This window comes from Dendropsophus ebraccatus, chromosome 1 (genome assembly GCF_027789765.1).
Source record: "Dendropsophus ebraccatus isolate aDenEbr1 chromosome 1, aDenEbr1.pat, whole genome shotgun sequence".
In the NCBI taxonomy this organism is placed as follows: Eukaryota; Metazoa; Chordata; class Amphibia; order Anura; family Hylidae; genus Dendropsophus; species Dendropsophus ebraccatus.
The window spans coordinates 42385097-42457185 of NC_091454.1; positions in this window are offsets into that span (position 1 = coordinate 42385097).

A 72089-nucleotide genomic window follows, 5' to 3' on the forward strand; every position below is an offset into this window, starting at 1 on the left:
GTACATTACTACATTGGGTTAGGACTCCTTTGACAAACTCCTCTCCTCTTAGCTACTCTACTCTACTTCTACCTCTACTCTACTTCTTCAAGCATCTTTTCTGCACAGACAAGTTAAGCACTGTAGTCTGTGTAAAGAATTTTCTATTTGTTACCAAGGTGTTTTGTACTATTGAGAGACTGTACAGTAAAGTTGTTATATTTTTACATCACTGGGATTCCTTTCCTCCGCACCAGCACCTATGCACACTGGCCTCACACCTTGGGTTGTTTTTCCCCTTTCTGTGAGTGGCGGTACCGGTGGTCCAGATGGGTCGATTGCAATTCAGGACTACCGTGATGGGAACCAAGGAGATCCATCGTGGCCTGGCAGGTCACCGACTATTTCTGGGGAGCACAACCAGCCACAACACAAGGCAGGTGCCAACATTGCACTTGTGTGCTGGACTGGGACTGGTGTCATGACAATACCATCTCTGGCTGAGCTGTGTAACACAACCGACCAACCACAACAGATGTGGTGTCGCCAGAGACACCTTTGTATGTCGACGGTCGAGTACCAAAGCTGCACAAAAATTTGTGACCATTTCCCGACATAGGCTAATCATGCCTACTTTAGCTCACGCTGAAAGTAGCCATGTTTTATCATTACATTTGTGTGTGTGGAAGGAAACCCACACAAACATGGAGAGAACAAACAAACTCTTTGCAGAGGTTGCCCTTGGAGGGATTTGAACCCAGGACTCCAGCGCTGCAAGGCTACAGTGCTAACCACTGAGCCACTATCATGTGCGACTGTCTAAAATAAGACGTACAAGGGTCACAAACTGACTCCACACTAGATGTGGAGTCGGTATGCTCCGTGGTTCAGGCACAGTGTGCCTGGCTTAAAGGAAACCTGTCACCCCCCGTGCCACGGTGACAGGCTCCCGACCCCCTGTTAGATCCCCCTATAATTACCTCATCGCGCCGGGTCCCGCTTCCTGAGCCGGTCGGGTGACTGAGATTTCAGCGCCCGAAGCCCGGCGCACGCGCTCACAGGAGAGTCCGATGCCCATAGAGAATGACGGAGCATCGTACTCCCCATTCATTCTCTATGAGCATCTGACTCTCCTGTGAGCACGATGAGGTATGTATACGGGGATCTAACGGGGGGTCGGAGCCTGTCACCCCGTCACTGGGGGTGACAGGTCCTCTTTAAGCCCCTTGGAACCAGACTGTTCTGGCACTGCACCTGCCATCAAGGAGGGGGGTTAAGTGCCGCCTTACTTGCTGGTGCAGATGCAGTGCTGTCTGTCTGTTTGCTGTGTGTGTGTGTCTGTTTGTGTGTGAGTGTGATGTGGTGAGTTGGCTGCTTACCTGCTGCTGGTACCTTCATAGCTGGGACAGTATTTTTATTCTGGCTAACACTAGGCCCTGACTTAGTAATGGATTCCGTCTATCAGACAGCTTCCACTACTAAGCCTGTTAACATGGCCGGTTTTAGGCTAAGTGAGGCCCTGGGCAAAGTTAAAAGTGGGGCCCCAAAAAGGTACCATGTTTGCTGTAGATTGGATGTGGTGTTTCGTCATTTATTGTCACAGCATAGTTCACAGTGTGAAATCTGTAGCGTAAAATCTTCAGCAAACATAGTACATGTAAATGTCCACTTGAAGATACGTTCTCATGGAACAAGTTAGCAGCGGATCTTCTGAATATCTGCTGCTAGCATGTAGTGACCGCCATGTTTACCTAATTACCTGCCAGTAAAAATAATAGGCTGCATTCCCACGTTCTGTGATCCATTACGTGGAATGCATGTACCGGAGTCCCCCCGCGCCCGGACAGCATCTGTAATTAGATGCTGGGAGAGGGGGAGACTGTATTCATGAGCGCCGCCCTGTAGTAACAGCACCGCACGGCTGATTCATTACAGCGCGGCGCTTATGAATACAGTTTCCCCCGCTCCCAGCATGTAATTACACATACTGCCCAGGCGCGGGAGGACTCCGGTACATGCATTCCACGTCCGTGATCCGTTAGGACCACGAAACGTGGGAATGCAGCCTAAGGAGCAACTGCTTACCTGCCCGCACTCCCTCGTCACGCTCCTCCAGGAGTCTCTGGGTCTCTGCACTCAGCCAGTGTGCTGTCCTGCGGCCAGGGCCGGCGTCAGCACGTGGCGTACTCGGGCAAGTGCCGGGGCCCACAGCCTCTCAAGGGGCCCCCCGGCACTTGCCCGAGCAATGAGCCACTGGATATCGCCAGCAATGGGGCCCGCCGCATCCCCCGTACTCACTGTCGTGCCGACAGTGAGTACGGGGGATGCGGCGGGCCGCGTTGCTGGCGACATCCGGGGGGTGTGGCGTTGCTGGGCGGATGCGACGTCCTCAATGACGTCCTGGGCTGGGCCTTCCTCCGCAGCGCTTCAGGACGTGATCCCCTCAGCAGGCGCAGAGCGATGACGTCATCGCGCCTGCTAGCGGATCCGTCCCTGCTAGCAGAAGGGAGAAGCCAGGAAGAAGAGGACCGTCCCTTGGATTAGGTGAGTATGATTTTTTGTTTTGTGTTAAGGCAGAGCAGGGGGCATCTATTATGGGGCAGGGGCCATCTACTATGGGACAGGGTAGGGGTCATCTACTATGGGACAGGGTAGGGGTCATCTACTATGGGACAGGGCAGGGGGAATCTACTATGGGGCAGAGGAGGGGGCATCTACTATGGGACCGGGGCCATCTACTATGGGACAGGGTAGGGGTCATCTACTATGGGACAGGGTAGGAGTCATCTACTATGGGACAGGGCAGGGGGAATCTACTATGGGACAGGGTAGGGGTCATCTACTATGGGACAGGGCAGGGGTCATCTACTATGGGACAGGGCAGGGGTCATCTACTATGGGACAGGGCAGGGGTCATCTACTATGGGACAGGGCAGGGGACATCTACTATGGGACAGGGCAGGGGTCATCTACTATGGGACAGGGCAGGGGGAATCTACTATGGGACAGGGTAGGAGTCATCTACTATGGGACAGAGGAGGGGGCATCTACTATGGGACAGGGGCCATCTACTATGGGACAGGGCAGGGGGAATCTACTATGGGACAGGGCAGGGGGAATCTACTATGGGACAGGGCAGGGGTCATCTACTATGGGACAGGGCAGGGGGAATCTACTATGGGACAGGGCAGGGGTCATCTACTATGGGACAGGGCAGGGGGAATCTACTATGGGACAGGGCAGGGGTCATCTACTATGGGGCAGGGCAGGGGACATCTACTATGGGACAGGGCAGGGGTCATTTACTATGGGGCAGAGCAGGGGGCATTACTATGGGGACAGAGGGCATTATTACTATATGGGGGCACAGCATGGGGACACAAACCTTCTTACTTTACTGCACATGACACCAAGCAGCGGAGTTACTAATGTATAGGAGCCTATGGGTGGGGAAAAGGGAAGGAAGTTGCTGGAAATGTGCGGAGCCTAAGATGTTTGTCTCACAGGTTCTGAAGAGAAGAATTGTAGCTGGAAGAAATGATTATGGTGGTCTGGGCCGGATGGCGAGGAAACAGAGAGCGATCGCATCAGATCAAAGAAGACGTCACCTGTGAGTTACCGAATTATGTTTGTTGTTTTTTTTGTTATTTTGTCAAACTTTATTTGGTAGGTGTGCCCCGAGGTGAAAAAGGTAATCAGCAGTGTAGTATATACTTTTTATCCTTCTGTATGAGTGTGTATATATCTCTCCATTCTGTGTAGGTATACAGCAGTGTATTATATACTTATTATCCTCCTACTGTATGAGTGTGTGTATATATGTGCTCGAGAGATAGATATATACACACTCAAACAGGAGGGGGGATAATAAGTATATAACACAGCTGATCCCCTACACAGAATCAAGAGCTAGAGACCCTCTAACAATGATGCCATATAATTTGCTATTCAAAGGGGCCCGCCGAGGCTCTCTCGACCAAGGGCCCACAAAAACCTGGAGCCGGCCCTGCCTGCGGCAGCCTGTGATTGGCTGAGCGGCCATCAGTGAGCAGGACTCAGGCAGGTAAGCACGAGCAGGTACGCTTGGGCTGGTTATTATTTTTACTGGCAGCTAATTAATTAAATATGGCCGTCACTACATCCTCATAGTGGAATGAATATCCATTGTAAGAATCCAGGGCCATTGACTATAATGATACTGAGTATCACAGCGGATTTGCTGAGAAACTTGCAGCGTGAAATCCACTGCGAACTTGCTACATGTGAATGCACCCCAAAGGAGATTTGTTCCACGTCGTACAAAGCAAAACTAATCTACTTTGCTCCTCTCAAGTACCTGCATTAGATGGTTTGCGTGGCAGCTGTGCCACATGGCGTGCAGCAGTTTCTCTACATACCTAATGTCAAATTGGGCAGAAAAGTGCTGCGCTGCACAGCGGTATTGTCACTTATCTAAACCTCTGACATGTCACTGAGAGACCTGCTGAAATTGTCAGTTATAAGTTGGTGAAGCACGCACTAGTGCACTTCACTCCCTGGCTGATTCACTCACTCTACAGACTAGAAATCAGACCTTGGAGCCGGCCAGGGAGGGGAGCACACTGCTGCACACATCACCCACTTATAACTGGTGATCGCCATGGGTCTCTGAATGACATGTCACAAGATAAGACAAATGAAAGCACCACTTTAATACCTCAATATATTATAAATATAATACAGTACACCTTACACAGTGTGTATATATATATATATATATATATATATATATATATATATAGTGCCACTTCCTATAATACTCATGTATTGAGGACCTCTATATTTACTCCATATTGAGGTGTTACTAGCCAGGTGCACTACATTGTATTATATCCACTACGCATTGTGATGTTTACTTGTACATGAGAACACAGACATACACAGTGTCAGGCTATGTTCACACAACGTATGTTTTGTATCAATCACGGCTGTTGTTGCAATTTGCAACAATGGCCGTGATTTATACAAAATACACGTTCTATTGAAATTAATGGAATCCTGGCCGGAGTGTATACACATATTACATATATATACATACACATGGTATACACTCCAGTCGGGGTTCCATCCGGCCACACTAAAAACCCACATGTCAGTTTTCTGCGGTCGCAGAGAACCTGTCAGTGCACACAATGGAGTGTCTGGCTCTGGCCGCATGCTCCATTGTGTGCAGCGGTGAATTCGGATGCAGGTGCACACAGGTGCGCCCGCGTCTGAATTCAATAGAAGTGAATATCATCCAGCCGATACTGCAGTACCATCCAGAATGATCTTCAGAAACACCACCCGTTCTGTGATCCAACCGGGTCACAGAACGGCCGGTGTTATACTTAGTGTAAACCTGGCCTCACACATACAATCTCACACATATTTAAACACACAATATTATGCATAAATATCCAGTACACACACAGACACACACCATACACACTGAATATACATTATATATTAGTACACCCCCAAACACATGATATAACCGTACACACACACCCATACACATTATATAACAGCTACGACCCCCCAAACATGATATAACTGTACACACACACACCCATACACATTATATAACAGTACGACCCCCCAAACATGATATAACTGTACACATACACCCCCATACACATGATATAACCGTATACACACACACACTTCATACACATTATATAGTACACACATATACAACCTCACACATATCTAAACACATATTATGTGTATGTAAACCTCCAGTACACACACATTGACCATACATTATATAAGAATACCCATACACATTATAGACCAGTCCCCCCCCCCTACACATTATATAGCAGTACACCCATACACTATATACTTACATTAGTAGTTGGTAGTTAATAAGTCAGCAGCTGATGACAGGGCCGGACTGGGAGCCTCATGCTGCTGCTGGTTTCTTCCTCCTCTTTCCTGTTGTCCCGACTGCCAGCAGTGTAACATTACACCAGCTGCAGCAGCAGGACAGGAAGCCTGGTGTGTAGGGGACCTCGGGAAGGAGAAGGAGGGGGAGGGGAGGTGTCGGCTCCAGCAGCAGGACAGGACAGGACCCTCAGTGTAAGGAACCTCAGGGAAGGGGAGTGTGGGCTCCAGCAGCAGCAGCTCCTCAGTGCAGGGGACCTCAGGGAAGGAGGCGGGGGAGAGGGGTGTTGGCTCGAGCAGCCGCTCTGTCAGCCTGTGCTTAGAGCAGAGCTCCCTCTGCCCTGGTGCAGGCTGCTGCCGTGTATTCCTGAATCTGATACCCAGGAATCACGGCAGCTGCAGGGGGCCCCCTGGGGGATGGGGGCCCTGGGCAACTGCCCTCTTTGCCCCCCCCCTAACGCCGGCCCTGCCTGTTAATTAATAAAAGAAAACACAATACACCTAGAAATTTAAGGAAAAAAAAAACACACCTCTGCATACGGGTATCTGAAAAAGAAAGGGAAAAGAAAATGCTCATTACCTAGGAGGCAAATCAGGGTTAATGAGACTATTTAGAGACAATTGTGAGACTATATCAAGTCAATTCTGAGACAAACAAATCAGCCCCACAGAAAACAGACTAGCCTAAGGGCCCATTTACACAGAAAGATTATCTGACAGATTATGTGCCAAAGATTTGAAGCCAAAGCCAGGAATGGATTTGAAAAGAGGAGGAATCTCAGGCTTTCCTTTATGATCTGTTCCCTGTTTATTGTCTGTTTTTGGCTTTGGCTTCAAATCTTTGGCAGATAATCTGTCAGATAATCTTTCTGTGTAAATGGACCCTTATCCCTGATAGTAAATTGCACTTTAAATAGACCAGTCTGTTTTTGCCAAAGCAGAAATAGACCACAAAAATCCCCTGTTGATAAATCTTCTTAATAATGTGTAATCACATCAATTTAACACTAATAATACCAGTAAATTGTAAGATACTGTTTCCAGGTTAATAACAAAGTGTGTAGAAGTAAATATATTTCATATCAAATGCTTTGGCAATCTCACCCCATCGTGTTGACTTCTGAGCAGTTTAACACCAATAACATGTATGTGCCGTGCCCACAGAGGTCAAAAGCTATCAATGGCAATGGTACATATGCACAGAGTGCTTATAATACATAGCAGGTATAATCTTGGATAAGGACACAATGCCCCAACCAAGCATATTTTTAAAAAATTAATAAATTAGACTCTGTGGTCAAATATGAGTGGGGTAATGCTGACATCTAGTGGACATTTAGAGAACTAATATAAGGAATAAAGTCATGCTGCCCTCTAGTGGAGCTTAGTAGGAACTTCCATGTAATATAAAGTAGTAGGCATATATAATCCTTGCACTGAGAGTAAAGTATCTTGTGTTATATGAAGTACAGGCTCATATAGCTGACACATACAAAGCATACATGAATACATTCTGCAGCTCATACTGTTATTAGGGTTAATAATTATATATCATGCACATGTCTGGTACCCTGATCATTATGAGGATCTTACCTGCAGGCAACAAAAGACCACATGTATAATATGGGTCAAATTCCCCCGAGGAAAATCCAAACCACCACTCCTAAGTGAAGCATCAACATGGGCAGCTGATAAGGTAACAAAGCTAGCATCAGAGAGATGATAATATCGGTGGAGTAGTGGGATCAGCCTGGTTAAATATAGATCAGACAGGCAGAGATATTCATCACATTATCTCACCCACTTATGACCACATGACCATAAATACAGAAAAAGCTAATTTATTGAAAAACAAAAAATAACTTCCAACAACAATGACAGAGATGCTTAAAACTATAGTGGAGATCATAGATACCTGTGATATTTCAAACTAGAGAATGCTGAAATCCATGTTAAGTCTATTAGGAAATAAGGTATTTATTCCATTTCAGCTCCCTGTTTTTGAGTGTGGCAATACAACCACCAATAATAAATTGCAGATCCTATACCTTGTGTTCCTGTTCTACAAAATGTTTGGATACAAGGTCAGCCCGTCGCTTACAAATTGTAGATTTATGTTTAGTTATCCTAATTTTACAACTCACAGTAGTCTCTTCTAGGTACAGGAAATCGGAAGTGTAAATTCTGGGCCTCGCATCACCTCAAATTTTGACAGTTACAACATCCCAAGCAGGGATAAAACTATGTTCACACAGCAATCGGCAACAACAGCCGTACTTTGCACGCCAAGACACCCTCCATGTTTTTCTATGGGATCCCGGCATCCCACATCACATACGTTCTGGCCGGGATCCCAAGCGGCGCCGCAAAGAACTGACATGTCAGTTTTCTGCGGACGCTATTCAGTGAATAGCAGCCATAGGAAACCATGTCAGTACACACAATGAAGCGAGCGGCTCTGGCCGCTCACAGCACCGCGGCACATATCTGTACAGTTACCCTGCTCTCAGCATCTTATCAGCTGCTGTATACCCTGCAGAAAGTGGTATTCTTTCCAGTCTGGAGAGCAGGAGAGGTTTTCTATGGGGATTTTGACATGGACAGAAGTGGCAGCAGAGAGCATTGTATGAGACTGGAAAGGATACACCACTTCTTCAGGACATACTGCAGCTGATAAGTACTGGAAGACTTGAGATTTTTTAATAGAAGTAAATTACATATCTCTGACACTTTCTGGCACCAGTGATTTAAAAGAAAAAAATGCTTTGGTGAACTACCCCTTTTAATAATACTTGCCATTACTTGTAGGATCTTATATATAAGAAAGTATATCAGAGTATGTGGAAACAAAAGCCATATGGGGCAACCTTGGACCCGTCTGTATTCAGGGAGCTGTACAGAAGTGTGCTCTATTCCTTTGTTCTTGAATAAGCTCTCTGGGATAATTTACAAATTACTAACTCAAATAAATAAGTCTCAAGGTCAAAAGAGTCCTGAACAATTCTTGTTACCCTCAAAAAATGACTATACAGCAGGGATTGCACCATGGAATGAGAATGGTGCCTGAACTTATAGAGCAAAAGATTGTTCCTATCCATGAGTTTTACAAACAGGTGAGTGCACAGATGACTTCTACCCCTTCTAAACACTTCTCGAGGCAGTTCTATAAATGTCCACTAGATGCCAGCATTACCACACTCATATTTGACCATAGATCATTTATTTATGTATTTTTTAAATTTTAATAAATTATTTTTATATTTTTTTTATTATGTGCTTGGTTGGAACACCGAACTAGCAGGAAAATTACTGGAAAACTGCACACTAAGAACAGCGAGCCACAGGTTCTCTACAGTAATTTCAGCATTTTTGGGACTACACGCGTGCAGTGGACATTAAGTAGGCCTTTTCTAGTATTTGCGCTTTTGTGGCATATCTTTTATAGACTGTTGGATACCTGCCACAAATATTACGAAATTAGACATTGTCAATACTCCCTACTACTGATGTATATGAGACCGGGTATCGCTGTGTGACAATAAGCTTTAGGGTACAAACCCACACACCGTATACGCAGCAAATACGCAGCAAATACGCAGCAGTTTGATGGTGAAGATTTGATGCTGTGTTCAGTTATTTAGATCTAATCTGCTGCGTATCGCAGCAGTAAATACACAGCATATACGGTGTGTGGGTTTATACCCTAACTGTGTCTGCATGCACAGTATTCACCAATAGACACATTTATAATTGGAATATCATTTAAGGTTATGTAGCACATATGTCAACATCCCAAAACACAGAAAAAGGCATGCCATATAACAGATAGGTGGCACTTGACATGAAAAGTACACAAAGACAGGAACAGACTATAAACAGAGAACAGGTAAGGCTGGGTTCACACTGCGTTTTTGCAATCCGTTTAACGGATCCGTTTTTTTTAACGGACAAAAAAAATAGTGTCAGCAATGTTTTTGTGTCCGTCAAAAAAACGGATCCGTTTTGATCCATTTTTTTATAATGGAAGTCAATGGAAAAACGGATCCAAACGGATGCACACAACTGCATCCGTTTTTGCAATCCGTTTTTCACCCGTTTTTTTTTTTTTTTTTTAAACAGATGAAAAAAAATGGATTGCAAAAACGCAGTGTGAACCCAGCCTAAAAAAGGAAAGACTGAGATTTCTCCTCTTTTCAAATTCATTCCTGGCTTAATCTTCAAAACTCTGTCAGATAAATCTCTATGTCTCAATATATATCACAACTAATTGATGTTGCATGTTGCTTGATGATTGTCACAGTTTAAAAAATGTGTGATTTGTGTAAGATGGGGCAAGGAGTAGAGACATCTCAGGATGCAAGAAGGGAAAACAGATTGAAAAGAGCTCAAAGAAGTCTACAGGTATAGCTCAACTGCTGATTTAGGGCCCTTTTACACAGAAAGATTATCTGACAGATTATCTGCCAAAGATTTGAAGCCAAAGCCAGGACTGGACTTGAAAAAAGGAGAACTCTCAGGCTTTCATGTATGACCTGATCTCTGTTTATAGTCTGTTCCTGGTTTTGGCTTCAAATCTTTGGCAGATAATCTGTCAGATAATCTTTCTGTGTAAAAGGGCCCTTAAAGAAGTCCAGCCAGACCCATTTTTTTTTTAGCAAGTGCTGGGGAGGGGGAGTATAAAATAAATAACATGCTGTTAACTCCCCCGATCCAGCGCTGGTGTCTGCATACCGCCGCTTCAGTCCCATCCTGATCTGAGCGGGGACCCAGGTCATGACGTCAGCCAGTCAGCGGCCATAGTGGGATCCCGCCTCGGCCGCTGACAAGTCGAGCTGACCAAACACATCACGACCCGGGACCCTGCTCAGACCAGGGTTTTTTTCCCCTACAAAAAAACTCCTTTGTCTAAAAAATTACTTGTGTCTCCTTTGTTCACACCTTTTCTATAGAAGTGCAGTACAAATAATCTGGTTTTGTGACTCAGCTGCTTGTCTCATACTAAATTGTTCTGCCAATATAAAAAGCCTATTAAAAGCTGGCAGGTGTATTTAAATTGCTAGCATGTTCTAGCGCATATTGGGATAACCTTATGGCTAGGTGCTAGCTACAAGGAAAAAAAAGATATCTAGCCCTCTGGTTGCAAGGACAGCTAAACACTTCAGCTCTCTGAGGACATATTTTTCTTTTCTTCTGGAAACACAGAAAACTAGAGGGTAGGGCAAATAAACAACATCCTTTTTTTTATTGAAAACACGTTTATTGTTGAAATTGTGAATAATATATTAAAGCCATAGACTTAATTCTACAGCTAGATATTATGAAACATACTTACATCCTTATAGAACTAGCATAGACAAGTTATAGGGCAGTTATTGGAAATTTTATTGCTCTGTGTAGCAGAGAAACATACTGTTCATCATTATTCATCAGAGGATAAACATTACTATTAGAGATGAGCGAGTAGTACTCGATCGAGTAGTTATTCAATCGAATATTACTCTATTCGAAATACTTGTTTTCGAATAGTGCATCCGCGCATCGGACCAAAAACACAGTAAAAATTCATTTCCCCTCCGACCTTGCCTGGCGCCTTTTTCTAGCCAATAACTCTGCGGGGGGCATGACAGGCTCTAGGAGCACGCTGGCATCGGGAAAACAGTGTCTACATTCATTGGCTGGCTTACACATGTCACCTCCAGAGTACAAGGACTTGGCATTTCCTGCTTGTCGTCAGATTCTATCTTGAAGGTGGTCAGGGAGAGAGGCTGGAGCAGGAAGATTGAGCCTTTAGCTCATTCTAGGCAGAAAAGACCCCAAAATCCCTTGTTAGGGCTACAATTATACACAGCACAGCATATATCTAGTGATTCCCTGCGATAAGGCTGGCATCTGCAGCTCATTCCCACAGACATTGGCTGCAGTTAATCTACTTGCTCCTACAGCCTAAGGGCCCTATTCTACCAGACGATTATCGTTCAGATTATCGTTACATCGTTCGAATCTAAACGATAATTGTTTGAATAGCAGTTAACGACTAACGACCGAACGAGAAATAGTTGATCGTTGAATAAGACCTGGACGTATTTTTATCGTTGCTCGTTCGCAAATCGTTCGCATTAAATAACAAGTCATTTGGTCATTCGCAGTAGTGACGAACGCAATAAGATGACCGCAAGAACAATCATAAGTAACGATTATCTTTCCATGTAAATGGGTAAACGATTTCAGGTCTTTCGTAATAGCGGTCGTTTGGATCGTTTATCGTTAACGATTATGCGAACGTGAAATAGGGCCCTAAGTGTTGCAAGTAGTGAGGGATAAAGAGATTGCAGTAGGTACAGTGAGCTAGGGCTACTACACAGCACAGCACATACATCTGCATATACAGTGCATAGACTAGTTAAACCGACAGGCAGGCGTACAGCTATGAATTCCCCGGCATAGACCTGAGTCTGTCTATTTTTTTTCTACAGTTGAATTGTCGCAGGACAGTTTATTGCGCTGTGCGCCTTTTAAGAAGAATAAAGGACACCTCTCATGTGTCGCCGGCTGGCAAACGTAAAACTTCAGATGTATACAGTACAGTGTATGCCAGGCTGTTTGGTTTCCCCCCTTGCCATCTGTAGGCAACGAAGAAGTGCATGAAAATCTTTCTTTTGCTTAAGATTTGGCTTTTTTGTCCATGATAATGTAGAGGAAAGAAGTTTCCATGTATTTATTCCACTTTACATAGAGTTATATTGTGTTTTGAGTGTATTGTTGAGAGGCTGTGATAGTGGCATAATACTGTGTCTTGGGCATGTTAAATGCACCCAGGCATGCTTTCCCTGCTGTCCCAGTTGAATTCCAGAGGTGTGTGCATCAATTTCTGAGGTGTCATGGTGGACTTGGAAATCTAAATTCAACCACTTGGAGGTCACCAAGAAACTTGCATTTTCCTCCCATAGACTTTACTGGGGTTCAATCGAATACTCGAACATCGCGGTCTGTTCGAATTGAATTTCGAGCTTTCAAATATTTCACTACTTTCTCATCTCTAATTAATATTTTTCACGTTAAAGAGCCACTGTCACAATTTTTTTTAAAGAAAGGGGTTGTGATTGCACGCAGTCCTGCATTACACTTATAAATTCTCTATGTTTAAATCAACTTCATATATATGACCACTAGAATTCTTCCTTCTTGCTAAACTGTTCGGTCCATGCTTCCTGCATTCTGATATTTGTTCTTTTCCCAGTTCAAAATAAAAAAAGAACAAAAAAACAAGACCAAACAAAGGAAGTCCCAGTGCTTTGTGCGCACTTGTTGGGTCTCTTTTTTAGAATACAGAAAAGACCATATATTGGTACGGAGGAATCATGGATCACACTTTGGCCATATGTATAATGTTGATTTAACCCCTTAAAGACAGAGCCAATTTCGATTTTTGCGTTTTCGTTTTTTCCTCCGTGTGCTTAAAAGGCCATAGCACTTGCATTTTTCCACCTAGAAACCCACATGAGCCCTTATTTTTTGCGTCACTAATTGTACTTTGCAATGACAGGCAGAATTTTTGCATAAAGTACACTGCGAAACCAAAAAAATAAAAATGGGTGGTGAAATTGAAAAAAAAAACGCATTTTGTTTATTTAAGGGAAATCTGTTTTTATGCCATTCGCCCGGGGGTAAAACTTACTTGTTATATATGTTCCTCAAGTCGTTACGATTACAAAGATATGTAACATGTATAACTTATATTGTATCTGATGGCCTGTAAAAAATTCAAACCATTGTCAACAAATATATGTCATTCAAAACCGCTCCATTCCCAGGCTTATATCGCTTTTATCCTTTGCTCTATGGGGCTGTGTGAGGTGTAATTTTTTGCGCCATGATGTTTACTTTCTATCGGTACCTTGATTGCGCATATAAGACTTTTGATCGCTTTTTATTACAATTTTTCTGGATTTGATGCGACCAAAAATGCGCAATTTTGCACTTTGGGATTTTTTTGCGCTGACGCCGTTTACCGTGCGAGATCAGAAATGTGATTAATTAATAGTTCGGGCGATTAGCAAACATGTTTGTTTATTTATTTATTTACTTTTATTTATAACCTGGGAAAAGGGGGGTGATTCTGACTTTTATTAGGGGAGGGGGCTTTTTATTGACAACAACACTTTTTTTTAAACTTTTACACTTATACTAGAAGCCCCCCTAGGGGACTTCTAGTATAAGTGCACTGATCTCTCTGATATCTATGCTGCAGAAATCTATGAAATAGGCACTCATTTACTTCCGGCTTCTGCAGCCGGAAGTAAACGAGTGCCGAGCCGGGGACGGCGCCAACTTGGAGAGGTACCCGGCCGGCTTCAGTCAAGGAGATCGCTCCTCTGGGAAAACGTCCCGGGGAAGCGATCTCCGCCACTAGACACCAGGGATAAGCTGAATCCGGTAATCGGATGTAGCTGTCATGCTTGACAGCTGCATCTGATTACTGTATTAGCGGGCACGACGATCGGACCGTGCCCGCTAATACCTGCGGTCCCGGGCTACAAGCGGCACCCAGGACCGCCGCGGTTCAGAGCAGGGTCGCCGCGGCGTTCTGAACACCCTTACCCGCAATAGGGCGTAAATATAAGCCCTTTGTCGTTAAGGGGTTAAACAAAGAAAACATTTTTAAAAAAGTGAGCTGCAAAATTGCTTGCAATCACAACCTTGTTAAGTTGTTAAGTGACATTGCCTCTTGACACAAAGATCAGAACAGGTTGGATTCCATTATCCGTTGCTGCGGCTGCCTGAGAGGTCAATGCTTGTAGCTGACAGCTAACCAAGTGGCGGATCACAGCAGCTGCCTATGATTGTTTGTACGCTCATTCATAGCTAGTTTTTTTTTTCCCCTGTGTTTCCTGTATTGTTTCAGAATTTTGGTAGTAGGCAGAGACAGTGGGCTGGGATAACTTCAGGGTTCACTGTTCCCCTACAGACGTGACAATGATACTTGATTTTATATGACTTCAAAGTCAAATTATACAAGTTGCATTCTCTGGGTCCATTATTTATAAGTCCACTATAAAATAAAGTATATGAGGTGTCAGGGCCGTTTCTAGCACCGTGCGGAACGGGCTACTGCACTGGCTCCTGGAAGGGCTCTTTTTGGGTCCTGTAAGATGGAGGGTGACTGCAGAGAAGAGGAGAGAGGAGGCAGCAGGGACCTCGGGGTGCTCCCTGGCTGCTTTTGCAACGATCATTACACAGGCAGAGGCTCCCATGTGACAGCATCTCCTGCCCCGACCCGGCCTTAATACAGCAGAGGAGAAGCATCTTGTAAGTCCTCTCTCTCTCTCTCTCTTCTATTACAGCTGAGTAAGGGTGGGGGCTGGGGGGCACTGGGAGGAAAGCAGTGCAGTGTCCGGGCCGTATGTGAATGTGGGGTGGGGGAGATGGGCAGCTGAGAGTTTAACCCTTACACTGCTTTGCCATGAATTAGTAACCTGTGCAGGCAATGTAAGGGTTAAACCTTAACCTCTTAAGGACCCATGTCGTACCGGTACGTCATGGATCACTGTCACTTAAGGACCCATGACGTACCGGTACGCAGGTCCTTTAAGAGGGCGCCACGGCCGGCCGGGTCCCGATCGGGGGAGATAGCCTGCTATAATACATAGCAGGCCATCTCTCCCTGTCGGCATGGAGGGTTGTTAACCCCCCCATGCCGACGATCGCCGCTATTGGCTGATAAGCCCATATCGGCGATCGGAACCTTTCCGGGCCATCGGTGGCCCGATGACCCGGAAAAAAATGGCGGTCGGTGCTGTCCGAGGACGGCACCGACCGCCATTACTGTAAAAAGTAATGGTGGTCACGGTACCAGCCGGCCGGCCGTTCACGCCGATCAAAGTCCCCACAAGTAATAAATACCTGCTCCGGACCCCTCAGCTAGGTAGCTGAGGGGTCCAGAGCAGGTATTTGTACATTACTCACCTGTCCCGGGGTCCTGATCGGCGTCTTCCGGGTTCCCGGCGTCCTCTTCATCTTGTCGGGTCTTCTGCTTCTTCCGTGAGTCCCGATTGGCTTTTTCCGGCTCCAGCGTCGTCTTTTTTCGTATTTTTCCGGCTCCAGCGTCGTCTTTTTTCGGATCTTGCGCTCTGCTGCCCCCTAGCGGCTGATAAGTGTAATACACGTATCAGCCACTACGGGGATGTTCAGAATGTAGTAAAAAAAAAAAATTTTCCCCAATTTTTTTTTTCTATTTTCCCCACCGTATCGCCGCTGAGTGTTGATCAGCATCGCACGAAAGTGCGCTGCTAATCAGCAACTCCTCCTTTTTGGCGTAGGGTGGTTTTTTTTTATATCCTACTGCCACGGTCTGCTGATAAGTGCCGAACATAAGTGCGGCATTTATCAGCAACACCATTTTTGGCGTAGGTTTTTTTTGTATACTTACTGTAAAAAACACGTAAAAAAACACTACATTACACCACACTACATTGAATAAAGTTTTACACTACACCACTACATACCCCATATACTAGTCCCCGTATAAAGATGGCCCCCAGGGTGTTTTCGGTATCGGACGCATACGTTATTATTGCCTCCGACACTGAAACAGCCAGTGAGGATGAATGGGGGGTCCTTTTTTCCTCCATTCATCCTCATCCTCCTCATCATTCAGTGACGTGTCTGGGAGTAGCGTAGCGTACACTGCCCCCCAGACAAGTCTTTTCCACCAGTACCGTCCCAATAAGAGATGACGGTATGGCGTGAAATTCTACAAACTCTGTGAGAGTACCTCAGGGTACTCTTACAGATTTAGGGTACGTGCACACTGCGGAATGGCGAAGGATAACCCTTCGTGCATTCCGCAGCTGGCACCCGCCGGCGGACTGATGCAGGCGCGCGTCTCCGCCCGTGTCATAGACTCTATCCTATGCATGGGCGGATTCCATCATCCGTCATTCCATCAACACGTTGGACGGAGAGCGGAATCCGCCCGTGCATAGAATGGAGTCTACGACACGGACGGAGACGTGCGCCTGCATCAGTCCGCCGGCGGGTGCCAGCTGCGGAATGCACAAAGGGTTATCCTTCGTGATTCCGCAGTGTGCACGTACCCTTAGAGTGTATGAAGGAAGGGACACCCGAATGCAGCCCCCAGATGCCCACTCCCCCCCCCATCCTCGGAGTTAGTGGGGAGATCGTCCGGGAACTGATCTTCCCACTGCTGGATAAAGGTCACCACCTGTACGGTGATAACTTTTATACCAGCACCCCCTCTTCTGGTCCCTCGCTGCCTGAGCTACTGTAGCTTGCGGCACGATCCGTAAATATCAGAAGCAGTAATAGCGCCCTAATATTTAGCAGCCATGGAGCGGACCCAGCGCTTCTGGATATGAAGGACCCCGTATCGCACCAGGACAACATTTTCCAGGTGACGTCCCCCACACTGGAGAAAGGGAGACCCCAGAAGAAGTGCAGAGTGTGGCGTAACAGGGGGATCAGGAAGGACACCATTTTCCAGTGTGACACCTGTCCTGATCACCCCGGCCTCTGCATACTGGATCGCTCCAAGGTGCACCACACATCACTGGGGTTCTACATTATCTAAATTCTGTCCCTTATTCCTATTTCAGGGGTCACGTTGATCCAGGGATTATTCTGATTGCCATTATGGAGTAGGGAAGGAATTTTTCCCCTGTGATGAGGCTACTGTCGTCAGCCTCACGAGGGTTTTTTGCCTTCCTCTGGATCAACACAGGTTGAATTTGATGGACACCTGTCATTTTCAACCTTATAAACTAATAATTGGCCTAATACCCCCAAATAAATTAGAATGGTCCCTTTTCCCCAGCTAAATAGGTATGGCCGCCATTCCCATTAGAGGATGCCATTATGCAATTACAAAGCCTCTGTGCGGCCAGGACAGTAGAAACCCCCCACAAGTGACCCCATTCTGGAAACTACACCCCATAAGGAATCTAACAAGTGGGGCAGCGGGTATATGGCCCCCTGGTGACGGCCACATTTGGGACGTGAAAATGAAAAAAATGGTATTTTTTATTTTCACGGCACATGTTCTACACATGTGCCCATCACTAGTGGGGTCCATATGCTCACTGCACCCCTTGTTAGATTCCTTATGGGGTGTAGTTTCCAGAATTGGGTCACTTGTGGGGGGTTTCTACTGTTCTGGCAGCACAGGAGCTTTGTAATTGCGACATGGCCTCCATCCCCCATTCCAGCCTCTAAATGGCGCTCTGTCCCTTTGGTGGCTTGCCCTGTGCCCATATGGCACATTATGTCCACATGTGGGGTATTTTCGTACTCAGGGGAAACTACCCTACACGTTTTGTGTTCATTTTCTTTTTTAACCCCTTGTGGAAATGGAAAAAAATCAAGGCTAGACCAACATTTAGTGTAATTTTTTTAAAATTTTTACTCTAAATCATTGATCTTGTCTTGATTTTTTCATTTTCACAAGGGGTTAAAAGATAAAAAAAAAATACAATGTGTAGAGCAATTTCCCCTGAGTACGGAAATACCCCACATGTGGACATAAAGCGACATGCGGGTGCAGGGTAAGCCTCCAAAGGGAAGGTGCGCCATTTGGTTTTTGAAGGCTGGATTTGGATGGAATGGATTTCGAGGGGCCATGTTGCATTCAAAAGGCCCCTGTGTCGCCAAGACAGTTAAACCCCCCCACAAGTGACCCTATTATGGAAACTACACCCCTCAAGGAATGTAACAAGGGGTGTAGTGAGCATATGGACCCCACTGGTGACGGGCACAAATGTGGAACAATGTGGCGTGAAAATGAAATATTAAATTTTTTACACTATAATGTTGGTCTAGCCTTGAATTTATCATTTTCACAAGGGGTTAAAAGAGAAAAAAAAACACAAAATGTGTAGAGCAATTTCCCCCGAGTCCGTAAATACCCCACATGTGGGCATAAAGCGCCATGTGGGCGCAGGGCAAGCCTCCGAAGGGAAGGAGCGCCATTTGGATTTTAGAGGTTGGATTTGGCTAGAATGGATGATAAACGCCATGTCGCATTTACAGAGCCCTTGTGCTGCCAAAACACTGTAAACCCCCCACAAGTGACCCCATTATGGAAACTACACCCCTCAAGGAATCTAACAAGGGGTGCAGTGAGGATATGGACCCCTGGATGGCGGGCACATTTGTGCCATGAAAGTGAAAAAATGAAAATTTTCACTTTCACGTCACATTTTTCCACATTTGTGCCCGTCACCAGTGGGGTCCATATGCTCACTGCACCCCTTGTTAGATTCCTTGATGGGTGTAGTTTCCAGAATGGGGTCACTTGTGGGGGGTTTCCAGTGTCTTGGCAGCACGAGGGCTCTGTAAATGCGACATGGCCCTTGAAATCCATTCCATCTAAATCCAGCTTCCAAAAACCAATTGGCGCTCCTTCCCTTTGAAGGCTCGTGCTGCGCCCGCTTGGCACTTTATGTCCCCATGTGGGGTATTTCTGTACTCGGGAGAAACTGCGCTACATGTTTTGTGGTTTTTTTTTCCTTTTATCCCTTTGTGAAAATGAAAAATTGAAGGCTAGAACAACATTTTAGTGTAAAAAATACTTTAGTCTTTTTTCAAGCCATATTGTTTGGAAAATCTGTGAAGCACCTGTGGGGTCCAAATGCTCACCGCACCCCTTGTTACATTCCTTGAGGGGTGTAGTTTTCTAAATGGTGTCCCTTTAGGGGGGGGGTTTTAGGTTTTGGCACCCCAGAGCCTCTGCCAACCTGAAGTGGTACAGTCAAAAATGACCAAAAATAACGGAGCCATTGAAATTCACTAGGCGCTCCCTTATATCTGAGGCTTGTGGTTGCATCAAATAGCGCAATAGGGCCACATATGGTGTATTTCTATAAACTGCAGAAACGGGGCAATCAATATTGGGGTGCATTTCTCTGGTAATAAGCTTATAATTATGAAAAATATTGGATTACAATAAAATCTCTGCACAGAAAATTAAAATTTTCAAATTTCTTACACACTTAGCTTTTATTTCTGTGACTCCCCTAAAGGGTTAAAAAACTTTGTGGATGTGCTTTTGCAGAGTTTGGGGGGTGCAGTTTCTGAAATGGGGTGCTTCGTGGGGCTTTCTAACACACAGTCCCCTCAAATACACTTTAAACCTGAACAGTTCCCTAAAAATATCTGATTTTGAAATTTTACTGAAAATTTGGAAATTTGCTGCTAATGTTTTAAGCTTTCTATTGTCTATAAAAAATGAAATATAGTTTAATAAATGCCGCCAACATAAAGTAGACATGTTGCTAATGCTATTTAATATATAATTTATGTGGTATAACCATTTTCTGTATAAGCAGAAAAGTTTTAAAGTTGGAAAAATGCATTTTTTCACAATTTTTCACGCTATTTTGGGTTTTTTCATAAAGATTCGTTATAAGTATCGACTCCAATTTACAAGAAATGTGAAGTACAATATGTCACGAGAAAACAATCTCAGAATCAGCCGGATAGGTAAAAGCATCCCGAAGTTATTAATGAATAAAGTTACACTGGTCAAATTCATAAAATTTGCTCCGGTCCTTAAGGCCATTTCAGGCCCGGTCCTTAAGGGGTTAAAGGGGTTGTACAGAGAAAATGTTTTTCTTTCAAATTAACTGGTGTCAGAAAATTATATAGATTTGTAATTTACTTCTATTTAAAAATTTCAAGTCTTCCCATACTTATAAACTGTTATATATCCTGCAGGAAGTGTTGTTTATTTACATTCAGACACAATGCTCTTTGCTGACATCTCTGGCCGAATCAGGAACTGTCCAGAGCAGTAACAAATCCCCATAGAAAACCTCTCCTGCTCAGATTACAAATCTACATAAGTTTCTGACACCAGTTGATTTGAAAGAATTTTTTTTTTTCACTGGGCAACCCCTTTAATGTCTCTGCTGCAATAAGTGTCTGATAAGGAGAAAGTAAAGAAGCCAGAGAGGTGATAGTCACAGTATAGGGCCCATATTACTGTAGCATATACAGTATACTAGTAAGGACCTTTTACATGGCCCATTATGCAGTCATGTGCAGCCAGGCTGCTGTATGGTTCGTGCAGCCATTTAAATACATTACTATCAGCTGCATATTCCCTGTTTACCCAGGGAGATGTGCTACCAATTATAATTTATACAACTACCTAAAAGATCAGAAAACAAGTGAGCGTTTGTTCACCTGTCGGCCGATCGCTGTCCCTTTTATATGGCCATAGGAGACTGAACGTCCTTAGCAATACTCATTACAGTGACTCTATATTGCCATGTAGCTGCCCACAAACCACCAGTACCGCATTGTACAGGTCCTCACGCTGTGCCCAGTTTGGGGTTGGCCTTTCTCCCAGTGACAGTATTTTGGAGAAAAAGTCATTTTATTACTGTGGTGCAGCAGGATGTCAGTGTGGCGGGGCCTAAGCTTCCATGCCCAGAGCCTGCAGTGCCTCTCTCCCTACCTCTCTTCATGTTAAGCACGGCCCTGGTCTGGATGAAGGGGGCGTGGGAGGTGCTGCAGGCCTAGGGCCTAGATGCTTTAGCCTCCGCCACATTGACATCCCGCTGCGCCGCAACAATAAAATTACTTCTGGTACATGCAGGGGCTGGCTGGCAAATTTTAGCCTGGGGGGCAAGCACACAGCACTGGCCCAGGAGTAGCCATCCAATGGCCCATCCTTCAAGGACCACTCTGGTCCTTACCTATTATTACGCTCCCCACATCAGTGCGAGGAAGGTAGATGCCACCCGGACCTGTACTTCCTCCAGCGGCAATGTTCTGACAGTTCGGATAACACATTCAGCCCTTCCAGTCATTTGTAAACAGGGAATTCCTACTGCTCACTGTGAAGGGGTTGGAAGTCTTTTCCTGTATAAGTATATGGGAGGGCTCAGCACTGACACGGAACCGTTCCATAGACGTACATTGACAAAGTGATTTCTGTCCCCTTTAAAAAAGAGCAGTAGGAATTTCCTGGTCACAAATGACCAGAAGGGCTGGAGACATTATCCGAAATGTCGGACCATTGCCGCTGGCAGAAGTACAGGTCCGGGGTGCCATCTACCGTCCCTGCACTAATGTGGGGAGGGTAATAATAGGTAATGGCTGGAGTGCTCCTTTATAGGAAACCAATTAGCACAATTGTGCTGATATGGTTTTCAGCTGCAGAGTATAGATTTACTATACAGCTCCCCGAGCCTACAGCCACTGAGTATAAGATGGTGGTATAGCTGGGTGACCTCCATCATACTGACTACAAGATGGTGGGAAAGCCAGGTTATTTCAGTCATAGTGAGTATAAGATAGTGGGAAAGCTGGGTGACCTCCATCATACTGACAACAAGATGCCGGGAAAGCTGGGTTACCTCAATCCTACTGACTACAAGATTAGAGATGAGCGAACCGGTTCGGCCGCTATGGGATCCAGTTCGGATTTTTCCAAAAATTCGAGTCTGATCGGATTCGGATTTTTGGAAATCCGCTCCTATTTTTTTTTTTCTTGCTTTCTAAAATGGCAGCCGCCATTCTAGAAAGCAGGAAGTGTTCCGGGCGGGAAAAGCGCTTTCCCATGATGCCCGGAACACATCCAATCAGCAGGGATCTTGCACTAGCCCACCCCCTGTGTGACGTCGGTATTGCTTTAAGAGGAGCGGTCACATGACCGCACCACGCAGTGTGTAGAGAGAGAGAGAGAGAGAGGAAGCAAGCTGCTGGTGCTGCTGCTATTGTGTGCTACAGACTACTGAGAAGATATTGTGAGAAAGGAAAGGAAAGATTAGGAAAGCGGAGAGGAGAAACATCTAGTGATTGAGAGAGAAATATAGAGAGGGCGAAAGATAGATAGATTAAGCATAGGACAGCCAAGGGTGCACGGAACCAAAACGTGCTGTACAGATATACAAGTCCTATACTTCAGTGTGTATATTACATCCGTCTTATCCTGAGAGACAAAAATACCTGGTGCAGGTGTATAGCATTATATCTTAAAAAAAGTGCTCTATATATATATATATATATATATATATATATATATATATATATATATAGACAATTTCTATACTTGGACCCTTCTGATTGATAGTGTGTATATCACATCCGTCTTATCCTGAGAGACAAAAATACCTGGTGCAGGTGTATATCATACACAGGGGCCTTTTAAATGCAACATGGCCCCTCGAAATCCGTTCCAGCCAAATCCAGCCTCCAAAAACCAAATGGCGCTCCTTCCCTTTGGAGGCTTACCCTGCACCCACATGGCGCTTTATGCCCACATGTGGGGTATTTCCGTACTTTTTATCTTTTAGCCCCTTTGGAAAATGAAAAAATCAAGACAAGATCAATGATTTAGAGAAAAAGTTTTTAAAAAAATTACACTAAATGTTGGTCTAGCCTTGATTTTTTTCCATTTCCACAAGGGGTTAAAAAAGAAAATAAATGCAAAACGTGTAGGGTAATTTCCCCTGAGTACGAAAATACCCCACATGTGGACATAATGTGCCATATGGCCACAGGGCAAGCCACCAAAGGGACAGAGTGCCATTTAGAGGCTGGAATGGAGGATGCTTCTAGGACAGTAGAAACCCCCACAGGTGACCCCATTCTGGAAACTACACCCCATAAGGAATCTAACAAGGGGTGCAGTGAGCATATGGACCCCACTGGTAACAGGCACATATGCAGGGGAGTAGCCAGGATTCACGAGGCCCCATAGCAAAAATTTGTAAGGGCCCCCCTCCCCTACGCACAACACAAAGCACTGCGAATCCGCTTTACTGCTGGTGCACTGATAACCCCTGACCTCTACATGGAGCTCTGCACATTTTCCTTTCATACTTGATTGCCAGCTGGAGAACAGAGGTCAGAAGTTATCAGAGCAATGAAGCAGAGATGTCTGTCTTCTGCTCGTTAACCCTTTTTTGTGTTGCAGCATGTAAGTAAACATTGGGTCACTTACACACTGAAGTACATAAGGGGTTAAGCAGAAGGACACACCCCCTTATCTTCTCCCCTGGGCCCCTGTCCTGCCCTGGGCCCCATAGCAACTGCCTACCCTGCCTCTATGGTAGCTACGCCACTGCACATATGTAGAATATGTGGTGTGAAAATAAAAAATAAAAATTTTTTCCTTTTCACGTCCCAAATGTGGCCGTCACCAGGGGGCCATATCCCCACTGCCCCCCTTGTTAGATTCCTTATGGGGTGTAGTTTCTAGAATGGGGTCACATGTGGGGGATTATACTGTCCTGGCCGCACAGAGGCTTTCTAATTGCATCATGGCATCCTCTAATGGGAATGGCGGCCATACCTATTTAGTTGGGGAAAAGGGACAATTTTAATTTATTTGGGGGTATTAGGCCAATTATTAGTTTATAAGGTTGAAAATGACAGGATTCCATCAAATTCAACCTGTGTTGATCTAGAGGAAGGCAAAAAACCCTTGTGAGGCAGACGACAGTAGCCTCATCACAGGGGAAAAATTCCTTCCTGACTCCATAATGGCAATTAGAATAATCCCTGGATCAACGTGACCCCTGAAATAGGAATAAGGGACAGAATTTAGAAAATGTAGAACTCCAATGACATGTGGTACGCCTTGAAGCGATCCTGTATGCAGAGGCCTAGGTGATCAGGACAGGTGTCACACTGGAAAATGGTGTCCTTCTTGATCCCCCTATTACGGCACACTCTGCACTTCTTCTGGGGTCTCCTGTTTTCCAGTTTGGGGGACGTCACCTGGAAAATGTTGCCCTGGTGCGATACGGGGTCCTTCATATCCAGAAGCGCTGGGTTCGCTCCATGGCTGCTAAATATTAGGGCTCTATTACTGCTTCTGATATTTCGGGATCGTGCCGCAAGCTACAGTAGCTCAGGCAGCAAGGGCCTGGAAAAGGGGGTGCTGGTATAAAAGTTATCCCCGTACAGGTGGTAACCTTTATCCAGCAGTGGGAAGATCAGTTCCCAAACGATCTTCCCACTAACTCCGAGGATGGGGAGGGGGGTTGCATCTGGGGGCTGGATTCGGGTGTCCCTTCCTTCATACACTCTAAGGGTACGTGCTTACTGCGGAATGGAGAAGGATAACCCTTTGTGCATTCCGCAGCTGGCTCCCGCGGGCGGATTCCGCTCTCCGTCCAATGTGTTCATTCTTTGGATCGACGATGGAATCGGCCCGTGCATAGAATGGAGTCTATGACATGTGCGGAGACATGCGCGCCCGCATCAGTCCGCCGGTGGGTGCCAGCTGCGGAATACATGAAGGGTTATCCTTCGCCGTTCCGCAGTGTGCACGCATAGCTCCCAACCGTCCTGGATTCTGCGGGACAGTGTCGTTTTCGGGGTGCGGTCCCGGAACGGCACCTAGTGTCCCGCATTATATGTGGCCCCACCAAAAAAACAATAAACCAGTAACTCACCTGTCCGCCAGTCCCAGCAGCTCCTCTCCCAGCAGAGCGCACACTCCCGTCATCCTCCGGGGCGGGCAGCGGGGTATACAGACACAGACTGTACCGGAAGTGACCTGCAGCCTCTGTCATGAATTACTTCCTGTACAGTCAGTGACTCTGTACCCCGCTGCCCACCCCGGAGGATGACGGGAGTGCGCGCTCTGCCGGGAGAGGAGCTGCTGGGACCGGCGGACAGGTGAGTTACTAGTTTATTGTTTTACTGGTCCGGCCACACAAATGGGGGGATTGGCTACTATGTGGGGCGCTATATGGGGGATTGGCCACTATATGGGGGATTGGCTACTATATGGGGGGATTGGATAATATGTGGGGCACTATATGGGGGATTGGCTACTATGTGGGGCACTATATGGGGGATTGGCTACTATGTGGGGCACTGGCTACTATGTAGGGCACTATATGAGGCATTGGATGCTATAGGGGGCATTGGCTACTATGTGGGGCATATATGGGGGCATTGGCTACTATGTGGGGCACTATATCGGGGATTGGCTACTATGTGGGGCACTATTTCGGGGGATTGGCTACTATGTGGGGCACTATATGAGGATTCTCTCCTATGTGGGGCACTATATGGGGGGATTGGCTACTATGTGGGGCACTATATGGGGATTGGCTACTATGTGGGGCACTATATGGGGATTGGCTACTATGTGGGGCACTATATGGGGATTGGCTACTATGTGGGGCACTATATGGGGGGATTGGCTACTATGTGGAGCACTATATGGGGGATTGGATACTATATGGGGCACTATATGGGGGAATTGGCTACTTTGTGGGGCACTATATGGGGGATTGGCTACTATGTGGGGCACTATATGGGGGGATTGGATACTATGTGGGGCACTATATGGGGGGATTGGCTACTATGTGGGGCACTATATGGGGGGATTGGCTACTATGTGGGACCTATATGGGTCATTGGCTACTATGTGGGGCACTCTATGGGGGATTGGCTACTATGTGGGGCACTATATGGGGGGCTTGGATACTATGTGGGGCACTATATGGGGGGATTGGCTACTATGTGGGGCACTATATGGGGGGATTGGCTACTATGTGGGACCTATATGGGTCATTGGCTACTATGTGGGGCACTCTATGGGGGATTGGCTACTATGTGTGGCACTATATGGGGATTGGCTACTATGTGGGACACTATATGGGGGGATTGGCTACTTTGTGGGGCACTATATGGGGGATTGGCTACTATGTGGGGCATATATGGGGGCATTGGCTACTATGTGGGCACTATATGGGGCATTGGCTACTATGTGGGGCACTCTATGGGGGATTAGCTACTATGTGGGGCACTATATGGGGATTGGCTACTACTGTATGTGGGGCACTATATGGGGATTGGCTACTATGTGGGGCACTATATGGGGGCATTGCCTACTATGTGGGGCACTATATGGGGGCATTGGCTATTATGTGGGGCACTATATGAGGCATTGGATACTATGTGGGGCACTATATGGGGGCATTGGATACTATGTGGGGCACTATATGGGGGATTGGATACTATGTGTGGCACTATATAGGGGGATTGGATACTATGTAAGCACTATTGGGGGGATTGGATACTATGTGGGGCATTATAATGGGGGATTGGATACTATATAGGGCATTTTTGGGGAGATTGGATACTATATTGGGCACTATTCAGTCAGCAGCATGTGGTGACTGTAGGGGAGTTGCTATGGGGCCTTGGCTATGGAAGGTCGCTATGGGGGCGTGGCTATGGAGGGTTGCTATGGAGGGTCGCTATGGGGGCGTGGCTATGGAGGGTCGCTATGGGGGCGTGGCTATGGAGGGTTGCTATGGGGGTGTGGCTATGGGGACCGCGGCGCACATGTCCCTCTTTGCTCTTTGCAAAAGTTGCGAGGTATGTGCACGTACCCTAAATCTGTAAGTGTACCCTGAGGTACTCTCACAGAGTTTGTAGAATTTCACGCCATACCGTGATGTCTTATTGGGACGGTACTGGCGAAAAAGACGTGTCTGGGGGGCAGCGTGCGCTACGCTACCCCCAGACACATCACTGGATGATGAGGATGAGGATGAGGATGAATGGAGTAAAAAAAGGATCCCCCATTCATCCTCACTGGCTGTTTCGGTGTCGGAGGCAATAATAGCGTATGTGTCCGACACCGAAAACGCCCTGGGGGCCATTTTTATATAGGGATTGGTATATGGGGTATGTAGTGGTATAGTGTAAAACTTTATTCAATGTAGTGTAGTGTAATGTAGTGTTTTTTACGTGTTTTTTTTTTAACATTAAGTATTAAAAAAAAAACCTACGCCAAAAATGGTGTTGCTGATAAATGCCGCACTTATGTGCAGCACTTATCAGCAGACCGTGGCAGTAGGATATAGAAAAAAAACACCCTACGCCAAAAAGGAGGAGTTGCTGATTAGCACTTACGTGCAATGCAGATCAACACTCAGCGGCGTAAGGGTGCGGAAAATACAAAAAAAAATTTTGAAAAAAAAAAAAACATTTACTACATGCTGAACATCCCTATAGCTGCTGATAAGTGTATTACACTTATTAGCCGCTAGAGGGCAGCAGAGCGCCGAAAAAAAAGTCGAGGACATCCGAGGGGCAAACGGAAAAGGCCGAAGTCCCGAACGGAAGAAGATGACGTCACGGAACCCGGAAGACACCGATCGGGACCTCGGGTTCCGGTGAGTATGGCCAAATATTTACTCTGGACCCCTCAGCTACCTAGCTGTGGGGTCCGGAGCAGGTATTTATTACTTTTGGGGACTTTGATCACCGTGATCGGCCGGCCGGTACCGGCCAGCCGATCACGGCGATCAGGACGTGGCACAGTGGCCACCATTACTTTTAACAGTAATGGCGGTCGGTGCTGTCTCGAAAGGTGCCGATCGCCGCTATTCGCTGATCTGAACTGATCAGCCAATAGCAGCGATCGTCGGCATTGGGGGGGTTAACAACTCCCCATGCCAACAGGGAGAGATGGCCTGCAGTGTATTTCAGCAGGCCATCTCTCACGATCGCATACGGCCGGTCCGTAGCGCCCTCTTAAAGGACCCGTGTTCCGTTACGTCATGGGTCCTTAAGTGACAGTGATCCATGACGTACTGGTACGTCATGGGTCCCTAAGAGGTTAAAATCCAGTGTGACTTCCCAAGACGGGAAGATCTGTACCCATAAACCCTTCGGTATCATGGCTGTCTTGGTATATTCCTCAAGACTACGTATGTTCCACCATACCCTGGTGATCAATCCATGATCTCCCCTGTGAGTTTGGAAAAATCTGTATCTGCCATAGACAAGCACCCGCGGCGATACGCGTGGGGTGTTCGTTCTCCTGCTACACTGGGACTGTATATTGTGGGGTATACAATCTTCTATTTAATTTTGTTTCCACCATGTTTTTGTATCATGTCACATATATTGGTATCGTTTGTTATCATTTGTTAATTATCTCTTTGTTTAGTCCCATTTTTGCTTATCCAGCTTGGGTGTAGCAGGGAGCACTCTTCTGCATCATAGGAGGTTGCCGTATAGTGATTCTAATGCTGAATATCTTAGTATTTAGAAATATTCTTTTGGTGGTGCCCACCTTGTATATCACTACAGTATATTTTTGCTTTCCAGATATTTATCTTGGGTAGCTCTCTTTTTTAGGTGGAGGCACACCTTACACACAGGGGCATTTGTTTCCCCATATATATTATAAGACACTTTATGTGTATTGTTTAATTAATATTGTATGTTATACATTTTGTTCCAGACATGGCCTTTGACATTGATGCCAGGGAGGCGGCATGGAGCAACCAGACGCTGAACGCTAAGTCCGCACCCTCTTTTGCCTTATTTCCGGCTATTCAATCGTTTTTTCAGGTGGTTAGCTGTGAAATTAAATTACTTCCTACCAATAGGCATACAGCAAAGAATCTCACTTCTGGTGAGAGGTCAGCTATTAAGACCTTAAAATCTCAGCAAGAGTTTTTGTTGAAGGAAGCTGACAAGGGGGGCAATGTGGTTCTCTGGCCTATTAATATGTACATGACAGAAGCCATAAGACAACTGACCAATTCCAGGTACTATGCATTGTTACCATCTGATCCTACCCCTGTCTTCCAATGCAAGCTCTATGACCTTCTGGATACAGCAAAGCACCATAATATCATATCTTCACAAGAATTTGACTATCTGTGGGTAAAACATCCAGTGGTGGTGACTTTTTATATGCTACCTAAAGTCCACAAGAACTTGACCACCTGGACACCCCATTGTGGTGGGTATCGGCAGCCTGACCGAGAAGGCATGTGTCTATGTTGACTTCTTTTTACAGCCACTGGTCCTACAATTGGACTCCTATCTTAGAGACTCAATGCATTTAATACAGGTCCTGACTGATTGTTCTCTTCCACAAGGTATTCTCCTAATTACATGCGACGTAGAGGCATTGTATACCAATATTTCACATGAAGATGGCATACAGGCAAGTACCTACTTCTTGAATAAAATGGAGGACCATGAGCGCATGCATGACTCGTTTCTCATTGATTTGCTGTCCTTCATCCTGAAACACAATTACTTTACGTTTGATGGTATAGACAGGCATCTGGCACGGCGATGGGTGCATGTTGCGTCCCCTCCTACGCCAATCTGTTCTTAGGTTGGTGGGAGGAGGCGCTCGTGTACCCACACCCTAAGTTTCGGGAGAAGGTGATCAAGCGGCATGGATACATTGCTGATATTGTTTCCTTTTGGTCAGGCACACATGAGGAAGTGGAGTCCTTCATTCAGGAATTAAACAATAATGATCATAACATTCATTTGACCTACCACATCTCAAATAGTATGGTACAATTTCTGGATCTGGAACTGCACCTGGAGGATCAAAACATCATTATACAGGAAAGAAACGTCCACAAACAGTTTATTGAGATTTGACAGCTTCTATCCCCTCCACACCAGAAAAGGGATTCCGGTGGGACAGTTTCAAAGAATTCGACGCAACTGCACAGACATTCCAGCACCATGCCAGGGATTTGACAGCCAGATTCAAAGCATGCAAATACCCGCACCAATTTATTTCAACAGCATTTCAGAGGGCCAGAAATGCGGACCGACAGGATCTTCTTCAACCTCGAGAGACCACAAGACAACACCTTGAGATTCATTACGACATTTAATAATCAATGGTATGACCTTACCCGTATTCTGGAACGAAATTGTAGGATTCTTCTGGCAGATGCCAGAATTGCAGACCGTATCCAAGCAAAACCCCTGATTACAGCTAAACGGGCACCCAACTTACGGGACAAATTGACACAAAGCCACTTTGTTCGACCCAGGATGGCCGCATTCAGCGGACGACGGATTGTTGGGAGTTACACCTGTGGACAGTGTAATATTTGCCAACATATGCCAATATATGCCAACAATTGTCGCACTCAACATGTCATTTATGCCTTAACTTGCCCATGCAAAAAAGTGTATGTTGGCCAGACAACACATGAACTTCGGAAACGTGTCCAGAAACACATCTTCACAATTAATCTGGCAGCGAGGGATGCGAAACAAGGTAAGGTTCTAACCTCTGTGGCATCTCACGTTTACAGACACACGGGGGTTTGGCCCGTGGACTTCAAGTCACTGGACTAGAAAAAGTATTGGTATCCGTGCGGGAGACGTGGTCAGCCATTTACTTAGAAAAGAATCTCGTTGGATTTTCACCCTTGACTAGGTAAGTCCTATAGGGCTTAATGAGAAGTTGTTGTTTACAGGGTTCCTAGGTTAGTCACCCTATGTTTCTGGGCCTGCATTCACCTTGAGCTCAAACACACATTGTCTTTACATATAAAAAAAAAATATTTTCCTCATTTATTTCCAGTAATTTTTCACACATTTTTTTTTCATGCACATTTACATCATCTTTCACATTCCACTCATTCACTCATCACATGTCCTTTCAAGTATTTTTTCATTTATATCATCTAGCACTTTTTCATTATTCATCATTTTTTATATAATATTAGGATTCACATACTCTACACATTTTCTTATTTCACAATCCATTTTCATTTCACCTTCTTTTTTTTTTTTTTTTTTTTTTTTTTTTTAACTCTTTCTTCTTTTTTGCTTCCATTCACAATTTGTTTGTTTTCCTTGGTTTGTAGTGAGTGGCACAGGTTTTGCAGTGTCATCCATCGACCCTACTTCACCTCCACCTTCTCCCTCTGGATCATGCTGGTATATTTGCCTAATGAACTATGAACTTTCGTTTTCATTTTCAGTGTCTCTATAATTACATGCATGTACAGTATACATATATTCTCTCCTATATAAAAAAAATATGATATTTTTTCTATACCTGCAGCGGAATAGGGTTTGCGGGCTGGCAGCGGCACAGCCACACTATATTGGTGGCATATTTATTTTTTTTGATAGTTGTGATTAGTTTATATTGGTGGCATACTCATTACTCCATATAGTTTGTTTATTAACATTTTATCAGGGACCTACTCATGGTACACATAGGTTTAGCTGTATGTCCTATTGTTCCTATTTTACTCAATATAACATAGATTCAATGCAATACATGCTTTTCCAGCACCAGCTGCATTTGGGTTTGCACTTTTGCACATTACACTTGCACTTTTCACCTTCACCCTTATGTTTTCACCTCACAGTACATTTTAAGTATACTCTAGTATTTCTAAGTGTTCATATATATTTTTTATTTTTTCGTATGGGTATCATATTGTTACATACATTGGGCTTGTGTAAGGTTAATATATGATTTTTAAGATATTTTTAGTTTTTCATATACATTATTAGTATTAGATTTGTCTATTATGATTTACATATCTACGTCACATGCATAACGTAGCCAGGTAGGTGACGTGCGCAGCCGCAAACCTCATTTCCACCCGCCGACTCCATGACGCCTTGTTATCCATGATTGGAACACCAGTTTACTAGGTATATATACCCGCCTGCTCACACTGTATACTCACTCCTGACGAAGTCACCGGGGAGCGGTGATTTAATTTTGTTTCCACAATGTTTTTGTATTATGTCACATATATGGTATCGTTTGTTATCATTTGTTAATTATCTCTTTGTTTAGTCCCATTTTTGCTTATCCAGCTTGGGTGTAGGAGTGAGCACTCTCCTGCATCATAGGAGGTTGCCGTATAGTGAATTAAATTTTTGTAGCCGGTGTCAATAAAGCTATTTTATGATTGACTCAGGTGTGCGCCTCATTCATATACCCTATGGTTCTTCTTTCCTCTTGCTCATACACCGTGGACAACAGAACCTTCCTTTTTGAAGACCCAGAACAAGCATCACTACACTTTGACATTCCCCCCGACTAAGCAAGTTCTCCTCGGGATAATGCAAGACTCTACAAGCTGCTAAAGCCTTCTTGTCAAGGACACCCAGGACTTTACAGCCATGCTGTGTTACTTTTCCTACTGTTTGTTATGATGGTTAACTGTTTTTGTTTACCTCTTTTCCTTTTACTACTGACTTGGCATTTAATTTACAATGTCCATTTGTTCTTTCCCTACAGTTTCTACCCTGCCCCTGCCCGTGGGTTGGGATTGGCCCGTGCCCTGCTGCCCTCATCCGACGTCTGTGTCAGGATTCTAGCGGAATAGAATGAGTACCCACTTTGTACCACATGCCCACACATACACCACTCCCACTCATTTTAACATTGTTTCTTGGTATGTAGTGGGACTTTTAACACTCCCATTAAGAGAACCAAAGTCCTTTCCCATCTCAAACGATTAAAGGGGTGCTCCAACCTGGGGGCACTTTTTGGGGGGGACCGGGGAGGAGGTGACTGAAATAAAAGACTTCCTCCCGGAAGGAGGCGGGATCCGTTTGAAGTCCGCTCGGATCCCGCCTCCTTCACTGAGTGGCTGAGCGGCCCTGAAACGTAGTGTCTCGGGCGGCGTCGAACACCAGGAAGCAGCCGGGAGCCGGGGACCGGAGCGCTGTGATGCAGGACCCGCCGCTGGAACCAGGGAGGTAAGTGGACGTCTTTTATTTCAGCCACCTCCTCCCCGGTCCCCACCAAAAAGTGCCCCCAGGCTGGAGCACCCCTTTAAAATCAGATATTGTGTTTTTGCAGGAGACACATTGAAAACAATGACCACCACACTCTCAAAGCCCGTGGCTGGCGGACTATCTTGAAGCCTCCTTTACCACGAAACGTAGAGGGGTCGCCATTTTGTTTAGTAAACGTCTCCCATACACAATTGACAATCATTATGCTGACCCTGAGGGACACTTTCTTTGTGTTGATGTCCACATTGCATATAAACCTTATACTCTTCTAAATGTCTACACTACTTCAACGCCAAACCAGACTTTCTACTCCTCTCTACTTAGCTTCTTGCTCTCCAGAACCCTCCAGCCACTTATTCTCGCAGGTGACCTTAAAGTGTCACTGTCGTGAATTTTTTTTACAGAAATCAATAGTCCAGGCAATTTTAAGAAACTTTGTCATTGGGTTTATTAGCCGAAAAATGCATTTTTATCATGAAAAAGCAGTTTGAAGCTTCTGTCTTCATTGTTCTCCTATGGAGAGAGCTAAATAAAAGACCAAAATAGGACAACAAAGAGTTAATCTACAAATACCTCACCCTTTATTTCCTCTGACAGTCAGCACTGACCTCTCTGACCTCTGATTACAGCTGTCACCCAGCTCCCTGCCTGTAATCCTCTGTTATCTGCTTTCTGCTGTTGGCTAACTCCCTCCTCCCCCCTCCCCTCTCTATAGGAACAGACTGGGTACGTCTGATGCAACAAGTCACAATTTCCTGATTTTTTGCAGTGGATGGAAAAGAGGAGGGAGGGGGGGGGGCTGGGAAAAGGCTTTTCAAATGCATATAATGGCATATTTGGCTAATAAACCCAATCACAAAGTTTCTTAAAATCGCCTGGACTATTGATTTCTGAAAAAAAAAAAAAATATGACAGTGACTCCCCTCTTCAGTCCTTACTGGATAAATCTGGCCAACGTGATCGTCTTGCCCCCCCCCCCCACGCCCACACTTCTGGCCCTCCTCACACAATTAGACATCTGTTACCCATGGAGACTGCATTACCCATCGTCAAGGGATTACACTCATCACTTATCATGTTCATGATACCTTTTCTCGCAGTGACTACATTTTACTCCACTCCTCTCTCTTCACTCTGGCATCTGACCCACATATTCACCCCATCCTTATTTCAGATCATGCCCCAGTGTCACTGTCTATAGAACTGGCCCCTGCTATAAAAAAAAAACAAAATCCGGAAATCTCCAAACTACCTGGCAACTTCTCCTGATTTTCAAGCCTACTTAAAAACTAGCTGGGCTAACTACATTGATGACAATGTCAAACATGTTGAAGATGTGCCACTTTTATGGGCGGCTTCCAAGACAGTAATTTGGGTCATATAATTAGTTATGTCCATCATCAGAAACATAAATACGCCTCCCAATTCCAACAATTACATGCTGATCTCAGAAGTGCTCAACTAGCACATTCGCATCAATCTTCTGGCGCGACTAAACAAGCATTGGAGGACGCAAAATCACTTCTGGACACTGTCATACAGGCCCACGCTAGCTGGCATGTTACAGCTATCCAGAATAAATACTACAGATGGGGAAATAGAATAGATCCACTTCTGGCTAAACTAACCCGCCCACCTAACTCGAAACATATGTTTTTATCATCCCGTGATCCCCACTCTCATGTACTAACCCGGGATAGCGAACAAATGGAAAAAAATTCTGACTGACTATTATGAACAGCCATACATTCTTTTTTTGACTCCCTTCACCTTCCCAACCTATCTGCTGATCACAAAGCAACCTTAGAGGCAGATATCTCAATACAAGAAGTCACACGCACTATACAATCCCTTTCCAACAATAAAACCCCGAGCCCCGGCGGTTTCTCAGGGGAGTACTAAAAACTCACCGCAGAAATTGCTCCATACCTTACCCGCCTTCTTAACAGTATCTACAAGGAAGAGGCCCCGCTAACTGACTTCTCACACTCTCATACAATTTTACTACTTATACCTCAGAAAAATCCAACTCTCCCTCAGTCTTACCGTCCGATAGCCCTTCTCAATCAGTCCTATAAAATACTAACAAAAATCTTGGCCACACGCCTCCAATCCTTCCTACCTTCCCTTCTATCCCCAAACCAAAAGGGCTTCCTCTTAAACAGACATTCAGTCAAAAACGTTCGTAGAGCGATGGCGGTTACGGTACGCACATTAAATAAAAATAACCAGCCTACCATGTTGCTTAGCCTGGACGCAGAGAAGGCCTTTGATAAGGTCTCCTTGCCGTTTCTTTATGCCACCCTCTCCGAACGTAATTTTGGACATATTTTTCTGTCCTTCTTGCAACACATCAATAGCCAAGCTGCGACAACCCTTACCATAAATGGCAAAAATACCCCCCCTCATAGATCTATTCTGGGGTACACGCCAGGGCTGTCCTCTTTCTCCCCTTCTTTTTAATATTTCTATAGACCCTCTCCTACGACACATCGAAACCTCCCCTACATATACCAGTGTAAACATTGGTGACTCTGATCTCAGGATTATGGCGTCCGCTGATGATCTTCTATTGGTATTGTCGTCCCCAAGATCTTCACTTCCTTTAGTGCTTGAGGACCTTCAGACTAGGGGTGCCCTTTCAGGATTCACCCTTAATTTGACCAAATGTGAGGCACTACTCCTCAAAGGCCCAAGTCGCCCCTTGTGGTCGACGTCCATCCCACTTCATTGGAACACGTCCCAAATAACATACTTGGGGATCGGAGTCACCAAATCACCAGCCAAATTGTATTCCTTTAATATGGAAAAGTACATTAAAACCTTAGAACAATCTCTCACACTTTGGAAACATTTCTCTTTAACATTCATGGGCCAAGCTAACTTATTAAAAATGATTTTTCGAAGTGCCAAAACTATTATACCTGCTACAAACATTACCAATTTAACTACGTCCAAAGGATGAGCAGCAGATTAATTTTCTTTATAGATCTTTCATCTGGGGTAATAAAAAATCTAAAATCTCCTACAAAATTTTACAGCAGACTAAGCAGCATGACGGCCTCAATTTTCCAGACATTGGTTCCCTAAATTTAGCAACACAATTCCGGGTCATACGGGACTGGGTTCAACACACTGAAGTACACACAGACATAGCGCTGGACTGCCATATGGCCTTCACCATATCCCTGCCCAACCTACTACACACCCAATACGTCTCTCTACCCTCGTGGGTAAAAGAAAACCCTCTTCTTCTCTCTACCTGGAAGTCGTGGAACAAAATTTGCAAAGTCACTAGCCTCGTTACATGGAGATAATCTTGTGGGTCTCATACTGACGCAAAGGGCCATAAGCCCAAAGGGCCCTGAATCACCCCTAGTAGTTCAAATAAAACGTAACTTTTAATGTATTAGTATATATAAAAATTGAAAACCGTGATCTCGTTAAAAACACTCTCCCACAGCACACTGATATTTAGGTATTTTCAGTCCACCAATCAGTGGTACTGTGGAATATAACCGAGTAGCTGCAGACTACTAAGACTATGAACCGTGGGAGTAGCTGATTAAAACCTAACACACCGCCACCACAACTAGTTTCACCCCTATACGGGGCGTCCTCAGGTGTAGGGCAAATGGCGGTGACCCCTGGCATGTTAGAGACTTATAAGTGCTCAATGTTTGACGTAATGTGGGGCGGAGAGAGATTAGCAGCCAATAGTACGGATATCCCAATTAGCCGCCTACATCTTATGCTAGATTACCACTCACCTTTAGATACGTAATCAAAACGTGCCGTCACCGCAGCAAAACAGCAACGCCAACACATGTCGACCTATCCGCTATCCGCAAACAACCTCCAATCAGACTGAAGCTACGTCATCACTCACAGGTGTAAGACTCACATGATGGCGTCTAACATCCACTACTGCGCAAGCGTCCGCACTTAGACCAAAATTCCATTAGCATATATCCATTGCGCTTGCGCATCCATCCGAACTCAGGGACGTGTTTACGCCCGAGTCCGGACTTCTAGAAATTGCGTAGTGGTTTGCGCATGCGTGCCAACTTTGGCTGAATATGTTGCTAATACAGACATGATAGGTGAGATTAAAGATACATATATAATAGTTAAGTTAAACACCATGATCAGATAGAAGCAATAAAGATAATGATGTTGACAGATACACATCCAGCGCACTTAGGATCGACCCTTGCTACTCAAAGTGCAGGTGCATAAGAATGAACTGCACGATTAGATGGATAAATATAAAGGGTCCATAGGGGATGTTATAAATGGATATTGCATAAAAGTTCTCAAAAAAGTTCTCAAAAACTCTAACTAAACATGAGGTCATCAAAACAAAATGGCAATCAAACTACTGTAACATCATATGATGGCTGCACCAGCAGATCATCATTAACATTAATGGCCGCCTATACTGACCCTCACACCACTATAAATCTACCTTTTTGATAGGACTTAACCAACAAAAGTAAAGAATCACGCCAGAGAAATAATCACGGATACATATAATATTATATCTAAACACTGAAAAAAATGAAAACATTAAAGGATAGCTTCTAATATCATATCAAATAACAGAATTTGCCAAAATCACAATTCACAAAAAAGCAGCATACGAAAAACCCTCGTTTAGTCCATTTGGGCTCAGACTGGAGAGGCGAAATATCCATCTCGCCTCTTCACGAAGTAATTGAGAATCCAAATTGCCCTTGCGTTCTCCCAATCTAATATGACAAATCCCCCACATTTGGAGATGTTTAAAGTCTCCATTATGAAAAGCATGTACATGCCGTGACAAAGGCGTATCCTGAGAAGTACGTATGCTGCTAAGATGTTTGGAGATTCTTCTTCTTAGCTCCTGAATGGTCTTGCCGATGTATAATTTATTACATCCACATTTGATGGCATACACCACTCCTTTGGAAGTGCAATTGATAAATTGTCTTATCTGATAAATTTTACCATCAAAAGGATTGGTGAATTCCTGTATTCTAATCATGTATTGGCAAAAGCCACAATGGCCACAGGGATATGAACCTAGAACGCTAGGGCCTCTGACAATCTGTCCACTTCCAAGATGACTATGGACCAACAGGTCACGTAAATTTTTTCCACGTCGATAGGTAATGTTTGGTCTTAAACCGACGACTTCCCTCAAATCTTCATCCAACAATAAGATGCCCCAGTATTTCTGTAAGATTTTCTTAATCTCAGTTGCATCAGAGTCATAGGTCCCTATGCACCTGATAATTTTGTTGGAACTAGCTGTAGTAGCATTCGCAGCAAGAAGGGCCGAACGATCAATGGCACATGCTCGGTGGTATGCCTTTTTTAATGGTTTTCTTGGATATCCTCGTGATCTAAACCGAGTCTGTAGATTCCTACATTCACGTTGGAAATCTTGTTCATTGGAACAATTTCTTTTGGCACGTAAATACTGCCCCATTGGTATACCATTTTTCAATGGGACAGGGTGCCAACTGTTCCAATGCAACAAGTTATTAGTCGCGGTGGGTTTGCGAAAAATATCCGTTTGGATATTCAGATCATCATCAATAGTTATTGTGATATCCAGAAAATTAATTGTCCGTTTCTGAATTTCAAAAGTGAAATGCATCCCCAGATCGTTGTTGTTCAGAACGTCGACAAAATCAACAAACAGCTCGCGTTCCCCCTCCCACAAAATAAGAACATCATCAATAAACCGCCCCCAAAATAAAATGTGACTCGTGAAAAAACTCAAATCATCATTAAAAACGTGAAAGTGATGGCACTTATTATTTTCAAAAGAAAGGGACCGCGATGGGGAGCACTTGTGCACCCACTTACGCCAATTTATTTTTGGGGTGGTGGGAGCACTTTCACGTTTTTAATGATGATTTGAGTTTTTTCACGAGTCACATTTTATTTTGGTGGCGGTTTATTGATGATGTTCTTATTTTGTGGGAGGGGGAACGCGAGCTGTTTGTTGATTTTGTCGACGTTCTGAACAACAACGATCTGGGGATGCATTTCACTTTTGAAATTCAGAAACGGACAATTAATTTTCTGGATATCACAATAACTATTGATGATGATCTGAATATCCAAACGGATATTTTTCGCAAACCCACCGCGACTAATAACTTGTTGCATTGGAACAGTTGGCACCCTGTCCCATTGAAAAATGGTATACCAATGGGGCAGTATTTACGTGCCAAAAGAAATTGTTCCAATGAACAAGATTTCCAACGTGAATGTAGGAATCTACAGACTCGGTTTAGATCACGAGGATATCCAAGAAAACCATTAAAAAAGGCATACCACCGAGCATGTGCCATTGATCGTTCGGCCCTTCTTGCTGCGAATGCTACTACAGCGAGTTCCAACAAAATTATCAGGTGCATAGGGACCTATGACTCTGATGCAACTGAGATTAAGAAAATCTTACAGAAATACTGGGGCATCTTATTGTTGGATGAAGATTTGAGGGAAGTCGTCGGTTTAAGACCAAACATTACCTATCGACGTGGAAAAAATTTACGTGACCTGTTGGTCCATAGTCATCTTGGAAGTGGACAGATTGTCAGAGGCCCTAGCGTTCTAGGTTCATATCCCTGTGGCCATTGTGGCTTTTGCCAATACATGATTAGAATACAGGAATTCACCAATCCTTTTGATGGTAAAATTTATCAGATAAGACAATTTATCAATTGCACTTCCAAAGGAGTGGTGTATGCCATCAAATGTGGATGTAATAAATTATACATCGGCAAGACCATTCAGGAGCTAAGAAGAAGAATCTCCAAACATCTTAGCAGCATACGTACTTCTCAGGATACGCCTTTGTCGCGGCATGTACATGCTTTTCATAATGGAGACTTTAAACATCTCCAAATGTGGGGGATTTGTCATATTAGATTGGGAGAACGCAAGGGCAATTTGGATTCTCAATTACTTCGTGAAGAGGCGAGATGGATATTTCGCCTCTCCAGTCTGAGCCCAAATGGACTAAACGAGGGTTTTTCGTATGCTGCTTTTTTGTGAATTGTGATTTTGGCAAATTCTGTTATTTGATATGATATTAGAAGCTATCCTTTAATGTTTTCATTTTTTTCAGTGTTTAGATATAATATTATATGTATCCGTGATTATTTCTCTGGCGTGATTCTTTACTTTTGTTGGTTAAGTCCTATCAAAAAGGTAGATTTATAGTGGTGTGAGGGTCAGTATAGGCGGCCATTAATGTTAATGATGATCTGCTGGTGCAGCCATCATATGATGTTACAGTAGTTTGATTGCCATTTTGTTTTGATGACCTCATGTTTAGTTAGAGTTTTTGAGAACTTTTTGAGAACTTTTATGCAATATCCATTTATAACATCCCCTATGGACCCTTTATATTTATCCATCTAATCGTGCAGTTCATTCTATTATGAAGTATAGTTCATTTCATTATTGCATTATGAAGTTAGTTGTTTTTGTATTTAGTTTTTAACAATAGTTTTCTTTTTTGTTTGTTATATACTTATGCACCTGCACTTTGAGTAGCAAGGGTCGATCCTAAGTGCGCTGGATGTGTATCTGTCAACATCATTATCTTTATTGCTTCTATCTGATCATGGTGTTTAACTTAACTATTATATATGTATCTTTAATCTCACCTATCATGTCTGTATTAGCAACATATTCAGCCAAAGTTGGCACGCATGCGCAAACCACTACGCAATTTCTAGAAGTCCGGACTCGGGCGTAAACACGTCCCTGAGTTCGGATGGATGCGCAAGCGCAATGGATATATGCTAATGGAATTTTGGTCTAAGTGCGGACGCTTGCGCAGTAGTGGATGTTAGACGCCATCATGTGAGTCTTACACCTGTGAGTGATGACGTAGCTTCAGTCTGATTGGAGGTTGTTTGCGGATAGCGGATAGGTCGACATGTGTTGGCGTTGCTGTTTTGCTGCGGTGACGGCACGTTTTGATTACGTATCTAAATTTGAGTGGTAATCTAGCATAAGATGTAGGCGGCTAATTGGGATATCCGTACTATTGGCTGCTAATCTCTCTCCGCCCCACATTACGTCAAACATTGAGCACTTATAAGTCTCTAACATGCCAGGGGTCACCGCCATTTGCCCTACACCTGAGGACGCCCCGTATAGGGGTGAAACTAGTTGTGGTGGCGGTGTGTTAGGTTTTAATCAGCTACTCCCACGGTTCATAGTCTTAGTAGTCTGCAGCTACTCGGTTATATTCCACAGTACCACTGATTGGTGGACTGAAAATACCTAAATATCAGTGTGCTGTGGGAGAGTGTTTTTAACGAGATCACGGTTTTCAATTTTTATATATACTAATACATTAAAAGTTACGTTTTATTTGAACTACTAGGGGTGATTCAGGGCCCTTTGGGCTTATGGCCCTTTGCGTCAGTATGAAATTTGTTTAAACGTACCCTGAACCCCCTAGGTATTCTTTGGCACCTTTTGTGTTTGTTTAATCTTGTGGGTCTTTCACAGGACTTATATCTCTTCCATATGAGGATTTAAAATGGGTATCTTACAGTCTGATGCCTGTTTCAAATGTGGGGAACCTGGGGCAGACATAGCCCACTGTCTCTGGCATTGTCCGGTGATTTGCAGGATCGTATCTAGTAACCTTTGTACCCTATGAGGCCCTGTGGGGAATTTTCGGCTGGACGGACCCTGTTAAATACAAATGTGACTGGGTAGCCAGGAGACTTCTTAATTTTTTGGTTGCCGCTGCACGTAAGGCCATTTTGCAAGTCTGGAAATCTCCCCACTCACCCTTCTGCTGGCTGTCTCTGGATAAATTACTATTCCTATTCAAAATGGACTGGATGGAAGCTTCCATTCTCAAGGAACATAGAGTGGAGAAATTCTTCACTGTATGGGAAACTTTTATCCCTACACTGCCCCTCGGAATCCCGGGTAAAATTAAACACACTTTTCAAGACACTATGTGGTACCTCACCAGACAACTGGCAGACGACCTGCCAATTTAGAGGCACAATATGGGACATTACATGGAATATGACTGATTTTTAGGGCACTTCCTGGAGCACGCGGAGACCCACGGGCAACCCCCTCCCCCTAACTTTTCTAATTTTCTTCTCATCTTCCTCTTTCCCCTCCTCCCCTTTCTCTGTTTCCCTTCTTGTTATATGTTCTTTTTTTAAAAATGGAGCTTCGGTTAGCTTACTAAGCTTTTCTGATTCCAATAATACAGAAAGGACCTTGCATTGCTATCTCTTTTAACTGCACTAAAGATGCCATATTTCCATGTTTCTAAGATGGTATAACACTGAAGAATGTTACTGTCTCTGTACACAGTTCCTGACGACTTGTTCTTTTCCTGGATGTTTATGCTATAGTCTGTGATTACTGTGTTAACATTTTATCTATAGTATATTATTATGCCTCACCTGCCTAGACATGCACTGTCTATGACCTCACTATGTGCCGAAGTTCAATAAAAACAGTTTAAAGAGAAAACTTCCTGACGCCAGTTAAAGCGAACGTACCACTAGGTACATCATTTAGTGTTTTTTACATGAACAGACTGGTGCCAGCGCAGGGACGCTGGAGCTGCAGTCCTTTTTTTGAAACGCTACCTGGTTCTCCCCTCTGTGACACAGTTCCATTGATTGTAATTGAGCTGTGTCACAGAGGGGAGCAGTTTTCGTCAAACTAAGGGCCTTATGCCCAGCTGGTGCGCGGTAACCGGGTAGTGGGTCAAAAAAAGGGCCGCAGCACCAGCATCCCTGCGCCAACACTGGTCTGTTCATGTAAAAAAAACACCAAGTGTACTTAGTTGTGCATTCACTTTAATTTGAAAGAAAAAATAATTTGCCAGTGTACCCCTTTAAGGGTATAAACCCACACACCGTATATGCAGCAGATATGCAACAAATATGCAGCAGATTTGTTGGTACAGATTTGATGCTGTGTTCAGTTATTTAGATCTAATCCGCTGCGAGTTTGCTGCGAGTTTGCTGCGTATCGCAGCAGTAAATACGCTGCATATACGGTGTGTGGGTTTATACCCTAAATATTTACTTCTTTCAGGCACATTTCCTGATATTATTCCACCAGCCTGTTTAGTGTTAATCAAGAGGAGTATGAAACATTTTTTTATGTTCACTACACAGGGAATACTGTTAATTATATGCCATCATCACTGACAACTAGCAAACATTTTCAATTCACAGCAATTTACAAGTGTCTTGCAAAAGGACTATAATCAGTCATCCTAGACTTATCTCTTAGGCAAAATCGCAAATTCGAATTTCACAGAATTTACATGTAGAAAATGACTTTGCAAAGTAATTTAATTGTGTACTACAGGCTATCTTTAAATTTTTCTTCACACTTTTTATAGTTTTACAAAAGAAAAAAGATGGATTAGTTTTGCTTGGAAATGTAATATAATGCAATACATATCACACACAAATGAACTTTATTTTTAACATAACAGTCTTTATGGATGTTTAGCAACACACGGCAGAGAGAAAAAGGGAGATGAAACCTTTTGTAGTTTCAGAGATATGGACTGTCTACTGATATGAGATGTCGTGTTGATTAGGACTTCTCCTGACTAAACACACCAGAATAATCTAAATGTATGGAACAAACACTGTGCAATTGCCTCAAGGCCAGTTATGTTTTTAAGTTTTGGAAGATAAAAGATAAAAGCCCAGGTTTTCATACGCCAGTCTTCATCTACAGGACTCTTGCGCAGAATCATTTTGGTGATTCTGGGAGCATGTGTAGATTTGTGCTATGATGTATGCCAATTTCTGGTGTAAGTTTGATTAGACTAATTTTAGGTCTTTTGTGCAGCAGCTGTAAATCCAGAAAGGAATAGCTTATCTCAAGACAATGGTTAGAGTGCCATGGATATGGCTTAACCTGCAGTATCTGCCTTATATTTTCAAATAAACTATTTTTCTGGAGTACTGCATTCTTAATCTGGTATAAGACTACAAGCCCCACCATGTACATGCTAGGAGTTGTAGTCCTGGAATACACACACAGATTCCACCGTTCCAGGCGCGGGTGCTATCCTATCCTATCTTTTTCACACACACTTAGCCCCACCAGTCACAGGAGGGTTAAGATAGCCCCTGTATGAGGAGTTAATGCTGGTGGGAGGAAGTGTTCAGTTCTTAGTCTTCAGTGTGAGAGGAAGCTAGCTGCAGAGTCTCAGTAAAAGTGGGTCATACAGCACTACAAAAACATGGCCACTTTTCCGCCTCTCTTGTCTCCAGATTGGGTGGGATTTCAAACTCAGTTCCATTGAAGTAAATGGAGCTTATTTGCAAACCACACCTGAATTGGAGACAAGAGAGGGGGAAAAGTAGCCATGTTTTTGTAGCACTAGATAACCCCTTTAAGCCACACCAGGATCACCCTGTCCATGCCAGGAACACCAGGGTCTTTGCTAAGGGACTAGTCTTTTCTCTTCAAACACTGCAATAAGCAGGAGGTAGGTCTACAAAATCTCCAGCTGAAGGAGCTTATTTAAGGCCCTTATCCTTTCAGTCAGTCTCTATATTCTCTTCAATCATTCCTGTTCCGGCAGAGCGCACTTACTACATTGGGCAGGGCCCCTCTGGCAACTACTCTCCTCTCTCTCTACTGCAAAGCACTTACTACTACAAGTACCAGTTCCTTCTTAACTGTCAGCACCTAAGTTCTCTGTTTAAATTTGTACTATTTCACTGCCTGTCATCACGTGTACTGTTACTCTCCAGTAAAGTATCCTATTTTTGCCAAACACACTGGACTCTGGTCTACTCTTTAAGCACCTGCACCTACACACCTTTGTATACTTGGGCTATTCTCTCTTTCTGTGCTGTAGCGGTGTAACAGTCTGGGGTGGCTCTAATACCACTGCAGGCTACCGTGACAAGAGCCCAAGTGACCATAAACTCCCCCGAGACGCCTACCACCGGCCCACCTACCACACCATCCACAAGGTAGCTATCAGCCCCTGGTCTCCTCCATGTCATGCTGCCCTTACTGCTGCGGCTGGGCTCCAATGCTAGTTCCACTTACAGGGGAGGAGATGCTAAAATCAATTTGGAATTACAGCCAGGACAAGGGAGAGTATAAGGTAAATCTTGCCTTCTGCCTAGTCAGCCAGCCACAACCCGCAGTCACCTGAAAGCTGGGGTGGAAGGAGGGATTGCAGCAAGGTGGGGAGGAGGCATGGCCTCCTCCCGTGCTTGACTTTTTAAGGTTTACGGAGTAAACCAGGCAAAAATATACACCTGTTCTATATATCCGCTCAATGCCTGCAACAGGCACAGAGCTGGCCGACTGTGCTAAAAGGTGTAAGCCTCTTAGTAATTCCAGCTAGGAAAAAGGGGCAAGGCTCTAATTAAGACTGGTCTATTCGTTAAAGAGAAACTTTAACCTTTGATACCCTCCCTTTAAGAGCGACTTTGGTATAGTCCCTTTAAGAGTGACTTGGGCACTGTCCCTTTAAGAGTAACTTGGTCATCGTCCCTTTAAGCGCAACTCGGCACTGTCCCTTTAGGAGCAACTTCAGCACCTTCCCTTTAAGAGCGACCTGGGCACTGTCCCTTTAAGAGCGACTTGGGCACCATCCCTTTAAGAGAGACTTGGGCACCGTCCCTTTAAGAGCAGCTTGGGCACTGTCCGTTTAAGAGCAACTTGAGTAGCCTCCCTTTAAGAGCAACTTGGGCACCGTCCCTTTAGGAGCAACTTGGGCCCCGTTCCTTTAAGAGCAACTTGAGCACTATCTGTCAAGAACTTACCTTACCTGGCTCCAGTGGCGTCTCCTTCCAGCTCGGCTCCGGCGGTCGGTTCGGGAGCGCCCGGGGACGCCGTGGTCTCACGTGACTGTCAGCCGGCCGGCCGGCCGGCACTCAGCTGCTGTGTCTTGCACTCAGGCTGAGTGACAGGTCGCCTGGCCTCTCAGCCTGCAGTGCACCAGCTGCAGTAAGACTGGACTCAGGAGGCCGGACCAATCAGCCTTTGGTCCGGGCTCCTGGTCCAGTATAAAGTCTAAGCATTGCCAGTAGTTAATCGCTGGCTATTAGTTTATCTGATCCCAGCTCCCCCCCCCCCCGTCCTATTCCTGCGAACCCCGTCCTAATTCCTTCTGCCTGATTTACTCGTGTTCTGACCTCCGCCTGACTTTTGACTATCCCTTGTGTTCCTGACTTTGTACTGCGTTGTCCATGTGGTTTGACCTGGCTTGTTCCGTTACTCCTTATTGTGTTCGTCTTTCTGTACTGTTCAGTGTGTTCACTTACGTAGTGTAGGGAATGTCTCCGTGGTTGTCCGCGACCGCCTAGGGTCGACTGAGGCAAGTAGGCAGGTGACAGTGGGCGGGTTCAGCTCAGGGCCCACTGTCTGGTTGTGTTTGTCCCTTCCGACAGAATAACCAGCCTAAATTTTACCGCCGTTCCCTCATGGACAATTGGACGGCCATGTCTAATATCGTGGACCAAATGCAGCGGCTCAACACTATGGTTCAGGAGCTTGCTGTAAGGGTCCAAGACCAAGAGACGACACCCCGACAACTCACGGTGACCTCCCCAGCACCTCCTGAGCCACCCGTTCAGCTCCCAGATAAGTTCTCGGGGGACAGGAGCAGGTTCCGTGCATTCAGGGAGGGGTGCAAATTATTTTTTAGACAAGTCTCAGAAGGTCGGCATCATCGTATCTCTCCTCCAAGGGCCACCGCAAGAGTGGGCATTCTCCCTGCCCCCTGACCTGCAGACTTCTGAGAAATTTTTTTCGGCCTTGGGGTTACTTTATGATGACCCAGACAGTGCAGCCAATGCTGAGCGTCAGTTGACTGGGTTGAGACAGGGCCGACGTCCAGTGGAGGAGTACTGCTCAGAGTTCAGGCAGTGGAGTGGTCTCTCCACGTGGAACGACTCGGCCCTCCGGTTTCAGTTTCGGGCAGGCCTTAGTGACCGACTGAAGGATATGTTGGTGGCATACCCCCCTCCTGACTCCTTAGAAGAGAGCATGACTTTAGCTAGTAGAGTGGACTGGCGACTTAGGGACCGACAGAGATAGAGGGGTACCCCCGACCTCCCTAAAAACCCTGTATCACTGTTTCCTAACCCCAAGCCTTCCCTTCCTGTCTTTTCCGCACCTGAAGAACCCATGCAGGTAGATACTACTGATGCTAAAACTCGAAGAGCCCATCGCATACAGAATAATCTGTGTTTCTACTGCGGGAAGACTGGACACCAGATCCGACAATGTCCTTCTAGGCTGAGGTCATCGAGAGATTATCGAGGGGGTCTCTCAGGCGCACAGGTACCCTCCAAAAATAAGCTACTGTTACCTATTTTTCTGTCTGTGGGAGGTAAAAGTATCAATGGGTACGCCCAGATTGATTCTGGATCCTCCGCAAATTTTATTAATCCTGTGTTCTTTTCTGGTTTAGAGGTATGTCCCCTGCTGCTCCAGCGTCCTCTTAATGTCACTGGAGCAGACTCTGCTCCCTTTGCCCAGGGGGACGTACGATATATGACCCCGTGCCTGGAAGTTAAGGTGGGGTCGGTCCATGTTGAAAGTCTTGATTTTCTTCTTATGCATAATTTATCATCGGATGTAATTCTGGGGTTATCATGGTTGGAGACACATAATCCAGTTTTTGATTGGTCGAGCAGGGAACTGGTCCGGTGGGGGCCTGGATGTGATTCTCATTGTATTGCTGTGTCTCTCTCAGGATGCTCTCCTGAGGAAGGAGAAATTCCAGAATTTTTGTCAGACTAAGCTGATGTCTTTGATGAGAAGGCGGTAGAGGTGTTGCCACCCCACAGACCGTATGACTGCGCCATAGATTTAGTTCCTGGTGTCAAATACCCGCGAGGTTGCATTTTTAACTTGTCCTGCCCTGAGAGAGAAGCTATGCGGGAATACATTAAAGATAGTCTACGTAAGGGTCATATCCGTCCCTCCTCTTCCCCCATGGGGGCAGGGTTCTTTTTTGTGGGTAAAAAAGACGGGGGTCTCCGGCCTTGTATTGACTATCGGGAACTAAATAATATCACTGTTAAGAATCAACATCCGCTGCCCCTAATCCCCGATTTGTTCAATCAGATTGTGGGTGCTAAATGGTTTTTGAAAATAGACCTGAGGGGGGCATATAATTTAATTCGCATCAGGGAAGGTGATGAATGGAAGACAGCATTTAACACCCCAGAGGGTCACTTCGAGTATCTCGTCATGCCCTTTGGGTTGTGTAATGCCCCAGCGGTCTTCCAACACTTTGTTAACGACATTTTTCGGGAACACCTTGGTCGTTTCCTTGTTGTATATCTTGATGATATTCTGTTTTTTTCCTCAGAATGGTCGACTCATTTGCAGCATGTTCGTATGGTAATGGAGCTTCTGAGACATAATAATCTTTGTGCCAAGTTGTCAAAGTGCCAGTTCCGTATTCAAAAGGTCTTGTTTCTGGGTTATAATATTACCCCTGATTCGTTTAGTATGGATCCCATCAAAGTAGCAGCCATTGAGAATTGGGAGCGACCTGGCAACCTGAAGGCCTTACAAAGGTTTTTAGGTTTTGCTAATTATTATAGAAAATTCATCAAGGGTTTTTCTATCATAGCCAAACGTCTTACAGATTTGACCAAAAAGGGGTCGGATCTGGTACATTGGTCCACAGAGGCTATCAAGGCCTTCGACACACTTCGGCACTGTTTCTCAGAGGCTCCAGTGTTGATTCAGCCAGATTTCGAGTGCCCATTCATTGTTGAAGTGGGCGCATCCGAGGTAGGGGTGGGAGCAGTTTTGTCACAGGGATCAAACACCCTTACCAAACTCCGGCCAGTTGCGTACTTCTCGAGGAAATTCTCGCAGGCAGAATGCAACTATGATATTGGTAATCGGGAATTACTAGCCATTAAGATGGCATTTGATGAGTGGAGGAACTTCTTAGAAGGTGCCAAGCATAAGGTTACTGTACTAACTGACCACAAAAACTTAGTATATCTCGATACTGCCAAGCGTCTTTCTCCATGTCAGGCCCGGTGGGCCTTATTCTTTGCTAAATTCAACTTTGAGATCACCTATCGACCTGGTTCTCGCAATATCAAAGCTGACGCCCTCTCCCGCAGTTTTGATCCCGAAGACAGTTCCGAAAATCAGGTCGATACGATTTTACGGCCCGGGGTGGTGGTGTCCGTCCTGCAACCAAACCTGGTGACACTAATCGCGCAGTCACAAGACCTAGCCCCCCATAACACACCTGAATCTCTCCTCTTTGTGCCGCCGAATCTTCGTCTCCGAGTGTTGAAGGAGATCCATAGTTCTGTATTGGCAGGGCATCCGGGGGTGGCAGGTACCAAGTACTTACTCTCGCGTCACCTTTGGTGGCCAACCTGGGCTCGTGATGTTAAATCATTTGTTGAAGCCTGCGAAATCTGTGCTAGGTCTAAGGTGCCCCGTAGACCACCAGAGGGTCTATTACATCCCCTGCCGGTTCCTACGAGACCCTGGACGCATTTATTCATGGATTTTATTACAGATTTACCTTTGTCTAGGGGTAAGACGGTCATTTGGGTGGTGGTGGACCGTTTTTTTTAAGTGTGCCACCTCATTCCACTACGTAAACTCCCAAGTGCTCGCTTACTAGCCACGCTGTTTGTCAATCATGTTCTGCGTTTGCATGGGGTACCGGAGAACATTGTTTCCGACAGAGGGGTCCAGTTTGTTGCTAGGTTTTGGAGAGAATTTTGTGGTAAATTGGGTACATCGTTATCCTTCTCTTCTGCCTTTCATCCCCAGACCAATGGACAGACTGAGAGGGTCAACCAGTCACTGGAACAATTTCTAAGGTGTTTTGTGTCAGATACTCAAGACAAATGGCGTGATTTCATTTCCCTCGCCGAATTTGCAATCAATAACCATGAGCAACGTTCTATCAAAATGTCGCCATTTTTTTGTAATTATGGTTTTAATCCCAGATACTCATCCGTTCACTCCGCTGAGTCTGTAAACCCCTCTGCTGAGGCTATTTTTTCGAAACTGTGCACAGTTTGGGCCCAAGCTCATCAGAGCTTGGTTAAAGCCCAAGAATCTTACCGAAAGTATGCTAACAAAAGACACATATCTGGCCACCAATATGTAGTGGGTGATAAAGTCTGGCTCTCTACCAAGAATCTTAAACTAAGGGTACAGTCTGGGAAACTAGCACCCAAATACATCGGGCCATATACCATTCTGGAAATCATTAATCCTGTTACTTTCAGACTTAAACTGCTTACATCTTTAAGAATTCATTCTGTGTTTCACAAAGCTCTGTTAAAGAAATATGTGCCGCCGGTGTTCCCATCACTTCCTCCTGCCCCACTTGTCATTCAGGGTGAGTTGGAGTATGAGGTGGAGAGAATTCTGGATTCCCGTTGGGTACAGGGATCGTTACAGTACTTGGTCCACTGGAAGGGCTTCGGACCAGAGGAGCGTACATGGGTGGCACTAAAGGATGTGCACGCTCCTCAGTTGCTCCGACGATACCATACTCAGAACCCGTCTAAGCCCGGTCCAGTGGATAAGGGTCCTGAGGCCCCTCATAAGAGGGGGGGTAATGTCAGGAACTTACCTTACCTGGCTCCAGCGGCGTCTCCTTCCAGCTCGGCTCCGGCGGTCGGTTCGGGAGCGCGCCGTCACTCCGCCCGCCGGAGCCGAGTGACGTCACGGAGACCCGACGGCGTCCCTAGCAACCGGGGACGCCGTGGTCTCACGTGACTGTCAGCCAGCCGGCCGGCACTCAGCTGCTGTGTCTTGCACTCAGGCTGAGTGACAGGTCGCCCGGCCGGACCAATCAGCCTTTGGTCCGGGCTCCTGGTCCAGTATAAAGTCTAAGCATTGCCAGTAGTTAATCGCTGGCTATTAGTTCATCTGATCCCAGCTCCCCCCGTCCTATTCCTGCGAACCCGTCCTAATTCCTTCTGCCTGATTTACTCGTGTTCTGACCTCCGCCTGACTTTTGACTATCCCTTGTGTTCCTGACTTTGTACTGCGTTGTCCGTGTGGTTTGACCTGGCTTGTTCCGTTACTCCTTATTGTGTTCGTCTGACTGTACTGTTCAGTGTGTTCACTTACGTAGTGTAGGGAACGCCTCCGTGGTTGTCCGCGACCGCCTAGGGTCGTCTGAGGCAAGTAGGCAGGTGACAGTGGGCGGGTTCAGTTCAGGGCCCACTGTCTGGTTGTGTTTGTCCCTTCTGACACTATCCCTTTAAGAGCGACTTGGGCACCATCCTTTCAAGAGTGGCTTAGGCACCGTCCCTTTAAGAGCAACTTGGGCATCGTCCCTTTAAGAGTGACTTGGGCACCGTCCCTTTAAGAGCGACTTTGGTACCTCTGCTACTTCACTGACTCAGCTCTGCTGTATCATGTGGGTATCGGCTCTGCTACATCACGGACTCGTCTCTACTACTTTACTGACTCTGCTTTACTGACTACTTGACTGACTACTGCTCTGCTAAGTAATACAGGTATCGGCTCTTCCGCTTCTTCTTCTGCGATTAATACAGCCCGAACCACTTTGTGCACAGACTCCATTCAACCTGCCCTCGGCGGTGACAGGTGTGCTATCTATTTTTGGTTCCAATAGGATTTGTCGTTTTCAAGAAATTTACGTTTAAAGACGTAAATTGGCCCAAACAATGACCCATTGGAAATAATGGCCACACTGTAAACAGTAACAGCCAATCACAGCACATATGCAAATAGCTGAAATATAGCAGCCAATAGAAATTCTAAGGTCTTGTCAGTCAATGCCTCACAACATCCACACAGTCACATGTCCACTATTGGCCAATAGAAGATGTAGAAGATGAAATGTCCTTAACAATTTTGTCTCACTGACATGAGTAAGATTGTCTGTTGGCGCTATACAAATAAATATTATTATTAATATTATTATTATTGTCATGGTAACCAAGCAATGTTTTTTATTATTATAATTAGCAGAGTTCAGTCAGTAAAGTAGCAGAGCTGAGCCAGCCATGTAGCAGAGCAGATACCCGCACTATGTAGCACAGCTGAGCAAGCCGCGTAGCAGAGCCGATACCTGCACTATGTAGTAGAGCTGAGCCAGCCTTGTAGCAGAACCGATACCTGAACTACGTAGCAGAGCTGAGCCAGCCATGTAGCAGAGCCAATACCCGCACTATGTAGCAGAGCTGAGGCAGCCATGTAGCAGAGCCGATACCCACACTATGCCGCAGAGCTGAGCCAGCTGTGTAGCAGAGCTGATACCTGCACTACGTAGCGGAGCTGAGCCAGCCATGTAGCAGAGCCGATACCCGCACTATGTAGCAGAGTTGAGCCAGCCATGTAGCAGAGCCTATACCCGAACTATGTAGCAGAGCTGAGCTAGCCGTGTAGCAGAGCCGATACCCACACTATGTAGCAGAGCTGAGCCAGCCGTGTAGCATAGCTGAGACAGCCATGTAGCAGAGCCGACAGCCGCACTAAGTAGCAGAGCAGCCATGTAGCAGAGCCGATACCCGCACTGCACAGCACAGCCGATACCCGCACTACATAGCAAAGCTGAGACATGTTGCAGAGCTAATATGCGCACTACGTAGCAGAGCTGAGCCAGCCAGCCATGTAGCAGTACCTTCAGTGCTAGGTTATACAGTAGCTCCCAACTGTCCTGAACTATTGCCCCACTACCTCCCGCCACAAGAGGGCAAAATCCGCTCACCCACTTCCTCCAAAGTCACGTCCCCTGAGTCCACAGATCCAGGACCATTCTACAGATAAATTTGCTCATCTCTAACTCATATACTGTATAGGTAAGGGTACATTTTTCACCCCTAAAAGAAAAAGCTACTCTATGGAGAAGAATCTGAAAGTTATCACACACAACTAAGTCAGCATAGCTACTCTACTCTCTACCTCAACAGCTCTCAATACAAATCTAGTGAAGTCAAGTCTGTATCAGTCAAGTATTATTCACCTGTATCACAGAAGATCTATCAGTAAAGAGTTTATTTATTCTATTGGGACTCATTGCACCAGCACCTCAGAACTCAACAGGTGACCGGTCGCAGAAGCACCACAATCAGCCCTAGCGCTTTTTTTTTTCATTAAAGAAGTCCAGCAAAATTTTTCATTAATGTACTGTATTGCCCCCAAAAGTTATACAAATTGCCAAAATAAACTTATTACAGGAAATGCACATGAAGTGCTTTTTTCCCTGGGAGTTTCAGTGGGTGGAAGTGAAGCCTTGATGCAGTAGTAAGTGCAGGGAAAAAAGCACTTCATGCGCATTTCCCGTAATTAGAGTATATTGGTGATTTGTATAACTTTTGGGGAGCAATACAATACTTTAATAAAAAATTTCTTTTCTTTTTTTTTTTAAATAGCAATCTCAATTTTTTATTTAGGTATCTAATGTAAAAACATATTTCATAGGATATATCAATATACAATAATAGCACAATGTCCAGACAAGACATTATAGAGCTGATATTCATCTATTTTTTTTATCTTTTTTTTTTCTGAATATTATTATTTTTTAATTTTTTTTTAGAAAAAGCAGAATAATTACAATACCGAATATAAAAACATACTTCAAACAAACAAAACTCTTTGAAAGAGAACCCACAATAGAAATTAACAAATCCATCAAAGGAGTCAAAGAGATAATGTATCAGAGCAGGGGTGATGTCTATACTGTGGGCCAATGTGGGTAGACCCCATCCATATCAACAAGACATCCAGAAAGCCTTAACCCCTTCCCCCAATATGACGTCAAGGGACGTCATGGGATGTCATGAAAAGCAGTGGCAGAACGCATCATGACGTCCCTGGACATCATGGCTTCCCTGCCTCCCCCCGCTGACCCTATCTAAAATCGAGCAGCAAGAGGAGGCTGTGTGACACAGCCTCCTCCTGCTGCCTCTGCCGCGCTCCCCCCGGGCAGTTAACCCCATAAACGCCGCGGTCAATGCGACTGCAGCGTCTATGGGGAGATTCCGTGTCCTCCCGCCGATCGGGCGGCGGGGGGAGGCTGCAGAACGTTGCCTCCCCCCACCGCCACTAACAGTGTGTCCCCCGGCCCCCTCCGTTCGTCCTCCAATACCGGCGGATCGCCGCTATTACCGTTATAGCGGTGATACGCCGGTACCGGGCATTACCGGCACCGGCGCCGCCTTACATCTCCCCCCACCGATGAAAATGTATCCCCCAGACCCCAGATCAGCCCCCCTAGTGGGCGATCACTATCCCTCCCCTCCCCGGGCGGCCATCACATCCAAGATGGCCGCCCCCATCCCTGGGAACAAACAATGTTTGTTCGCAGGGATGGAAATTAATAAATGATCAAAGCCCCATGCTCTCCGCCACCGGAGGTAGCGGAGAGCATGGGGCAGTGATCGGGGACACCCCCCCCCCGTGTGGTCCCGGAGCAGGCGATCAGCGGTATATACTATATACCGCTGATCGCCTGTTCCCAGTGCAAAAAAACACTTTTTATCCCCTGTCACCATAAATCATTGGTGACAGGGGATAAAAAGTGATACAGTGTCGCCCCCCCAAGTCGCCCCCCACCCCCCCTGTCACCCCCGTCCCCCAGTCACCCCCCTACCCCTTATACGTTACCTGATCCTGGAGCTCCGTCCTCCTCGGCGTCCAGGCTGATTCTGAAGTGCGCATGCGCTCCAGAATCAGTTATCTCGAAAAATTTAAAGTGACAGAGACCAATTTAGTCTCTGTCACTGAACTATCATTACTGTGATAAAAAATATCACAGTAATCATAGTAATATAGTGAAAATGAATGTATAAAGTACAAAAAGTGAAAAACATACAAAAAAATAAAACACACACTTTTTATTATAGTAATAATTGCAGTTTACTCCCAAATTACCCCTAACCCCCCCAGGTTGCCCGTAACTACCGCAGGTTGCCCGTATCCGCCCCAGGTTGCCCGTAATCACGCCAGATCGGCCATAACCACCACAAGTTGCCCATAACCACCGCAAGTTGCCCATAACCACCGCACGTTGCCCATAACCACCGCACGTTGCCCATAACCACCGCACGTTGCCTATAACCACCGCACGTTGCCTATAACCACCACACATTACCCATAACCACCCCACGTTGCCTATAACCACCGCACATTGCCCCTAACCACCGCACGTTGCCTGTATCCACCACATGTTGACCGTAACCACCCCGAATTGCCAGTGACCCCCTCCAGATGGTCTGTAATCAGCCCCGATTGCCCGTAACCCCCCAGATTGCATGTGACCACCGCACGTTGCCTCTGACCACCGCACGTTGCCTCTAACCACCGCACGTTGTCTCCAACTCACACACGTTGCCAGTGACCCCCTCCAGATTGCCCGTAACCACACCAGATTGCCGTTACCACCCAAAATTACATGTACCCACCCCTGATTACCTATAAGCACTTCAGTTTATCCGTAACCACCCCAGATTGTCTGTAACCACCCCATGTTGCCCGTAACCACCACAGATTGTCTGTAACCACCCCATGTTGCCCATAATCACACGTAATTCCCCCCAGATTGCCTCTGACCACCGCACATTGCCCCCGACCACCTCACGTTGCCTCCAACCACCCCAAATTGCCAGTGACCCTCTCCAGATTGCCCGTAACCATGCCAGATTGCCTGTAACCACCCCAAATTACAGGTACCCATCCCAGATTACCTATAAGCACTTCAGTTTATCCGTAACCACCCTACGTGGCCCGTTACCACCCCAGGTTGCCCGTAACCACCCCAGATGGTCTGTAACCACCCCAGGTTGCCCGTAACCACCCCAGGTTGCCCGTAACCACCCCAGGTTGCCCGTGACCACCCCAGATTGCCCGTGACCACCCCACATTACCTGTAATCTCATTTTTTTATTGTATTTTAGTAACTGCGCTATTCTAATAACTATTACTAGCTGCGGTTTTGCTCCAGCAAATTGGCGCTCCCTTCCTTCTGAGCCCTGCTGTGTGCCCATACAGTGGTTTATGCCCACGTATGGGGTACCGTTTTACTCAGAAGAAGCTGCGTTACAGATTTTGGGGTATGTTTTTTCTGCCATTCCTCGTGAAATTGAGAAATTTTAAACTAAACGAACATATTATTGGAAAAATTCGAGTTTTTCATTTTTACTGTCTTATTTTTAATACTTTCCTCTAATACCTGTGGGGCCAAACCGCTCACTGCACCCCAAGATGAGTTCTTTGAGGGGTGTACTTTCCTAAATGGGGTGACTTTTGGGGGGGTTCTATTCTGCGGACACTACAGGGGCTCTGCAAACGCACCTGGCGCTCAGAAACTTCTTTGGAAAAATCTGCACTGAAAATGCTAATTGGCACTCCTTCCCTTCTGAGCCCCGCTGTGTGCCCATACAGTGGTTTATGCCCACATATGGGGTACCGTTCTACTCAGGAGAACCTGCGTTACAGATTTTGGTATGCAGCTTCTCCCCTGTTCCTAGTGAAATTGAGAAATTTCAAACTAAACGAACATATTATTGGAAAAATTCGAGTTTTTCAATTTTACTGTCTTATTTTGAATACTTTCCTCTAATACCTGTGGGGTCAAAATGGTCACCACACTCCAAGATGAATTCTTTGAGGGGTGTACTTTCCAAAATGGGGTGACTTTAGGGGGGTTCTATTCTGCGGACACTACAGGGGCTCTGCAAACGCACCTGGCGCTCAGAAAGTACTTCAGCAAAATCTGAACTGAAAATGCTAATTAGCGTTCCCTTCCTTCTGAGCCCGGCTGTGTGCCCATACAGTGGTTTATGCCCACATACGGGGTACCGTTGTCCTCAGGAGAACCTGCGTTACAAATTTTGGGGTGCAGATTCTCTCATGTTCCTTGTGAAATTGAGAAATTTCAAACTAAACGAACTAATTATTGGAAAAATTTGAGTTTTTCTTTTTTACTGTCTAATTTTAAATACTTTCCTCTAATACCTGTGGGGTCAAAATGGTCACCACACCCCAAGATGAATTCTTTAAGGGGAGCACTTTCCAAAATGGGTGACTTTTGGGGGGGTTCTCTTCTGCGGACACTACAGGGGCGCTGCAAACGCACCTGGCGCTCAGAAACTTCTTCAGCAAAATCTGCATTAAAAAAGCTAATTGGCGCTCCTTTTCTTCTGAGCCCTGCTGTGTGCCCATACAGTGGTTTATGCCCACATATGGGATACCGTTCTACTCAGGAGAACCTGCGTTACAGATTTTGGTATGCAGTTTCTCCCCTGTTCCTAGTGAAATTGAGAAATTTAAAACTAAACGAACATATTATTGGAAAAATTCGTGTTTTTCATTTTTACTGTCTAATTTTGAATACTTACTCAAATACCTATGGGGTCAAAATGCTCATCCTACCCAAAGATGAATTCTTTGAGGGGTGTACTTTCGAAAATGGGGTGACTTTTGGGGGGATTCTGTTCTGCGGGGGCTCTGCAAACGCACCTGGCGCTCAGAAATTTCTTCAGCAAAATCTGCATTAAAAAAGCTAATTGGCGCTCCTTCCCTTCTGAGTCCGGCTCTGTGCCCATACAGTGGTTTACGCCCACATATGGGGTACCATTGTATTCAGGAGAACCTGCATTACAGATTTTGGCATGCTTTTTTTCTCATGTTCCTTTTGAAAATGAGAAACTTTAATCTAAACGTATATATTATTTGAAAATTTTTATTTTTGATTTTTTTACGGCCTAATTGTGAATACTTTCCTCCAGACCCTGTAGGGTTAAAATGCTCATTATAACCCTAGATTAATTCTTTAAGGTGTCCTTTTTCCTAAGTGGGGTCACTTATGGGGGTTTTCAGGATACCAGACTTCTAAATCCATTTAAAAAAAGAACTGGTCCCTAAAAAAAATCAGTTCTGGAAACTTTCACAAAATGTGATAATTTGCTAATAAATTTCTAAGCCCCATAACACCCTAAAAAAGTAAAATATGTTTCCCAAATTATGCCAGAATAAAGAGGACATATTGGTAATGTGATTTAGTAACTAATTTATGTGCTATGACTTCCTTTTTTAGAAGCAGAGAGTTTCAGAAGTTCATAAAATGCTAAATTCCAAATTTTTCATGATATTTTGATGTTTTTCACAAAAAACACACAAAGTAGTGACCAAATTTTGCCACTAATATAAAGTGCCATATGTGACGAAAAAACTATCTCAGAATCGCTAGAATACATTAAAGCATCACTGAGCTATAAGCGCATAAAGTGAGACAGGTCAGATTTTGAAAAATGAGCCTTGTCATTAAGGACAAAACAGGCTGCGGAGGCAAGGGGTTAAACCTTAATCTATAGCTATACAGCGGGGACGAACTGCAAGCCCACGTAAACCCCAAGATGGCCAACCGACCAGTCAGACATGAAGATCCAAACTACCGGGAAGAGAGGACCCAATCTCTAATCAGTAAATAATATTTAAAAGAACAGAAGCAAACAAACAAAAAAGAAAATAGGAACAAATACAAAACCCATATTTCCATAATCCATTTTATGCTACTCAAATTCCACGGAGAGTTCAAAGCTCAACAACAATGAACCTCTAGTATCCAGCTATTACCGCCTTGCGTCTCATCTGTTGGACACGTCCATGAGGCCAGGGTTTCGCATAGCACCCAGGATCTGTCTAGTTACCCTTTAAGCCATTACTACTCCCCTGGACCCCTTTTAAACAGTGAGTTCGCGTATTTATGTAAATAAATTAGTAAGGATTGTCCATTGGCTTCCGTCCCCCCTAAGGAGACTTCAGACCTTATAAGACACACCTCTGAAAAAATTTCACTGGACTTAGAAAAAAAAAATGAAATAATAGACCCTTTTTTATTTTAAGAGAAACACAGTATATATCTTAAAAAAAAAAACTCATTCTTTGGCAAATATGGTAAAAATCTCCTATTAGTTAATAATCTAAATACAAGTACCCAGTAGCAATGGCACAATTTTCTTTACGTTAATGTCTTGTGCTTTCCATCTACATCTCCATCTTTCCAAAGTGGTGGAGTTTCTTAGTATTACAACTTTTCTTTAATTTTATACTGTCTTGTAATGCCCTCCTAAATTTTAGTGCTTTGATTTATATGATTTTATATAACATTTTACTACCTATCTAAATCACTGTTATTATATCCATCCCGATCTTGGAATCTATGCTTTTTTCATTACCATTTTACTACTGTATTGACTTTTCGAGTCCTGAGAGCAAGTTATGCTGGGTTTTCATGAATATTTATATAAATTAATTGGGATATATTACTTTTTAGATCTAAAAATCAACAAAGAAGCATTTTAATCTGCATTGTTAAGAAATGAATGAGAAGTCCTATTATTTCTAAAACACGTGCACTACTAAAGCAATGGATTTTCATATGATTTTTAATGCTTAGAAGTTTTATCAGAATAAGGGCTACATTTTTGTTCTGACCAGAAATTTTTTATTATTTCAGGGATCATTTCACTAAGAAATGGAAGATCTTTTTTTTCCCTTGAAATTCTGCTATAGAAAAAAAAAAGTGCTTCTTAGCACTTGGGACTGGGATGGCAGTGGCGCAGTCCTTTTTTTGAACCACCGCCTTGTTCTTGCACACGGCGCCAGTCTATTCCCGATCACCAGCCCCCAGTGTAATGAAATCCCCTTCCCTCTGTTCTAATGGAGCCATGTCACAGAGGGAAGGGGATTTCGTCACACTGGGGGCCAGGGGGCCTGCCACCAGTGCTTCATGCCAGGCCGGTGCTCGGGAACAGACTGGCACCATGTGTGGGAAATGAGCGTTGATTCAAAAAACGTGCCGTAGTAATAGGGCCATACGCCTATTGGTTACCGCATGAGGGTCTGGTTTCGGTTGCATGTGGTGACGTACAGTAAATGTGGGAACGCGGCCTAAGACTTATAAAGATATCAATATGATTTTCAGAAACTAGAAAATCATGATGCTAATTGGTGAGTGAAGATGGGGCGTCTGCAGGTTTAGTGCCTAGGGCAGCAGCAGCAGCAGGTAATATGGCCCTGTGAGTAGGTGTGAGCATTTTAAACAGCGGATGGGCCAAATGGTGCTCTGGATGCCGAGGAAAGTCCCACAATGAGGTAATTTGCATAATTGTATAGTACTGAACGTCACAAAAACAGTGGGACTTACAAGCATCAGAAGACATAGCACCAATAAGAGGAGGTAAGTGGCTACAGGTAACTATCAGCAGGTTTGCATGCAAAAAACTGCTGATAGATTTCCTTTAAGCCACAGCTTCCTGCTGAGGGGGATAAGAACATCCATGCCTAACTGGGGGGGGGGGGATACCTAAAACTTGCCTGGCTCCTGGGGAAGGAGTACCTAAGAATTCATGTGACTGCCTAAGCACATAGTAATCAACTAGGGGGACTACATAATAACATACCCGCCTACTAAGGGGAGGGAATTACCTTTAAATATATATGCATACTGGAGGGGGTTAAATACATCATTGGGAACTACCTAATTATTGTGGGAAACATAGAGTGTGGGTTGAAAGAAAAAATAAATAAATAAATCTCAGCACAAAGCTGGCGTAGGTTTCAGTATAATTTTTTCCCCGGGGAAATGGTAAATGTGGCGCACGCATAGGCCACGCCGCCTCTGCGTGCTGCCACACCCCCGTAACGCCCCCTCTCCGCCTTACTGGTGAAGGTGGGCAGATAGGCCCAATGCGAATACAATATTCGCGGAAAAAACTTTTGCAAATATTTCTACGCCGATTGGGATGATCCCCACCTAAAAAAGGCATTTGTGCCTTTTAATACCTGTCCCCCTCTATGCTTTTGGAGCTCTGTTACAAAGTAAAAGGTATGAGAATTGGATTTCAGTGAAACAGTGTGGGGTTGGAAGAATGGGGAATAGAGGCCGTGTAGATGAGAATTATAAAATCGTGGTGGTAAGCAACTAATGAAATGCTTTGATGAGCAGTAGCAAAGAGTAGTAGTCGCATCATAATTCATTATGATACAGTGAGCTCCAAACAGTTAAGCTGTGGTAGTTCAGCAGGATACTGTTCTACTCTTTCGGGAGCTCACTCTATAATAATATAATGAATGCAGGGAGTCCCGTAGTTCAGTCTATGATATACAACGAGCTTTCAGACTGTATATCACAGATGTGTGAATGTGGCCTAGTCAACACAGGGGTAGGGGAGTCATCACAGCTATCAGAAGGCTCTTTTCCTACCAGTCAGAGGTGTCTATTTGTTGTACAATTTGGGAAATATATTGTAAATGTAACAAGAGACCTTCAGTCTCTCTGTTTTCATAAGATTTTATTAGGTTTTCAAGTGTTTTAGAACATACAAACAATATGCCCAAAATAGGCAATAACATCAAGGCCCAACATAGGCCAACAATAATACAGACAGGTAGAAAGTTCGAGGTATTCATCCTTCAGAACCACAGGATCCCCGCTGAAAGTACAGTAAGACGCCTAATAACTGTCTTCAGACAGTTCCTCATACTGGGGTGTCCTGGCTCACATTTCCAGTTTCTACCTGTTACTAACCAATACAGAATTGAGAGCATATCTCGTAAAGTCACACAAAATAAACAAAGACAGGACACAAACAGAAGATAAAAAAGGGAATCAACTATAAAATAGAAGAGAAGCGATCATTAACCATAATCCAATTAAGTTTGGACTTTACTAATTCTAGCGGGACTGTGGCCTTCTTCCATGAGGTGGCGATAGCTATTTTAGCCGCCAAAAAAGGTATGAAGCAAAGTGTCGAGGGGCTCTTTGCATGTCAGGAATTTTAACATTCAATAATGCATACTCAGGCAGCATTCTAATATTGCATTGAGTCAAGGAGAAAAGCATATTAAAAATTCTCTGCCAAAATTTCTTAACTTTTGGGCATGCCCACCATGTATGAAACATAGTGCCATCAGCCCCACATCTGTGAAAGCAGGCCGCCGGATAGTCCGGAACCATTTTAGCTATGCAAACTGGAACCAAGTACCATCTGAGCAAAACCTTAAAATTTGCTTCAACCAGAGCTACATTTGTAGAAATCTTAGCAGTACTGGTGGCAATGTCTTTCCATTCCCTAGTGTAGTATGACACCCCTAAATCAAAAGGCTTCCATATTCTATCCCATAAAGCTAGGGTAGAAGAGAGGAGTGGGCATAGGATGGTAGGTCATTTACGCATTGGAATCCATGGCAACAGGTCAATAGGCACCTTAGGACACGCTTGCTGTTCCACAACCACCCAAGTCGGGCGAGAAATTTTCCTATGTAAGGTGACAATTGGTGCAAGGCGGGCAGCGTAATAATATTTGGTGATATTAGGGAGGCCCAGCCCTCCATTCATTCTATTGGTATATAATGTTTTTTTAGCAACCTGGCTGTGTCTGGGTCCCCATATGAAAGACAGAATGTCTTTCTGGAGGGAGAGTAGAAAGGCAGCGGGTACATCGATTGGAACTGTTCTGAACATATATAAATTTTTTGGTAAAAACTTCATCTTTATAGCCGCAACACGGCCAAGCCAAGATAGATTCAAAGTGGACCATGTGGAGAGCTCAGTTTTCAGAGTTTTACCTACTGCAGTATAATTGCCTGAGAATAAAGAGGGGAGTGATGGTGTGAGGGAAATTCCCATATATTTCATTTTATCCTCCTTCCACTTCACATGAAAATTTAATTTAAGTAATTTGATCTCCTCCACCAGGACATTGATGTTTAGAATTTCAAATTTAGTGTGGTTGACCTTAAGGCCTGAAATATCCGAGAACTTATCTAAGACATGATAAACGTTAGGGAGAGAGGTTAATGGAGAAGAAAGCATTAATAAGATATCATCTGCGTATAAAGCGCATTTATGATGTGAGCCGTTAACCTTTATCCCTTTAATGCTGTCATGTGCTCTAATCAGGTGCGCCAATGGTTCTATGGCCAGGACAAGCAGGGCGGGTGATAGAGGGCAATCCTGCCTGGTGCCACGGCCTATTGGGCCCCCAGTCTCTCTAGAGTTTAATTTTGGCCTTCATACAGGTGGTTTCCAGTGGGATTTGCATTCTTGTGTTGCATGCAATAGCAAAGGCCCTTGCACTATTCTTGTAAAAAAGAAAAGAAAATGTACACGCGCAGTATACTATAGGAGTCTATGTATGATGGATAACAGCAAAGTAGTATCTGTAATAGCTTTACAGCTATGTAAGCTGATGCTATACAGCTGATCTAATCCCCTGCCAGACACCACAAAACCATGGCGTGAAGCGACGCTGACGGTATGAAGGTCCTTGCTGAGATGAGAAAGAGGAAAAAGTAAAACAGCACATTAAATAAGTTTGGGGACAACTGGTTTGGTATCCCCTTCACTAAGGCAGAGAAATTACTTCACATGTCGCACAACCTTACGGCCGGCCCATGGAAAGATTTCCTGCTGGGGTTGCGAGAGCTTGTTTTCACTAGACAACTCCTTAAAATAACCTTTTAGATGCCCTCTGAAGTGAATTTTAAACAATGTTACCTGTAGGTGTACTGTATAATACTTGTGATAAGAAATTCTCTACATGATCAAAGATGGGCCATACTTTTTAAGTGAATGTACTGTATTCTCTGAGAATTCCTGACTCTTAGTTTCATTCCTTTCATACATTTCATACCTTTGAATATAATGACATCTAGTGGTTGAACAACAGAATGCAGGTAACTGTGACCAAAACATTGTAATATACAGTGGTACCTTGGTTTAAGAGTAACTTGGTTTAAGAGTGTTTTGATATAAGAGCTCACAGTTTTTCAAAATTATGACTTGGTTTAAGAGCATTGCTTTGGTTTAAGAGCTCCCTGTACTGTGGGAGCGCGCATGGAGGAGGGGCATGGTCTGCATAGCGGGGTCTACAGCCCTGTACTCAGACCCAGAAGGTCTTCCTCACCTTCCAAATCATACCAGATCCACTTCAGGCTGGGGCTTGCATCAGGGGACAGGACTGTGGAGGTAATCTCTCCATAGCTGTAACCCCTCTCTCCCCGGACAGAGAGCGCTGCTATACTGTGCCAACACATCTGCCCTGTTCATTCTTTCATACTCCCTGCAGTCTCTGTCAGCCCTTGTGTTTCCCATCCTCTCCATTACTGTACAGTAACTTATAATATCACATATTCTGCTGTTTCTGAATGTTTGTTTCATTAATCTTACATGTTATTCAGAATAATAAATCATAATTTTTGGAGTGTGGAACCAATTGTCTGCATTTCTGTGATTTCTTATGAGAAAATTAGCTTTGGTTTAAGAGTGGATTTGGATTACAAGCACGGTCCCGGAACGAATTATGCTCGTAATCCAAGGCACCACTGTAGTTGTCAAATATTTAATAACATTTTTTTAATTATTCTGAATAATGCAGCTTTGTTAACTGCATGGCTGATCTGTTACCAGAAGTTTCAGAAAGTTGTTAATACTTCTATATCTGTATGATGTACACTGGGAATTCCAATATTTTTGCATTCAATCTGTGTACACTTTGGAGAAAGACGTGATCAGCGTTGGACTGGGGTACCTAGGGCCCACCAGTGCAACTGATCCTGGGGGGCCACAAATGAAGAATTAGTGAGACATGGCATGCTGACTTGGTTTTATCTTAGATTGATCTGTAAATGTGTCCACAACTCTATGTAAATAACAATCTTTTGGTCTAATTACTCTCAAAATGCCCTACACCTATGAAGCTCTCAGGGTATTCTGGTGTTTTTTTTAAAGAGGATAACTGTTTAACCCCTTGCCGCAAAATGACGTTCCAGGAACGTCATGTAAAGCAGGTAGTTCTTGCAACATGTTGTCCCTGCCTCCCCCCGCTGTCCCTAGCGGCGATTGGACAGCAGGAGGAGGCACAACCTCACACAACCTCCTCCTGCTGCCCCTACCCGGAGGGGAGCTGCTCTCCCCCCTGGGCAGTTAACACCATAGGTGCCGCGGTTCATGGGAGGACAGCATCTATGGGGCATCCGGAGGAAGATCTGCTCCCTCCAACCCCCCCTTTACACACACCCCCGAAGCCGTGCGAGCGATCGCACGGCTCCAGGGAGTAGCCATGGCAACCCAGTCTGGGCTGCTATGGTTAGAACAATCACATTTACCCAAAAGGTGTACCACTAAAAACGTCATCTTATGCCGCAAAAAAAAAAAAAAAAAAAGCCCTCACATAACTCCATTGGCGAAAAAATAAAAATATTACTGCTCATACAAAAAATGATGAAAAACTGATTGTGTTTTTTATTCATACCACCTCATAAAAATCAGGATTTTACATGTCCCCCAGAATGGTACAGATGGAAACGTCAACTTATCTTGCTAAAATATTTTGACACCGCAAGACCTTTGTGACATGGTACAATGGCTAAAAAAAAAACTAAAATAGGGGGGGCGGAGCCTGACATGGAGGAGAGTGGACGTGTTCACTAGGAGCTTCTGCTAGGGCTGACTAAAATTGGGGGGGTCACATTAAGATTATATGGGGCTAAAGAAGAATAAAGTGGCCAGGAAGACACCGGGGAAGCCAAAGCCGCCTCTCACCCCGATATCGAACTTTTTCTCCCCCCTGGCCAGCTTACCGGAGGACTCAGAGTGTGAGGTGGAGGAGCGGGCACCATCTTGGACCGGGACTACACCAAGGAGTCAGCGCCACCTCAAGCGGACGGGTCCCGGGAGTGTCCGGTGGCAGCAGCTGCAGCTCTGTCGGAGACCAGGTACCGGGGAGCAGAGAGCAGCCAGAGCCGGAGCTTGGCGGCAGCACACGGGCGCCATTACTCACTGTTACCGCCACCCGAGTGCTCCCAGGCAGGGGGTGGCAGTTAAGCCCCTGACGATAGCGGCATGCAGTACAGGGGGACAAACACCTCCTGGGCTATACATAACGCCTGGGCTATATATAACGTCTGCCTCTGCTCTGCCTGAATTGCAGCACGCCGCAACACCTGAGCCTGGGGCGCCATCTCACACAGCAGCCTCAGCAGCACAACACAGCAATACTCCCTCTGAGTCTCCTCCAGTGGCTGACCCACTTATAGAGCTGCCAACTACTATGCAGAAGAGTGGTTCCCTGCCTGCACAAGGCTCTGCCGCTGGAGCACACCCTACTATCCCTAATCTACTTGACAGCCGAACTCCAGGCCCTTCTATGTCTCTCACCGTGCAACCGCATGCAGATAATCCTAATATCCAATGCATAGAGGCTGCTGCCACCCTGAGGGCACACCCTGAACTGCAAGCTCTGCAGACTTAACTTCCATCTAAACAAGGCTTCAGATCTGAAATGTGCCTGGAGGCAAGATCTGGGGGTAGTGAAAGCAGACATATCCTCATTGCAAGTGTAAGTGCAAGAATTGGAATCATTCAAAGTTTCGGTCCAGCACTCCCTCTCTGATTTGCAAGCAAAGATATCGTCCCAGGCCTCCCAACAGCAATATCTCTCCTCCCAGATGGACGACTTGGAGAATCGTAATAGGAGGAATAATATAAGAATTAAAGGATTGCCTGAAGCTACTCACCCTGCTGACCTTCTCTCCACGTTAACCGGCATATTCAATATGTTATTGGGGAAGCCTCCTACTGCCCCTCTGGAAATTGATCGAGCACACAGAGCGCTGCGTCCACAAAGTTCTGATCCTAACAAACCTCGAGACGTGATATGCCGAGTGCATTTTTATGCTGTCAAGGAGGAGATAATGAGGAAGGCGGTTCAGGGAAGAAACAGAGTGCTGCACCTCACACCTATGGCTGATACTAGTGCCCCTAGGCTAAATAAAAAACACATCAGAATTTTGTGTATGAATTGATCAAGCCATACTGCCCCATGTACCTCGTGCCGGTATCTGATACACATGGGTCCCTACACTAAGTCCACACCGTGCCAGTCAGTGGCCACCAACCCCGCAGGCACGCACAGTCAGGGAACGGGGGCCATGGGACGGCCCTACGACCCCGATGCCACAGGACCAGACCCACAAACACCACACCAGAACCCGGCCAGCACCGCCGGCAGAGAAGGTCGCCCCCAAACAGCACAAGTCTGGATGAGGTATTGCGCTCACCATAGCTGCAACAGACAGAATGGGAAAAAACAGGAGGGATTAAAACCATGTGCACTCAGGTGTCTCCTGCTAATTGCGGTCATGTGGTTCTCACCAGGAGGAGTGCAATACACGGAGAAAAGAGAGAAACAAAATGCGGTTCAGGGAAGAAACAGAGTGCTGCACCTCACACCTATGGCTGATACTAGTGCCCCTAGGCTAAATAAAAAACACATCAGAATTTTGTGTATGAATTGATCAAGCCATACTGCCCCATGTACCTCGTGCCGGTATCTGATACACATGGGTCCCTACACTAAGTCCACACCGTGCCAGTCAGTGGCCACCAACCCCGCAGGCACGCACAGTCAGGGAACGGGGGCCATGGGACGGCCCTGCGACCCCCATGCCACAGGACCAGACCCACAAACACCACACCAGAACCCGGCCAGCACCGCCGGCGGAGAAGGTCGCCCCCAAACAGCACAAGTCTGGATGAGGTATTGCGCTCACCATAGCTGCAGCAGACAGAATGGAAGAAAACAGGAGGGATTAAAACCATGTGCACTCAGGTGTCTCCTGCTAATTGCGGTCATGTGGGTCTCACCAGGAGGAGTGCAATACACGGAGAAAAGAGAGAAACAAAATGCGGTTCAGGGAAGAAACAGAGTGCTGCACCTCACACCTATGGCTGATACTAGTGCCCCTAGGCTAAATAAAAAACACATCAGAATTTTGCGTATGAATTGATCAAGCCATACTGCCCCATGTACCTTGTGCCGGTATCTGATACACATGGGTCCCTACACTAAGTCCACACCGTGCCAGTCAGTGGCCACCAAGTGTAATACCATATCCATACTTGTGTCGTTTGGGGGCAGCCTTCCCCGCTGGTGGTGCTGGCTGGGTTTTGGTGGGGCTGTTTGGGTCTGGTCCTGTGACATTGGGGTTGCAGGGCCGTTCCATGGCCTCCCTTCCCTGCACGTGCACGCTTTGCGGGGTTGGCGGTCGCTGACCGACATGGTGTGGAGTTAGCGTAGGGACCCGTGTGGACCAGAGGACCTGCGCGGTGGTACACGGGGCAATATGGCTTGATCAATTCATATACAGACACTCTGGTGTTGATTTTTAATATAGGCCTAGCGGCATTAGTATCAGCCATAGATGGGATGTGCAGCAGTTCCATTCTCTCCAGTTCGTGTTTTACAGTTCTCCCTCTCTGAACAGCTAGCACTCCTTTATAAGACCCACATGACCAAAATTGGCAGGATATGCCTGTGCTCACATGTCTGGACCCTAGGTCTTCCCCATTCTGTGAGAGCACCAATGGAAAGTGTAATACCATATCCATACTTGTGTCGTTTGGGGGCAGCCTTCCCCGCCGGTGGTGCTGGCTGGGTTTTGGTGGGGCTTTTTGGGTGTGGTCCTGTGACATTGGGGTTGCAGGGCCGTTCCATGGCCTCCCTACCCTGCACGTGTGCAGTGTCCCAGAACATGCAGACTACTACTCCTATTATGGCCATTTCTCTTGCTGTGTCAATGCCTGTTCTGGTAAGTGTTTGCACTGCAACTGCTGCTGGTTTTCCCCTAGTATTCTCTGGTAATGTGCATTCTCATGTGTATTCTCATGTATTCCTGTGTATTATTGCATTGTACAGTGGTATGCAAGGCTGTTGATCACGTGAACTGTAACCATGGTTCCTCCAATGGCTGACTAGCTCTGGCCAGGAGCAACCATGTATGCAAAAAAATCAGAGCGGCACTCCGTGGCGGATGGGTGGTGCACGAGGAAGGGAACACAATCCCAGCAAAGTCCAAGAAAGTAGAAATCCCGGCAACTCACCACTCGATCATCATATAGTATAGCTTTATTTCAGTTCCATAAACCAAGTGTGAACATATTAGTAGCAGAACGCGTTTCGGCGATATGCCTTTATCAACTGCCTAATACATAGTGAGAACTATCTAACTTAAATAACAAAGAAAGTCCAGAAAATGCTTGCGGCTGAGGCGTGTTCCGGTGACGTCTTGCTCACACCGGGTTCAATCAAGGTTCCTTAACCATTTCATGGAAAGTCCAATCTCAAAACCGCAGCAACAACATTTCAAATGTGAATATACACTAAAATGGACATAGATGTAACATATAATATAATACATATAATACATAATTAAAATCAATATACCGCCTAGTTATAAATATAAGGATGAATGAATAAATACATATAAATAGATGTACTCCAAAATACAAAAATTCTATATACATATGTACAAAAGACTCCCAGATATATAGTAGTAATAAATATGTATCAAAGTGGCTATAGAATAAATAAATAGCAAAAATAGATAAATAGAGAAAAGCCTACCGTTATCATAGAGAAAAAGTAAGATTGAATACTGTTGGTTATCGTGGCTGGGGGAACTATAAAGGCATGAAAAAGGTTAGAAACAAAATTAGAAACAAAACTAAAAAAGGGGCACGGAAAATTATATAGAAAGACATTATAAAAAGCTACCCAATTCATAATCACGGTTGAGGCCTCTAGGATGTAAAGTTTGGAGGGTGTGTATCCAAAAGGCCTCACGTCTATGTAAAAGTTTTTTTATATCACCACCTCTCTCTGGTATCTTGATTTGCTCTAACACCTGAAATTTCAACTGGGAAATGGAATGATTTTTTTGTGCAAAATGATGTGGAATCGGTAAAAGTAAATTATTACAACGAATCGTGGACTTGTGTTTACTTATTCTGTCCCTCACTGCCTGAGTAGTCTCACCTATGTATAACATACCACACGGGCACTTTATGCAATAGACCACATTTCTAGTACCACATGTATAATAACCTTTTATGTTATAGGGCCTTCCCGTCTGTGGATGAAATACCTGGTGTCCTTTGGATACATTATTACATTGAGAACACTGTAGGCAAGGAAAAGTTCCTTTCCTAGGGGTGCTCAATGTCTGTTGGCGTGTAACACACACATCACTTTTGCATACTGCTCTTACCAATGAATTGTATAAATTGGGAGGTTTCTTATTGCAGATTAACGGAGGGTTGCGAAATTCCACAATGTTGGGGTAAGCTCTCTTTAGAATATACCAATGTTTCCTGATTGTCCTATCTATTTTATAGGTCAGGGGGTGGTACTGTCTTACAAAAGGAATCCTTTTACTAACTCCATCACCTTCTCTCTCAGCTCGATAGTTATGCTGACTCACCTCTTCCTTAGCTTTAGTTAGAATCTGTTCTGGATAGCCTCTATCTCTGAAACCTCTCTACCATCTCGTCCAATCTTTTCTCCTTTATATCAGGATCACTGACTATACGATCAACTCGCTTTAATTGTGATTTTGGTATGGCTTTTTTTGTACTAAGTGGATGTGCACTTGTAAAGTGTAATAAACTATTTCTATCAGTTTTTTTCCGGAATAGGTCAGTTGAAAGGGACCCATCTGGGTTTTTTTCCACTCTAGTATCCAGAAAATCAACCGTATATTGGTCACATGTCATGGTGAATTTCAATTCCACCCAAATGGAATTAAGATGTTCCAGGAATAAATCCAGTGCCTCACGTGGCCCCTCCCATATGCAAAAGACATCATCGATAAATCTTCTCCATAGTTTAACATGTCTAAACAGTTCATGACTATAAATATGATGATGTTCAAACCAAGCCATATAGGCATTTGCATATGGGGGGGCCACGTTAGCACCCATCGCCGAACCTTGTTTCTGCTGATAGTACCGTCCCTGGAACATAAAATAATTTTCATGCAGCACCACCTCCAATAAATCAATAAAAAACTTTTGCTGTTTCTCAGTGTACACACTATCACACAAAATCCATCTAACTGCTGTGATACCCTTGGTATGGACAATAGAAGTATATAGGCTGACCACATCAATGGTCAGCAACCAAGTCTCACTACCTAAATTGGTAAGATTTCTGATCTCTCTAAGAAAGTGTGAGGTGTCCAATAAGAAAGACGGTGTCTGTCTGATCAGTGGGGTAAGAGCTTTTTCCAAAAGTATGGAAAGCGGGCTAGTCACTGAATCGATCGAAGCCACGATCGGCCTGCCAGGCGGATTTATTAATGTTTTATGTACTTTAGGGAGTATGTAAATGACTGGGGTAATGGGATTGTCTTTCTGTAAAAAATTAACTACCTTGCTGTCTATCACCCCCTCATCAGTATACTTTTTTAAAACATCAGTAATTCTAGATGTTATTCTGGCTACTGGATTGTCCCTAAGTAATTCATATGTTGTGGAATCAGCGAGCTGACGTTTGATTTCAGATATATAGGCATGGGTGTCCATAACAACAATTGATCCACCCTTATCGGCTGGTTTTATTGTCAGCTCGCTGTCTTCCACAAGTTGTCTTAAAGCTTGTTTTTCTTCCCCACTTAAATTATTTTTCACCTGAACATTAGACCAGTTGCCTGGATGTAAAAGATGTTCTGTGTCTTGTTTCACAAAATGAATAAACGTTTCCACAGGGTGGTAGGAGTGTGGTGGATTAAAGCGACTTTTTACTCTTAAACCAAAATTCTCAAGTTTCAATACATCT